The sequence below is a fragment of the Lupinus angustifolius genome, chromosome LG17, assembly GCF_001865875.1.
Source record: "Lupinus angustifolius cultivar Tanjil chromosome LG17, LupAngTanjil_v1.0, whole genome shotgun sequence".
Lineage (NCBI taxonomy): Eukaryota > Viridiplantae > Streptophyta > Magnoliopsida > Fabales > Fabaceae > Lupinus > Lupinus angustifolius.
Window position 1 is genome coordinate 2,151,293 of NC_032025.1, and position 72,089 is coordinate 2,223,381.

The window sequence follows — 72,089 nt, forward strand, 5'->3', positions numbered from 1 at the left end:
TAACAAAAAAAGCAATTACCAAATCTTAACCGTTGAATCCCCTTTGGTCATTATCGTCATCTCAACGATATTCATCGTCTCCGTACTACACGCGCCAACTCACACTCACACACTTACCTTTTCTCTTTCTCTCTCTCGCTTACAATAACAAAATCAATGAGAAGAAAAGGTGAAGAAAGGGAATCGCAGCAACACGTACTTGCAGAAATGGACATGGCTCAGGTTGGTGTTAAGACTAGAGCTCGAGCTTCATTAGCCATGGAAGAAGCTAATACTACAACTTCAACTGCACAGACATCGAAGAGAAGAAAAATCAACCACACTAGTGAAGAGAAGAAAAAATCCTCAACTAACGAGAGTCCAAGGAATGGCGTCACCGTCGTTTCGCCGGTACTAGTGACGGAAGAAGGTTTCTCTAGCCCTACCTCCGATAATGAATTTCCGGCGTCGTGTTGTTCGAGCAATGGATCCGTTGATGAGGAGAGGATGAAAGTGTTAGATCTGGAGGTAACAGAAACTGAAGAAGAGAGTTTGATCAGAAGTCGTTTCGTTTTTTGAACTCGAAACAATTAACGTTGTGCTAAATGCTAATAGATTTTTACTCTTATATTGAAGTTGCTTTTGTTTGTCTCCATTAATTAATAGCTTCTGAGCGTCTTTCATTCATTCAATCACTTTCGCTTTCTTCTTTCACTAAATTTAATGCAACGCATTCAATATTTGTTGCAGGTGGAGAGCGCGCAAGTTGAAACGTCCACGTGCAACTATGGTGAAGAAATTGAGAGGTTTTTGAATTCAACGGATTTCATTACTTATACATTTCATTTAAATTTTGAAATTGCTTCTCAATTCTACTTTTAAATTTTTAAAAAATTCTAGTAATTTCAGTTTTAAAAAACATGAAATAAATGATGCGTCACTGTGTCTCAACAGCCACAATTTCTTCCGTTCAAGATTTCAACACTATTCAGTATACAATTATTCGTTTACTTTACGGAACCATAACATAAAATTGTGTGGATTCTTTGTGCAGGAGAGAGATGAGCCTTGGAGAAAATTTTCAAGAGGTGGAAGCCAATTCTCGCCGTTCTGAATCAACGGCACAAAATATGCCAACACAATCGGAGCTTGACGAATTCTTCACTACCGCTGAGAAAGACATTCAGAAAACGTTTCAGAACAAGTAAGTTATTTTTTATATATCAACCTGAAATTCTTCTTCACTTGCTTATTTTAAACTGACATCTAAATTATTGTGATTAATAAATGATATATCTAAAAATATAAAATCATTGCAGATATAATTATGATATAGTGAAAGACGTGCCTTTGGAAGGACGCTACGAGTGGGTTCAGTTGAAGCCATAAAAGTATTCATTCCCTTTTGGCTTTTGTCCTCGCCAAGGAAGAAGAAGACACTGATGGATTCATAACATGCCACTTAGCTGTTTTTATTCTTACTTTTAGATTAGGTATCTTGTTTTCAATCTTATCTTATCTTTTTCGCCAGTCAGGACTCTTTTGTTTGGTTTACAGTTTTTTTTAAAAAAAAATCTGTGCTTAAATTAAGGTGAAGAAGAAGAAAATTCAGCTCCGTTTGTTCCTTCTAAAGCTAGCTTACGCTCAGTTATGTAATTAAATTCCCTTAGTCAAGAACAAACGGTTCAATAACATTAGCTCCCTTAAAAATCGTGTGCTTTTCTTTGTTTTAATTTTCTCGTTAGAGAGGTACAAGAAAATCAGTGATTGTATGGTTGTACCTTACTTTTCATTTTTTTATTTGGAATTTCACATGCATATTAACTGTCAAAGAAAACGGAAAGAGAAGCTTACAGCAACACAAAGAAGAAGATAAACTAGCATAAAGTAAAAATGGGAGAAATGAAGGTGGAGGAGCTACGTGTACGGTATCCGATTCTATGCTGTTGATCAAACCATGTAATTATGGAGAGGACGGAGGAGGGTGGTGGTTTTGTTTCATTGTTAGGCGTGGGAGGGGCTGGTACACGCACCATGCCGTGTAAATTTGGGGCACTTGTTTTCAGTGGGTGGAAAAGCTGATCATATTATCCCTCTCCCATGTGAGTAGAGTCTTCCAATCTTGGAACCAAATCAACTCTACTTTCACAAGTACAACAAAATTGGCACCGGAGTAAAAATTAGAGTAATGTTATGCTTATTCCCATAACTTACCTTAGCTAATAATTAATCCAAAATTAATACCATAAAGTACATGGCCTTTATTTTCAAATTTAAATATAGACACACATTAATGGGTAGAGAAGCTAGTACGTCGTTTTGTTTTTGAAATAAATTAAATTGTTTTGCTATGTACTAGCGTATGAGGGACGTGTTTGTCACGTACTATGGCTAGGAATATTAATAAGGCAGAAGAGGATAATTGCAGCACATGGTGTGAATATTGAGATTCCCTGCAACGTGTGGATTTGATTTGATGATGATTTGGTATGAAAGGGAGAGAGTGAAAGACGAGTCGATACTTCTACAACCAGAAATGTGCCTGAGATGCTGCTGTTACTGCTGCTTTTCTGTTATGCTATAATCATTGCATTGAGAATCAATGTATGATTTGGAGAGAGATTCTTATCAGCATGGAGGGTCCTCATTCTAAGAAACTTGTCAAGTTTTAGGACGTTTTCCTCCTTTTCTTTCACCCTATAACAAGATGTACACATGTACAATCCTCCCTTAAAAAAGAAAGGAAACATATACAATTTATCTTTTTATATTAGATGGCAATCTAATTAATAAACCAAGTTGGAAATGAGATATATAATACCAAATTGGATAGATCTCTATCACATGAGGAGGGATCTAATATTTTAAACATGTTATTTGTTTGAACATCATTTTACTATAATCTCACAATAATCGATTGAAGTTAGGTCCACTTAATATGTTGAACATGGTTTTACTATAACTTGACAATAATGGATTGAAGTTAGATCCACTTGATATGTGGCTTAGTGTATATATTGTTATACGTAGTTAGATTATAGGATTAAAATAATGGATTGTTGTTGGTTTGAGTCACTTCAAGTATAATGTCTCAAATTCAAATTGTGAATTAATATATATATATATATATACTATTGGGAATGGTCCATGCTTAGATTTGTACTTGTGATATTGTCTATCACCTATTGGTATGAGAGAGATATGAAAAACCAAAAATAAAACTTAAACTAAGGTATATTTTAGAAAAATAATATTCATAATTAAAAGCTTTCTTAATTGTATTAAAATTCTAATTTTTTTGAAAGAATGTGTGGCATTGAATGGGTTGAGATGATTAGAAACATAATTTAAACCCATCCCTAAAATTAGGGATGACAAATGGGCTTGGCCCGACAGGCCAGTCTGTTCGGATAGGGTTTAAGCCCAAAAGCCCGTATTCAACCCGATTTGGAAGCCCGTTTTTTAGACGGGTCAGGAGGGCCGGGCTGGGCTGGCCCGGTAGAACAATATTAAGATTAAAATTCATTTGTCTATTATGTTGCTCATTGCAATTAAGATTAAAGTTTTACAATTTTAACTTATGTTTGGATGCTTAAGCATATAATTCTTCTCTCTCTTTGTAAAATGAACATTTAATATCTCATTATGTAGTTATCTATTATCTTCACTCTTATCCAATTATTGTACTTGTTATCAGATAAAATTGGAGTTTTTGGAGTTTAACTGACAATTAGGGGTGTTTGAATCAAATTTAAACATTTAATTAATTGAAATGGAAAATTGGAAACTCAAACAGAACTACTGATTTTGATTCCTTTTGGAAAATTAATTGAATTCGACTGGGTTTCAATTTATATTTTTAATGTAGTCGAATTCAAATTAAATTGAGTGATATATATATACTTTATTGTGATTGATTTATAATATAATAGTTTTGATTCTCATACACTATTTAAAACTTAGGAGTTATAAACTCTATTGTAAATTAGGAGTCTAAAAGTTTAAGACTATAGTAGTTTATTGTTTAGAATTTACAAGTTTTGTATTAGTGCAATATGTTATTATGAGATTGTGTCTTTTGTTTGTGATTTTTTGTTTTAAAAGACATTTATGAATTGTTTGAATTATTTATTTTTGTCTAAAAGCTTTTATTTGTGTTTTGAAAAAAACAAAACGGGCCAGTTGCTGGCCTGTCAGCCCTACCAAATATGGGCCGGACTGACATTTTGAGCGCTTTTAACAATAAGGGTTGGGCCAACCCATATTCTGATGGGTCAAAGATAGGCCAAGCCGGGCTGGCCCATATTGCCACTCCTACCTAAAATACATAGTCACTTTTGTAAACTCAAATTTATTGGAACTACCTTAGGGCCGACAGTAAATAAACCAGATCTGTTCCTGTTTATTCTTTTTTTTTTTGGAAAAAGTATAATCTTTAATTAGAGAATGTATTTTTCATTTTAAAAATCCGTGGCCATTTTCATTTTTTAAAAATCTGTGTGGAATATAAAAAGCACTATCAATATTGTATTTTATCATTTTATTAGTTCATAACTCAAGTAGTTATGCAGCTCGTGCGGGAATTTTTTTTTTTTACCATTATATATATTTTTGAAGAAAAAAAAGCACTGTTACTGACTAGGAATAAGTAAGACAAGAAACCAAATCAAATTAATGCAAGATTGTTCTTTCTCCAAATTATCTAGGCCCCCTCCGAATATTCTTTTATATATAAATATGCACACACATCATGACAAATTGATGATGCAAAATATAATTCACCTATAAGAATATTATATTGCACATACACACAAGCTTAAAACCTGCTCTGTCCTTCATATCTAGTCCCTGTTAAGCAATAATTAACACCACAATTTGCAAACTTAGGTACAATGTACGAAAAACCAAGATTCACACCAAAATTTAGTATTTATTTTCTTTCTGAAGCCTTTCATTCACTAATTATTTTCTCTTGTCTTTGTGTCTTTATTATGGGCAGGAGTAGTATATGATATTAGGGTTCACTATGTCCCTTATTATTAGTTGTATAAAATTTAGTGCTAGTAATAGATGTGTGCACAACAAAGTGGTCATCACATATTAATATTATTAATGATTTCATAGGAGCCTATATAAAAAGACACTGCTTTATGGGTCAACATTATGTTAGAATTGAATCTAAACCCACCCTTTAATAAGAGATATATAGTTGGAAAGAATGGATAGTAGATGAAAGTACGGTCTAAATATGCAAAATGTGATTTAATATTACGTAATCGATGGCTAAAATGAACATTGAAGGGTACAAAAGCATGTGGAATCTTGAAATAGCCAACCCCATAAAAAAAGATGGGTCAGTGAAATTCATACACTGCTTGATATTAAATGAAAGATAGAGGAGTTAGGAATGGTGGGCTCTGACATTGAATTGTATGGTTAGTTGATTTGATATATCAACGGTTTGAGAGAACGAAATGTTTCCAAATTGTGCAATGCGTGTCAGTGAATAAGGTAAGGTAAGAAAATAGGATATGTATCTATTTTGGGCTTTGGACTGTTATAGACTTATGATGATGGAGAAAAAGAAGGGATGGAGGATTAAATATTTGTGTGGAATGTGATGCTTAATATAACTCTTAGCTAGGTTTATAATATATCATATAGTTTAAAGGGTTATAATTATGAGTTTAATATCTTTACATTTTGTATAATGTTTTATACATAATTATTATATATATTATGTATAAGTATTACTTATATTTAAAAGTTGATGATATTGTAGGAGGATATATCATTTTTATAATCAATATATGAATTGTAGATGATATATATTTTTCCGGCACAAACATCTATACAAGGTTTCACTTGGGCACGGCACCATTCTTGTTGGATCTTGTGCCCATTTCACTTTGTTTTATGCCACTTTAGGTCCCTCACTATCACGTGGAATATTGACTTCCCAGTCTTTCTCAAGAACTTTATTTCCTCTTCACTCTCTTAATTTTGACGTTGTTGATAGTCATAAAGATGAGGGGGTATTAGATGGGATTTAAAATTGTAAGGGCGAATAACGTTTCGTTAATGAATTGGTGTATGAATTTATTGGGTTGTATTTCTTTAGTGGGTTAGTTTTGTTTTTTTCTGATAATTGGTTGAGAAGTCCTAGTGACCTCTTCATATATTTTTCTTATCAAAATATGTATTATTCACTTTTTATGGCTTATCCTCGGTTCTTTATATTTGGATATTTCTTTTTTGAAATTCTTGAAGTTTTATAAATTTAAAATTTAAAAATTCCACCAAATTTTTTATATATAATTCACTTTTTAAGTTTTGGAGTTCTTAAAAGTTCAATTCTACGTTATGACTAGAGGAATGTTGTATTTTTTTTGTATAAAACAATTTTATTCCAAGAAGTACATGGGAACAATGTTATATCTTTAATAGATTCACTGTTTCCCTGACCTTGAATATTATAACCGAAAAAATCTTGGATTATTAAGAAACAAAATGTTCACAAAATATTTTCCAAATCAACATCATTGTCCTAGAAGAGAAATGTTTTTTATTTTGTATATGTAGAGCACAAGGGGATAATGTTGGGCTGTGTGTGTGAATAGATTTCAATTTATCACATGTTTTAATATAAATTACATATATAAAATAGATTATAATATCTATCAATGTAAAGATTTATATACAGTGTATAAAACTCTTACACTGTCAGTATATACATTTTTCTCCTGTAAAATAAGAGTGTAATATTTATGCATAGTCAATATGTCATTTACTATTCATTTATATTATTTTTATCTAAGAGTCAAATATAATTAAAAAGAAACGATTAATAATGTAGCGACAACTTAAAATCACTTACAACCATCGGTATATTTCAGATATTAGTTTTTCCTGAGAATGCGAGCTGTTAAAAGTATGCATGTCACACATATTCCCCACTTCATTAATTATAAAAATATATTGACGCTTATCAACCCAACTCAATACAATTGATAGATGATTGTATGCTTTAAGTACTTACTGTATTATGGGTTTGATTATTGTATGAAGAGAAGTGCTTCATTCATAGAGGTAAAAATCCATGAGTTGGTTGAGGTACACCCTTAATACCCTTGATATATATACTTATGTAAAGAGATAAACTGATCCATCAGAATAGTTGCCTAAATAATGACACACTTAAACAGCTCCTATCTATCTATTAACAATATAATAAAAAAAACTCCTTCATGCCACATGTCACATCCTCTTCACATGTTTTCCCTTCATGCCACATGTCATATTTTCCTCACCACATGTCACATTCTCATATAATCTTCATGCCACATGTCACATCCTCCTCACATGTTTTCCCTTCATGCCCCATGTCGCATTCTCCTCACCACATGTCACATTCTCCTCACATATTTTCCCTTCATGCCACTTGTCATATTCTCCTCACCACATGTCACATCCTCCTCACATGTTTTCCCTTCATGCCACATGTCACATTCTCCTCACATTTTCTTATCTTAAAATATGTCACATGTCACATTCTCCTCAAATTTTCCCATCTTAAAAATGTTCTAAGTTATTAAAAAATAAAAAAATAAACCCGTTCATGTCACATGTTATTACTATGTACCTTCCCACGCTATCCTTACTTTTTATATATTTTATATGTTAATAATTTAATACTAATTAGCGATTGGTCTATGTTGCTACCCCACCAAAATTGAGTGTTTACCGTACCTATGTTTTATTATGTTAAAATGTAATAGACATTGAGTATTAGATGAGACTGAAATTATTTTTCACATCCAAACTATTTCTTTACACTAATCTATGTATATTATTTAACGTTTACTATTAATCTAAGAATAATTGCATTGTTACACCTCATCTTAATTTATGTATATTATTGAATATGCAAATACACAGGTAAGACGTGTATTCTTAATAATGTGAATGTATAAGTAACATGTGTGTTTTAATTATGCGAATGCATAAGTAACATGTGTTTTCTTAGTATTGCGAATGTACAAGTAACATATGTGTTTTTAGTCATGCAAATGTACGGGTCACATGTGTGTTCTTAACAATACGAATGCACAAGTAACATATGTTTCTTAACCATATAAATGTACATATAATATGTGTTATTAATCTTGTAGCAAAGAAGTATTGCCCCGTGCATCGCTGATGCATGGATATCTTGCTAGTACTTTATAAAATAATAGTCCATGCAAGGAAAGTGTAAATATTTTTATAATATTAGCCCATCATCTATCATACATCTGTTAATTATTACTGTTTGAAAGAAAAGTATTACATAATAATATATTGACCATGTAAAATATTTATATTAATAGTGCATAAATACTAAACCTATTTTATGTCAAAGAAATTATCGTTGTAGCATATCTTATGCGAAGGGAACAAAATTTAGAATTTAACAATGATCTTCGTGTATATTGAGTTTCTTTTATGAAGCTAACAAAGTACGTTCACAATTAAATAGCAATAGAATTATGAGAAAATTATGCTTCGTCTCTTAAGTTTTAGCATAACTTTTGTTAATGGGGAGGAATCGGAGGATAGGTAACACATTTTGTTTTCCAAAACCCAAGTTAGGTTTGTTTGTGTTTACCTGTCCCTTGAAGAGTATTGTGTTTTCGTTTTCAACACAGCATGTGGGAACATGCATGATAATCGAGTGGGTGCAAGTAGTCTTTACCCGTGTCCATATCCACATAGGTATATACATAAGAATAAAGGTATCCATGAATATCTAATGAAATTTCAAAGTTTAATTATATTGTATACATTTTATAATATTTACTATATCAAAGTAATTACAATTAATAACATATGTATATTGTAAATTTCAATTGGTTCAATCAGTAAAATTGACTACTAAATGATAGTAAAATAGATTATATATAATTTCAAATAAAAATTATAATATATAAAGGTTTATTAAAAATATGCAAATACTCATCTTTATTATTGCATATACTCACGAATATGGAATGCAAAAAATTAAAGGACATCAAAGGCTGTCAATCATCTCTCATTCTAGAGGACAATCTCTCATAAGAGCATATAAGAATTTAATACTCTCCATAGTTGCTCTATTCGTAGCATTAAAAAGTTCACATATATAATTATATGGAGGCGAATTATTTTTTTACTCATTACATCAATAGTTTATAACCTCATTAGTTCTTAATACAATACAAATTTTATTTAGTTTAGAAGACGTGATAACAAAACATAACTTATATTTAGTTTAGAAGTCATTATAGGTTATCACGACTTCTGCACTCAAATAGTTATAGGTCATCATGACTTCTACACTAAAATCATCATATGTCATTCACGACTTATGCACTAAAGTCATTATATGACATTACGACTTCTACATTGAAGTTATGTTCAATTAAATCAAACTAACATTTATTAGAAGTTGTATTACACCTAGGTGTGAGCAGGACCCAGTCCCACTCACTCATCCGGTACGGACCGATCATGATCGGGTCTGAATAGGGTCTATGGCTAGGTTCGGGTTCAAAAAATAGACCTAGTCAATATTTAGGACCGGGGTAGGGACCAAGCATGACTCGACCCGTCCCGTCCCGTGGTCACTTGTTCATCATGCTCGTATGTGTTTCTACTCAAATGTGTATAGAGTAATAACATCTTTTTGGTCGAAAGTATAATTTATTCTTTAATACTTTCATAATATATACATGATTAATAATATATGTATATATATATATATATATATATATCAAACTACATATTCATAATAACAAATAATATTGATAAGTCTTTATCTAAAATGAATATACATTATATTTAATCGAGTCTTGGGTTGGATGAGTTTAAAGGCTGACCCAGTCGCTATTTAGGGTCGGGTTACCTTCGGGTTTAAGGCCGGGTCCAGATTCAAAAAAGTGAACTGCCCAATATTTAAGATCGGGTAAGGACAAGCCTTAACCCATCCCAACCTGGTCCATGTTCACCCCTAATTACACCAACTTCTGCATTGAAGTTGTATAATATTCCCACAACCTCTAAAACGTGTGCAAACAGTAACCGATAACCAAATTTTCTTTTCCAACAACTATAAAACAATTCAGTTCTAAGCGAACTAATATACACTTCACCTTTTAGCTTTGCCTAAATATATAACTTAATGGGATGGAGTTGCGAAAGAGATTTAATTTCTTAATTACCTCATCTAAAAATACAAATTACCCCAACACTCACTCACACGACTCAACAATATCTATACAAGTATCTCATTTGAAGTGTTTCAGAAAAAAATACCTAATTATTTCACAAGTGCAATAGAAGAAGAAAAATTATCATTTAGAAAATGACTGAGTGACCAAAAGTTCAAAAATCAATCTATAACGACTTAAATATGCTATTATTATTATTTTTAAAAGTCCCCAATACTGTTGGTAATTAAACTTCAAAACCGGTGAGAAAATGTATAGAGAAAACCGATCTTTCTCAAAATTTGATACTTTCGTTACAACAATGTTATATAATATTAAATGCCTTCGAGACACCATATACCAATATATAATTTGCACGGTCTCAATAGAAGGCACCACAATAAAACAAGGAAAAACTAAATAGGCTTTTGACCGATACAACATTCCAAATCATATGAGTGATACCAAACAGCTAGAATGCTAAATCAATCACCTAGACCAAAGTGCTGTAGATCACTTCTGAGCCTTCATCAGGAAGACCGACACAACAAGCTATATGGTACACATTTTGATGTAGCAAACAATTTACCTTACACTAAACCTTCCCTACCCAAATTGTTGAAACTAATAAAAAATATCTTATTTCTGGCACAACAGAAGTTAAATACTCAACCTTCCAGCATTTTCGAATCAAGCACATTGTTCTGCCTCATGACATTTTTGATGCACCACCCGTCGTCTGTTTAGCCACATAAATTTGTTTTACCTTTGATTTATCTGCACTAAGAGATTGATTTCTTCCATGGAACCCCATTTTATGATGGGGCCATTCACCCCTATATGCATTGTTTCTACGTGAAACATTACCTCTTCTCTGATTGATATATCCTGAGGAATGATCACATTGCTGAGCAGACATACTATTTTTCTGTGAGGGGTGATTCTTTAAAGCAGAATTTGTATTCAGATTATTACTATTGCCACCATTGTCATTCTGAACATGAGCATTGGCAGATTGAATCTTGTTGGCAACACTCTGTGTTGTTACCTTGCCAGTAGTGGAATATGAATGATCCACTAATCTGAGTTCATCAGGCAATTGGTTAATGGCTGGTCAACAGAAGGAACATGGCTATACTGAGAAGTATGTACTCCTTGCTGCAGCAATGGCACTGACTGGGGCAGAATGGAAGGAACTTGTGAATTAGGAATATGTGGCCATGGAGCTTGGATTGTCATCTCAGGAGACTGGCATGATCAATTTACATAATTGTTAAATAAGAAAAAAAATGAATATTCAAAACAGTTAAAATGAAGCACAACATAAATTAGTACTTTACTAGTTTTCATTATCTTTTTGCAAAAATTGAACTATAACTAATATTGATAATTCCTATAAAGAACTGAACTATACCCAGTGCTGTAATACAGAAAAATCATCGATGTTTTTGTATGCTCGCGGTTACCACTTCGAGACACATCAAAACTTTACCTGGAAAGGAGAAACATCAAACATGGTCCAAGGAGAATGCATTGGCAGAAGTGGACCAGGAGCAAGTAATGAATTGGAGAAGGCATGTTAGTGGGATTTCCTGGTGAAGTCACCATATTCACAATGCTATCGACATCACTCCCCATGGTGGAAGATGTTGGGTTGTGCTTCCAATCCGGTTGCTTACCTGATGGGATATAGGTGGTGCCCATGAAACTCAGGCCAACTTGTCCAAATTGTCCAACAGGTGCAAAATGGTTATAAAAAACCATGTGTGGCGGCCCCTGGACTCTTGGGATTCCTCCAGGAGGAGTGATAAAAGGCCCAGTAAATCCGGTCGGAGGACCATAAAAGGAATCCACACCAGAATGACACTGATGCCAGCTCCTACTTGGCCCTGACGCTGGTGTAATACTATTTTGAGGCTGAGATTGTGCTACAGCAGCAGACTCATCATGTGGTCCAAAAGCAAATACAGGACGACCACTCATCATATGATTCATTTCATATAAAGGAAATTGAGGAGGGCCAGCAGGAAAATGCGTGATCATCTAACTTGAAAGATGTTGAATCTCTAAGGGAGACCAGAAGGAAATTGGAGGAGTATCAAGAGATAGATCTTCAGGAAGGGATACACTGTGAGGCTCCCCAGATCTAGATTTGGTAATAGATTGTTGATCACTAGCTGCTCGTGCCATAGTAACTTGTACAAGTAAATATGTAGTTCATGAATCTTAATCGGTAAGTCATGTTAAGCATATTTACAGAAACGCAATAAAAACTTATTGGGTGGCCCGATGCACAAGATTTCAGCGTAGTGGGGCCTAAGAAGGGTAAATGAACACATCTTTACCCTTGCAAGTGAAAAGATTGTTTCCAGGATTTGAAGTCATGACCTCAAGGTCACAAGGCAAGTAACCTCAGTAAGTCAGCATATTTAAATAAAAACATATTAATGAGGCAAAACTCGCCTGCAATATTTGTAGCCAGAAAACATCTAGCATCAGAAACAGAGGAAGAACAAGTACTCAATCTATTTCCAACAGTCTCATCATTACTAATTGCAGCGACAACAACAGTTGAAGCAGCTACTTCAGCTTCACAATCTTCTAACTGGCCATGAGATTTATTGTTGTGTTTCTCTTTATCAAAGAACAGATTGGAATCATTTTCAGATCCATCTAGGTTATGGGAAAATTGCAGGTCTGATCCAAATGAACTTTGGGGGCCAAAGCCACCACGAGAAACAGAAAGCCTGCTGGAAGTTAGAACAGTTGGGGATGTCACTGCCCCTAAATACAAAAGGAAATGACCTCCATTAGTAAGACAACCATAAATCCAGAAATATTACTAAAAACTGCAACAACATTTCATTTTTCTATAATCAAATGATTGGAAAAAATCAATTTCATTAAAACATGTATGCTAACCAAATTGAATTTTCTCTCAAGCAAGCAAGGAATTAATTGGGCTGGAAGAAAAAGCCTTTTCCTTCGTCAAAATGGATGATGTAGGCAAGCTGGAATCGTTAACATAACTTTTCAGATCCCCAAGAGAAGCCCGTGAATGAAACTGTTGTGGCTTCATAGCCTCATCAAGTTGTGTCTGTGTAAGAGTCATGACCTGAAATAGAATTGAGCTTTAGATTCTAAACAAACCCATTGGACAGTTTAATATTTATGCCACTCTAATCACCCAACCAGACGAATAAAAAGAATAAAAGGTATGAAATAGGAACCCAATCCTTGAAGGAAAGGATTAGGCCATCTAAAAACCATTAAACAAGGATGATAATAAAATAGATAAATGCTCTATACAACAAAAATATAGTATGGCAAAATGTATAGCCAAAATTCCACTAATATCACTAAACCAATGCCACAAAGGGAGAAATGACCACCAAATTAGAAAACAATGCTTCTAATAATGTTAAATCTCAAAAAGGAATTAGTAAATATAAACCATAATATGCAGAAGAAAATCAGAACATTAGGAACTTTTTGCAAAGGTCATTTATTAAAAAGTTTTTTGAGAGCAAGGGTTCAGACCGGTTGACTATGACTTATTTGCACATTGCCCCAAGAGCCCAAAGATGTCTGAGCATCAACACCAGGGCCAGATCCCATTCCACCACCTAATACCACTAGGAGACTCGTTTTTTTGTAGCCTGTAGAAGGATAGATAATATTGAAGTTCTCTATACAACAATGAGAACAGGAATTCTTTGCAAGAAAACAAGTACCTGCTTGTCTGTGATCTTAAGTCAGAATGAGCACCAATTTTCAAAGAAGGTGTGCCTATAGGAGCTAGTGGTTGAGATGATAAGCTTGAATCAAATCCAGATGAGGCATCAATCTTTGCCATTTTGTGCCCCTCTTCAGCAACCAAATGAGCACGAACCCCGTTTGCCATTTCTCTAGTTGATATGGATCATCTACTATAATTGGCTAAGGCTGCAGCATTTTGTGAAGTAGAACGAGACTTTCGTGGCATCTAGTATTAAAAAATGTTATCAACAGAGATGCTATAAAAAATAAGGTAACATGAAAAGATAGAAACTATAGATATTTAAACCTTTGCACTATGAGACTTGGCCTTGTTTTCTCTCTCCCTTTGTTCACGTCGATCATTTAGCATTTGCCTCTTTGATCTGAATTCTATGAAGTCATCTTCATCACTAGAAGCTTCAATTCCAGGTTGCTCAAATACACGTATAATTCCACTTTGTAATGGAGCATCAACATCTTCCTCAGAACACAAAGTCCTTTTGAGATTACTGTGTCCAAAATGTGAGGTACTTTGGGTCTTTGCTAATTCCTTTCCATCAACCTTGTCAGCTCTACTTTCGGAGTCTATATGCTGGGAATTTTCGGTTAAAGACCTTACAGTTTGTTTTCTCAAATTTTTAGTTGATGTCTTTCTAGGTCCAGTCCTTCCAGATATGCTTGTATCCCTTCCATTGATATTTGAATTATTATCTGATCCATACTGATCACACAAAACCAAACTAGAAGATTGTCTCTTAGTAGTTTCCCGAACACGAAACTCAGTATGTTGAATATTCCTATGAGGCCTCCGAAGAAATCCCGTTGAATCTGAGCGGTTGATTACAGCAAGACCTGATGACCTTGAACCTGAAGTTTTTACTGAAAATGCATGTCTCTTTCCTCTACCACCAGATAGTGGATGGTGTGCCTTTGAGTACATAAACTCATTCTCTTCAAGAACTAATTGAATTGATGCATCTCTGGCAAGCGGCTGGCATTAGCAGCGCATGAAGAGTTCCCAACTGAATTTTGGCTCCTTTGTTTGTCCACTCGGAAACCTGTAGCAGTCCTAGTACTATTAGTACTCTGCTTAAGTCCATCAATATTTTCAGCATTCTCACATGGCATTGAACCTTGGGCTAAATGCCTTGAAATACCTGGTTGGTTATCCAAAGAAGAAGAACTTGTCTCATTTTTAACAACGCGATCAGAAGTATCTGGACCATCGTGAAATGACATTTGACTTCCATGATTATGACTATAAGATAATTCAGATGGAATATTTGGCTGAACAAACGACATTACTTGAGGACCCAGAGGCATTATCCCCTGTGATATGGGAAATGCATACCTTAACTGACCAAATTGGAACAAAGGAGACTGTGATGGGTGCATGTGAGAGTAGGGTGCACCAACCGGTGGATGCAGAGGAAGTGGCATCTGTATAGATCCAATTTGTATCGATGGAACTGGAGATAGTATCAAAGATGGGCCTGAAAAAAGACCAAATTGAAGCTTAATGGGCAGCTCAGCTTGACTTGGAGCAGCTACATTAGATATAACATTTGGACTGCCAGATGAATGAGGGGCAATAGTCCCCGAAGTTGATATAGTTGGACCCACATTGCCTGCACTCCCGGATTCTAAGCAGGGATGAACCTTAGTTGGCTTCTCTGAATCCTCAAACACACTAGAAGTGGTATTAAGATTCACCAGAGATGAATCATAAACAAGTTGAGGGGCTTCACCATCATTGCATGCTTTGTCAAAAGATACATGTTCATCAAGAGTGTTCATAGAGTCTTGTGGTGCTATAAATGTAGTTTCTTCATCCTTCGATGTTCTTTCAAGCTCTACACCCTCATTAAATCCTAATACTAGGTTATCCATCATGTGGGGTGATTGTTTCTCCTCTAAATACATATCTTCAAACTCTTGGTTGAGGGCAATATTATCATGCACTTCATCTTCTTCTTGATAATCTTCATCTTCATCATATTCTTCATGTTCCTGGAACTACTCATTATTCTCAGTAGTCCATTCTTCATCATCAATGGGAGAGACAGCAGATGAGGAAACAACTGCATCCACATTTTGAGCTCTGACACTTATCACAATGGACTCATTCTCCAGAGCTGAGAGGGCATCATTTTTACTTTCCTCTACAAATTATAATTATATGTTTTTTTGTAAAAATTAAATAATGTTAATGACAAAACAGAAAATGAAAATTACATCATGGTTGATTATTAGAGGAAAATAATATAAATAAATGTTAGGAATAATGTATAAATTTTTAGGCTGGTATATTATATATTGCATTCTTGTTTTAATTTGTACTTTTCAATTAAGATCATTTTAAATAGAAAATGTGAGGTTGTGTTAAACTCATTTAGAACACATTTTATTTATGGAGGACGATCAATACAAATCAAATTAAATTAAGGTGCAAATACTAAATCAATTTGAATTCAATTTTTTTAATATCACCAGATATTATTTAAAATTCATGGGAAACAATAAATTTAAATGTAATAAATGAAAATATAAATCAATCAATTTGAATCACATCACCTAGGGATGGCAAAATGGGCTTGGCCTGACGGGCCAGCCCGTTCGGATAGGTGTTTTTAGCGGGCCGGGCTGAGGGTTTTAGCCCAAAAGCCCATATTCAACCCGTTTTGGACACCCGTTTTTTAGACGGGCCATGGAGGGCTGGGCCGGCGGGCCAACATTAGGATTAAAGTTCATTTGTATATCATGTTGCTCATTGCAATTAAGATTAAACTTTTACAATTTTAATTTATATTTTTAATGTAGTCGGATTCAAATTAAATTGAGTAATATATATATTGTATTGTGATTGATTTATAATACAATAGTTCTGATTCTTATACACTTTTTAAAATTTAAGATTTATAAACTCTATTGTGAACTGAGAGTCTAAAAGTTTAAGACTATGATAGTTTATTGTTTAGAATTTACAACTTTTGTACTAATGCAATATGTTATTATGAAATTGTGTTTTGTGTTTATGATTTTTTGTTTTAAAAGACATTTATAAATTGTTAGAATTATTTATTTTTGTCTAAAAGTTTTAATGTGTGTTTAAAAAAACAAAACGGGCCAGCCCGCCGGCCTGTCAGCCTACCAAATATGGGGCAGACTGACATTTTGAGCCTTTTTAACAATAAGGGCCGGGCCGGGCCAGCCCATATCTGACGGGCCAAAGGCGGGCCAGGCCGGGCTGGCCCATATTGCCACCCGTAACATCACCACATGAATCTATAGTAAGGAAACATTTTAGTTCCTTAAAAAATTTCTTCAAACCAAATTATTTTTGAAAAAAATACAAAACTCAATGATTTACAAATATATTAAATGCGAGTGGAATTAGCTATTTTTGATTTTCTATGATTAATCTTATGGACATTGCAGTCATACTTGTAATTATTTTTGATACATTATTAATTCGTGTTCTTCGAGTGCTAAATTGTTATTTTATCTTTTAAGGATCAATTTGGCATATATAATATTTAATGAATATGAACCAAAACAATTTAAAATAACTTAGTTCTTTTTATTTATTTCTAAAACTAAAATTAATAACCAACGCCTAATAGTGTAAGACCATACTAAATCAAAGTTGAAAATTCAATTCCTATGAATAACACTAATTAAAAGAGACACTCAAAAAATATAAAAGATACATTGATAATACAAAAAACTCAAATTCATAAATATAGCATAAAGGCACATGATAAAGGATTATTTTTCTTGTTTTGGCGCTAAAAGTCAAATACTTCAAATGCAGGAAGCAATGCATTTATACATAAAACATAGAAATGCTAATTCCTAGATGATTAGCAGAAATCAGAATAGAAGAGAAAAGAAGAATCTAAATCTAGAATCTAAATCTAAATTACAAACAAAATCCTTATACATACCACCCCAATGAAAACTAAAACAAAATGGCTTTTTTTCTTACCTTGTCACCAAGGTACGAAATCCAAAATGGGAAAAATGTTGAATTCCTCTACAAATTTAACACTTACTTCACCCACAACTCTATAACCCAATTTCCATATCTCCGCAACTTGACCCTCCTTCATTCAACATCTTCTGTATTATACCATAAAATCAAAGATCAAACAATCAGATTAACACTTTAGTAATAATCTGAATAAGGAAAAGCCAAATTATAGTTCAAATTTATCATAAGAAATAAAATATATTATTAATAATAAACTAATCTCTTTTAATATATGTGATTATCATTTTCAACAAATATCGCTATCAGAAATCAAAACACATTTAACCTACTACATAATTGAGTTATAATGTAACCTTACACCACTAAGCAATGCATCCTTAGAAATGAGAAAACAATATCAATTTATTAAAAACAAAAATAAATGTTTTTGTTGATTTGTCTAAAACAAATCAAACAACAATTTAAAAAACAAGAGTAATAAATGATAACTTTCCGAAATAAATCCCAATTTTTAGATAATAATTAAGATCATATTAATTACTTGGTATTAATTAAAAAATAAAATGAGGGAAATTCTATTTTGAAATTAAAGACCATTAACTCCTAATACTAACTCATAATTATCTGAGGAATTTTTTTTCCAATGGATATTTCTTTTGCTAACCAGCAACCACACTTACAATAAAAGTTAATAACTACTTATTTTTTTAAGTGTCGTAACCGATTATTTTACACAAATTAAAATAAATTATTAGATTCTTTGATTTTAGCAAAACAATTTTGTTATTCTCAACCGTTGTATGAGTTTAATAAATAAATAAAAATGTTATTTTCAGTATTATGTTTAGTGCAACTATTTATTCGTTCTTTAATTATAAAGGAGATACATATAATTAATAAATAATTGAGAAAACTAAAACATAAGTTATATCCCCTATTATTAAAATTATAATATATATCCTCTTTTTGTAAATATAAGAAAGTAATTAACTAGAATACATATCATAATTTAATCTTATAAGATGACTTATGTAGTGAATAGATAATTTATTCTCTAAATAATAAATAATGAGAATTAAATAAGAATGGTAACATGAGAGGAAGTGAGAGTAAATAAAAAACTAAAAAAAAAACTATGATCTGTGACCTGAGAAAGTGTAGATCCATCATTGACCAATGGAGACCTTCTTGGTTCAACTCCACTGTCAGAAGAACCTTCACTCCTGTTACCCTTATTCTTTGACCCTATGTGACTTTTTCTCAAACCAAGAAACCCTTTCCACCTATTTGAGGAAGACCCTTTTTGTGGCTTTAGCGAAAATCTCTGAGACCCATCATCATCCACAAGAAGCTCTTCTCTGAGTGTGGTTGTAGCCCTATGCATGTGGTTGTTGTTATCCTTGTAAGGCAATAACCTTCCCTTGAATAAAAGCTCATCAGCACTACTCATCATGGAATAGTTTCTCACTGATGAAAACTCAAAGTCAGAAGACACTTGTGGTGGTGTTTCTGAGCTGCTAGAACTTCGTTCTTGCCTCATGGCTTGTTTGGATTCCACAAAATCATTTGAGAAAGAGATTCTAGGGTTCATTGTGATTATGATGATATTGATGTTGATGACCCTTCTTCTGCTACTAGTTGTACATGTCTAAGTATGCCACGACAATTCAGAAAACAACAACATATAAATTTAATTGAAAACAAACAAAATGGATGCGAGAAGTACAAACAAGAAGGAGCTTATTACAACTTGGGGACCCCCTCTCCTTCTCACTGTTACAACAATATATTCAGAATAGATGTTTGTATTTATATATAGTAAAATGTTTTTTGTGCAGCAAAATGTGGGATACTGTGTGGAGTGTTTTCTAGTGAAATATTACATTAGATTATTGTTAAAGATGAGATTTTTATTGAACATTATGTAATTAACATATTAGCATTTTTTGGTCCAATGAGAATCCGTACAAGATCTTACATGGGAGGAGAGAGAGGATGAGAAAGATTCCGAAATACTTTTTAGGGTTTAAACCCTGACTAAATATTCAAGATATGTACTGTCTCCAGTTACACTAGTCTCTTTGGACGTTGTGAACTCAATGAAACTGCTAAGAAATTGTGTATTTCTTTTTCATGCATTTGACCCATTGGGCAGAGCTATTACTGATTTAAAAAGCTCGTCTTTTTATGCCAAATCCTAGTGCCAATAAAGTGTTGGGAAGATTCGAAGAACTTGCACTTATAACTATGTCATATCAACATCCAATACTTACCAAGAAAACATGCATTATCCATGTATGTTTGTTTTGTTATTTTTTAAACAAAATTGTTTATTGACTAGCTAGTTGGAAATGGTCAAAGCATAAATATATAGTTTAACATCATTTTGGTCTCTTCAGTCATCCCATGAGATCAGTTTTATGACAGAGAAATGGAAAATTTAAAATTCTGTCTGCAAAAATATAAAACAAATGAGTAAAGTGTACCCTTCAGATCACATGCGTGAAGGGTAAAACACATAGTAGAGAAAGCAACAATATAATATAATTGGAATTAAAGAGATTAAGAATGATAAACAATATTACTCTTCTGTGAAGTAACTAATGCATCCTTCCAATTGTATAATCGGTTGTTAATGTCGTAGGAGTACCACCTATTCTTCTAGTTTATTTTTATTTTTATTAATGAATTTTATTGCGGACAAAAGAAAAAATAAGATAAATTTTTGAAGGTAAGTTGTTGTTAAGGGTCCAACTACCACAGTGACAGAGATACAGGTTACAGAGAGGACGGGCATGCATGCATGCACAGCACAGCACAGCACACAGCTCTGTTAATTGACTAAGCTAAAGTGAATGAGCTGGCGATACTGACCGATCAAACTCACCACGTGATCTTTATTATCTTTCAGGCTTCCATTAGATTATGTAATTCAATTACTGATTTTTTATCCAAAATGGGGTGCTTGCATTAACTAAGAATGATGACTTATTTTGGTGTTAGTGTAATTATAGTTATTCATCACTACAGTGCATGGTAGATTGAAATTAAATGTTTTATCTGTATTTCTTCATTAGTTTGCTCTCCGAGCCTTCTATTGGTAGAGTGAAAATGGAAGTGAAAGATAATGAGAGAAGAGAAATTAACTAAAAATAATATTTTCGTTGATTTGAGACATGGTTTGAAACACAATTTAAAATAATAAAACTTTATCCCAAGAGGAATAGGTCTTCTTTTTTTTACATAACTAAACAACACAAATATTCACTATATTTCCCATATATTTTTCTCTTTTCACTCTCTCACGTATATTTATCTTTTCTTACATTCTTCTATTTAATAAAAGGAAGTTATTGATCTATTTAGTCTTTTTATAAGACTAAACTAGTTGATGAGATTTATTTCCAATGATTAAGTGTGTATTTTCCATGTCTCAATAAAGGATGTAGTGGGTAGAGAGAATCCAAAATGAACATTTAATCATTTGAATGGCCTTCCTTGTTTAAAGTCACGTGGCATGGTCCCTTTACTTCATGAGATAGACATCACTCGCTTTCACCATAGAATTGTTTGAATCTTCTATGCAAATAAGTATATATCCCGGTGTAGAGAATCACATGAAAGAAAACATAATTTGTTCCATCAAAAGTGTCCTTCAATTCATAATTTGTTTCTACACACATAACAAAGCCCAAACCAAATGGAATATATAAAACTTTTCACTCTTAAATATATAACTTCCCAAATGAAATTTATCTTTTTTCTGTCCTTAACCTCAACTCTGACAACAGATTAAAACCATAATCTCAATTTAAGAACAAATTAGAAAAAAGTATAATACTAGATACTCCTTTCTCCAGGACCAGTAAAGGCTGGTATTGGTAACATGCATGCAGGAAAGGACGAGGAGGGTACTAAAATATTAAAGTTGAGGGACATAGTTGTCAATCACGTGGTTCAACCCATTTCAAGTAGTTAGCCTAATGGGGTTATGACGCGTGGTTGGTTTCCCATAAAGGATAGGGATAAAGATAGATGTCCCAAACTGTGTATCGAACAATATTTTGGACTAATAATATTAAAACAAAAATATAAAATATAATGAATATTTAGATTTGTTAATTCATATGACAATGTTTTGTTGGTACTAAACATAATTTGGAATGGAATTTAATATAGCATATCCTTATTCTATATATTGAACATGGACCAGTCAAACATGTTTTGCAAATTCATTCTTGGCCTGACATAGCTGCATCTCGGTCTCGGTCTCCCATATTGTTAGCAACTACTTTCATCTTATTGGCTGTGATATGATATTATCTCGCCACAGTAAATGGTGGATACCCAAATGCTAAAAGTATATAAGTATAACCTAAAGTTTATTTTTTTCATATGAACTCTTGTATTTATCGTGTATTTCATTTTACAATGTCAAACAAACACAACAATGAGGAGAAACAAGGACAACAGTGGGGTGAGAGTGGTGTCAATGTCATAGAATTCGATATGTTTTTCTAAAAAATATGTTACTTCATACACTACTTATTATAATTGGTAAAAAAATATATTTAAGTTAAAATTTAATAATTTATTATTTTCTGATTAATCATAGTAAATGATATATTAAACGGTCCAATTATACAACTTCAATACCTTATGGCTTTCTCTTTTTGAAAAAAGATAATAGAGCTCCATCAGCACTCCATTCTATAATGTTAATAGAAGTTTATAAAAATTATTGTCCCAACTAAAGTTATAATAATAAATAAGACTTAAAAAATACTTACTATAAGAAATTAAGAATGAAAGTACGTTATTACATCAAATGTTGTATATATTTAATACAAATTTGAACTCATATTTAGCTTGTAATGCACTGTTTCACTATCAGCATCATTGAAATTCGTTACTAGTGTGTAGGATTGGGGTAAATATAAAACAAATGTGTGATGATTGAGCATCTTTCTATGCAGTTTTATTATGTAAAATGTTTGGAGATAGACTAGGACCTATAATTTAAATAACACATTGCAAAAGTCCTCAAGCTGCGAAGACCCTTTCTTTTAGCCAGTACTCCCACTGTGATATCAGATTAAAATAGGACTAGCCACACTTGCTGAATTTATTTATTAATAATCATAACTTTTTATTACGCTTGCACCAACTGTTGCATGTCACACATGAAAACTTCACACGTTCCTTTTCTCATACCTTATAGGAACATATATCATCTTTGATACTCCAAAAGTGCAAATACTTAACGTGGTACAAATAATTTTTTAACGATTCAGATTTTTTTTAATAAAATAATATTATAAAATTGTCAAACTTCATTTCACCTCATATTCATGTTCCAGTACTCGATGGTGCGGTGAGTATCCCAACCCACAAAATAGGCATATTGTAAGTTTCTTACAAATACTTTGTGAGGATATTTTTTCCCACACAAGTTTTAGAGTAAAGCAATCAACAATTGAAAGATATCATCTTTTTATGCCACAAAATTATTTCATATTAAAAATGATAATATGATAATTATTAATTGAACTACCTTATCTAAAATCATTTTTTTCTTTCTATCTTTCTTCCCCCACTAATCCTGTGGCTCCGGTCAAAGCCTGCAATTCTGCATGACAGCAATGTACAGGCATAACCAGAAAGTAGCTAGCAGTTAAAACAAGGACCGGGACCCCAAAGCAGATAAAATCACTACAATGTAATCAGTCCCTAATGTTAATATTATTTTATTAAATATGTTAATCTTATTTTTAAATTGATAAAAAATATCAGTACAATGTAACAGTCCACGTACCAAACACTAGGCAGGAGTATTGTCAATGATATATATGACACATACTTTTAACTTCCAATCTAATAATTGTGGATCATGTAATAAAATGATTAAACATCATATGCATTCTGAGATTGGGAAGGGAAGAAGAATTTTGAAGAAAGAGAAAAATGGCAAGGAAGAGAAGCAATATGTAAAGTTAATTCATTAAGGAAGTGAATTAAAAATATCAAACCATGTGTACCAAAATAATACTTAGTAACTCAGTCCAAGAAACTCTGGAATACATCAGAGTTTAGAATAGTTAAGCTTTTGAGAAATTTCTCAGTAGCATCAAGAGTGACAACATACGCAACACCAACTATATTATTATTTAAACCAAACTCAATACCTGATAATGATCAAATCAAGAAGATTCATGGGATTATAGGGCTGATTATATATTAAAAATAATGTTATTTCTAAGCAACAACAACGACCATACCACAATAATGTTCCTATTCTTTTCTGATTTTTATCCTTAAACCAAATTCTAAAGGACAGAATAAGAGTTACCAATCATTCATGCAGCACCAAAGAGATATACCAGTTAAATAGCTTATGTCAAACCGTTGAAGAAAATGGAATTGAAACTTGAAAGGAATGTGTCAAATAAAATATTCCATAAAAACTACCATTTTTGAAGTTTTAAGGTTCTACGGCAATATATAACTTAATCGGATGAAGTTGCCTGAGAGAATCTAAATTCTTAACTATCCCATCTAAAAATACAAAACTACTCCAACACTCACTGTCACAGCGACACGATTTAAGGATATGTATAAGGGTATCATTTCAAGTGTTAAAATATTCCCTAATTTATTACAATTACAGTAAAACAAGAAAAAAATCCCATTAAAAAAATGATCAGTGACGAACAGTTCAAACTTCAAACTACTATTCATAAAACCAAGTAGGCTACTACTATTATTTTTAAAACTTGTCCAATAGTGTTGGTAATGGAATTTAAAAAAGGAAGAGAAAAATAACTATAGAAAAGTAGCTTTCTTTATGTTGTGATAGTGCTAAGTTTTTTACATTGTCAACCTAAGATCTATCATTCATGTAATAATTATCATTCACTTTTAAATAAATGTAATATATATGAATAGTGAGTAATTTACGGGCATAAATTTTATACTCTTCTCAAAATTGATACTTCCTTTACAACAATGTAATAGAATATACGATAAATAATCTGCCCAGTCTCAGACTCTCAAGTCAAACCATCACAATAAAACAGGAAAGATGAAATAGGCTAAGACCGATAAAACATTCCAAATCATATGGCTGATACCAAACTGCTAGTATGCTAAATCAATCACCTGGACCAAAGTGCTGTAAATCTCTTCTCAGCTTTCGTCACGGCGCATCAAGCTATATGGTACACAATTTGATGTAGCAAACAATAATTTACCTTACACTAAACCTGCCCTACCCAAAATGTTGAAACCAATCAAAACTCTCATTTCTGCCACAACAAAAATTAAATACTTAGCCTTCCAACCTTTTCAAATCAAGCACATGGTTTTGCCTCATGACACTTTTGATGCACCACCAATCGTCTGTTTAGCCACATAAATTTGTTTTACCTTTGATTTATCTGCACCAAGAGATTGATTTCTTCCATGGAACCCCATTCTACACTGGGACCAATCACCCCCAGATGCATTGTGTTTACGCGAAACATTATCTCTTCTCTGATTGATATATCCTGAGGAATGGTCACATTGCTGAGTGGACATACTATTTTTCTATGAGGGCTGATTCTTTACAGCAGAATTTGCATTCTGATTATTACTATTGCCACCATTGTCATTATGAACATGAGCATGAGCATTGGCAGATTGATTCTTGTTGACAACACTCGGTGCTGTTACCTTACAGGCAGTGGAGTATGAATGATCCACTAATCCAAGTTCATTAGGCAATTGGTTAACATTTGCATCAGATGCTGTGGGGTAATTTATACCAACATCAGATGTAGAAGTTTGAGAACTGGAAAACCTATTAGAATTTAGTGGCTGGTCAAGAGAAGGAACATGGCTATAATGAGAAGCGTTTACTCTTTCCTGCAGCGAAGGTACTGACTGGGGCGGAATGGATGGAACATTTGAATTAGGAACATGCGGCCATCGAACTTGTACTGTCATATCAGGAGACTGGCACAGCAAATTTACATAATTGTTAAATAAGAAAATTTGACTATTTAAAACAGTTAAAATGAAGCACAACATGAATTAGTACTTTACTAGTTTTCATTATCATCATGTAAAAATTGAACTTATAACTAATACTGATAATTCTGAAGGAGAACTACACTAAACCCTAGCTGCAATATGGCAAAACACATGTTTTTGTACGTTCACGGTTAGCACTTGCAACCCTGAGACATATATCAAAAAAATTACCTGGAAAGGAGGAACATCAAACAGGGTCTGAGGAGAATACGTTGGTAGAAGTGGTGAACCAGGAGCAAGATGATGAATTGGAGAAGGCATATTATATGGATTTCCTTGTGAAGTCACCATATTCACATTGTTATCCCCTTCACTCTCTATGGCAGAAGATGTTGGGGTGTGCTTCCAATCCGGCTGCTTACCTGTTGGGATATAGGTGGTGCCCAAGAAACTCAAGCCAACTTGTCCAAATTGTCCAACAGGTGCAAAATGGTTATAAACAATCATGTGTGGAGGCCCTTGGACTCCTGGGATTCCTCCAGGAGGAGTGATAAAAGGCCCAGTAAATCTTGTCGGAGGACCATAAAAGGAATCCACACTGGAAAGGCACTGATGCCAGCTGCCAGTTGGCCCTGACACCGATGTATTACTATTTTGAGGCTGAGATTGTGCTGCAGCAGCAAACTCGTCATTTGGTCCAAAAGCAAAGACAGGACGACCACTCATCATATGATTCCTTTCATAGAAAGGAAAATGAGGAGGACCAACAGGAACATGTGAGATCATGTGACTTGAAAGATTTTGTTGATTTTGTAAGGGTGACCAGAAGGAAATTGTAGGAGTATCAACAGATAGATCTGCAGGAAGAGATACACTGAGAGGCTCCCCGGATTTGGATCCGGTAATTGATTGCTGCTCACTAGCTGCTCCTATCATAGTAACTTGTACAAGTAACTATGTAGTTCATGAATCCTAATTAGTATGTCATACTAGCATATTTACATAAAAGTAAATAAAAACTTATTAGGGTGGGCCCACCTAGTAGTATATGGGAATGGCAAATATACACAGCCTTACCATTGCAAGCAAGGAGGATATTTTCAGGATTTGAACCTATAACCTCTAGCTCATAAGGCAAGCAACCTTAGCATATTTAAATAAAAACTTAATAATGAGGAAAAGTTCAGCTGCAATATTTGTAGCTACGAAACATTTAGCATCTGACTCTAAGAAGAAAAGGTACCTAATCCATTTCCAACAATCTCATCATTACTAATGGCAGCAACAGCAACAGCTGAAGCAGCTGCTTCAGCTTCACAACCTTCTAACTGGCCATGGGATTCATTCTTGTATTTCTCTTTATCAAAGAAAAGACAGGAATCATTTTCAGATCCATCTAGGTTGTGGGAAACTTGAAAGTCTGATCTAGATGAATGTCGGAGGCCAATGCCACGAGACACAAAACGCCTGCTGGAAGTTAGAACAGTTGGGGATGTAAATACAAGAGGAAATATCCTCCATTAGTAAGACAACAGAAAATCCAGAAAAATTAATTCAAATTGCAACAAAATTTCCTCTATTTATAATTAAATGACTGGCAGAAACCCATTTCATAAAAAACTTATTTGCTAACCAAATTCAATTTTCTCTCCAACAAGCAAGGAATTAATTGGGCTGGAAGCAGAAGGGGAAGCTTTTTCCTTGCTCAAAATGGATGATGTAGGCAAGCAGGAATTGCTAACAGCACTTTTCAATTCTCCAACAGAAGCATGTGAATCAAACTGCTGTGCCTTCATAGCCTCGTCAAGTTGTGTCTGCGTAAGAGCCATGACCTGCCATAGAATTTAGCATTAGAGTTTAGATTCTAAACAAAACCATTAGACAGTAAAATATTAATGTCACCCTAATCACCAAACCATAAGAACAAAAAGAATCAAAAGTATACAGTAGGGACTCGATCCTCAAATGAAAGGATTAGGCCATCTAAAAAATAAAGAATGATAAGAAAATGGAAAAATGCTCTATACAACAAAAATATACAATAGGAAAATGTGTATCCAAAATTCCACAAATATCACCAAACCAATGCCACAAAGGGAGAACAGACCGCCACATTAGAAAACCAATGTTTCTATTTGTGTAAAATCCCAAAAATAAATTATTAAATAAAAAAATAACAAGCAGAAAAAATCAAAACATTCAGAACTTTTTGCGCAGACCATTGTAGTCTTGAAAAGATTTTTGAGAGCAAGGATTTCCGGCCTGTTGATCATGACTGATTTGCACGTTACCCCGAGAGCCCAAAGATGCCTGACCATCATCAACAACAGGCCCAGATCCCTTTCCACCACCTAATACCACTAGGAGACTCGTTTTGAGTGGCCTGTTCAAGGAAAGACAATATTGATATTTTCTATACAGCAGTGACAACATGAATTCTTACAAGAAAATAAGTACCTGCTTGTCTGTGATCTTAAGTCAGAATGAGCACCAATTCTCAAAGGAGGCGTGCCTATAGGAGCTAAGGGTTGAGACGATAAGCTTGAATCAAATACAGATGAGACATTAATCTTTGCCATTTTGCGCCCTTCTTCAGCAACCAAATGAGCATGAACCCCGTTGGCCATTTCTCCAGTTGATATGGATCCTCTGCTATAATTGGCTAAGGCCGCAGCATTTTGTGCAGTAGAACGAGACCTTTGTGGCATCTAGTATTAAAAAATGTTCTTAGAGTGATGGTATAAGAAATAAGGGCACATGAAAAGATAGAAACAGTAGACATTTAAACCTTTGCACTTTGAGACTTGGCCTTCATTTCTCTCTCCATTTGTTCTCGCCGATCATTTAGCATTTGCCTCTTTGACCTGACTTCTATGAAGTCATCTTCATCACTAGGAGCTTCAATTCCAGGTTGCTCAAATACACGTATAACTCCACTCTGTAACGGAGCAACATCTTCCTCAGAACACATGGTCCTTTTGAGATTACTGTGTCCAAAATGTGAGGTACTTTGGGTCTTTGTTGATTCATTTCCATCAACCTTCACCGCTCTGCATCCCGAATCTATTTGATGGGAATTTTCTGCAGCAGACTTTACAATTTGTTTTCCTAAGGTTTTAGCTTATGTCTTTCTCGGTACAGTCCTTCCAGATATGCATGTACTCCTTCCATTGATATTTGAGTTATTATCTGAACCAAATTGATCAGACAAAACCAAACTAGAAGATTGACTCTTCTTAGCAGTTTCCCGAACTCGAAACTCAGTATGTTGAACATTCATACGAGGCCTCCGAAGAAATCCCCTTGAATCTGAGCGGTTGATTACAGCAAGACCTGATGACCTTGAACCTGGAGTTTTTACTGAAAAGGCATGTCTCTTTCCTCTACCACCAGATACTGGATGATGCGCCTTTGAGTACATAAATTCCTTCTCTTTGGGAATTGAATGAATTGATGCATCTCTGGCAAGTTGCTGACCATTTGATTCATAAGCAGTGGATGAAGTGTTCCCGGCTGAATTTTGGCTCCTCTGTTTGTCCACTCGGAAACCTGTAGCAATCCTAGTACTATTAGTACCCTGCTTAGGTCCATCAATATTTTCAGCATTTTCACTTGGCCATGAAGCTTGTGATAAATGCCTTGAAGTACCTGGTTGGCTATCCAAAGAATAAGGCCTGGTCTCATTTTTAACAAAGCGATCATCAGGACCATCATGAACTGACATTTGACCTCCATGACTATGATTAAAAGATAATTCAGATGCAATATTTGGCTGAGCAAACGACATTGCTTGAGGACCCAGAGGCATTATCCCCAGTGATGGGTGCATATGAGAGAAGGGTGCACCAACCAGTGGATGCAAAGGAAGTGGCATCTGTATAGATCCAATCTGTATAGATGGAACTGGAGATGGTATTAAAGATGGACCCGCAAAAAGACCAAATTGAAGCTTAATGGGTAGCTCTGCTTGACTTGGAGCAACTACATTAGGCACAACATTTGGGCCAACAGATGAGTGAGGGGCAATAGCTCCCGAAGTTGATACAGTTGGACACACATTGCCTGCACTCGCAGATGCTATGGATGGATGAGAATTAATGGGCTGAATTACCGAATCTTGAGTTGGCTTCTCAGAATCCTCAAACACCCTACAAGAGCTATTAAGATTCAGTTGGGATGAATAAAAAACAGCTCGAGGGGCTTTGCCATCATTACATGCATTGTCAAAGGATACATGAACGTCAAGACTGTTGATAGAGTCTTGCGGTGCCATAAATGTAGTTTTTCCATCCTTCGATGTTCTTTCAAACTCCACATTGGGCATCCCAACCTGCACACCCTCATCAAATCCTAATACCAGGTTTTCCATCATGTGGGGTGATCCTTTCTCCTCTAATTGCATATCTTCAAACTTGGTTGAGGTCAATATTATCATGCACTTCATCTTCCTGATAATCTTCATCCTCATCATATTCTTCCTGTTCTGGAACTGCTCATTATTCTCATTAGTCCATTCTTCATCATCAGCAGTTGAGACAGCAGATGAGGAAACAACCGCATTCACATTCTGAGCTCTGACATTTATCACAATGGACTCATTGTCCAGAGCTGAGAGGGCGTCATTTATACTTTCTTCGGAAATTAATTTCACAGGAGAATCTCCAGATCCATCTAAATCATCATGAGAGAGATGTGTTCGAGAACTAGGGGGCTTGAAACAAAGAGTGAAGATTGAGAATCACACATATGTGCTGCCTTCACTTCATGATCCTTGTTTTCAGTAGTCTCATGCATGGCATCGACGACTTCAGTAGGGATGGTAGATACACCACTTCCAGCCTGATCATAGCTTATCTCATTGCCTAAGAAGGAAGAAGGACCTGGGTATTCATTTATACTCCTGCGTGTTCTGGGTACAGAAGCTAGTGTTGGAGGGGGAAGAACACAAGGCTGCCTTACCGAATAAGGTGACCTCCCCAGATAGGTGTAAGGGCCATCTGACTCAATATTGGGATCAGAGCACTCAGGGTATGGAGAAAATGGATTGTCATGGGAACGGCTTTGTGACCAACCATCACCAAATCTGTCTACAAAATTTTCATGAAAATCAGAATCAATCTCTGTATTTCTGCCAAAGCGATCTCCATCTCCAGATTTATTGCACCTCTGACCATGTAAGTGAGCATATTCATCTAAACGAGAATCTGAAAGCCCTCCCTTATTATGGTTCCTTGAAGACATGAATCCGGCACCACCATAGTAACCCTTCCTCGTAGATGGCTTTCCAACAAGCGATGAATCTCTATGAGGACCATAACTATTGTTGACATTATCATGTTCCTGCATATAGGGCGCATGACTGCTCCCATTGTCATAAGCATTTCTCCATAAATTAACTGTTTTCCCTCTATCAACAAAGTTAGAAGAAGTATCCCTGGAAAAGTGAAGCCTAGAGCCTGTATCCAGCAGCCTGTTAACACTTGATGAATCGGAAGAGACAGAGGTTATTATTCTTTCAACAATTCTTTCACTTTCATCCCAATCACTTATATCTGTAGCCCAGGATGAGTCTTTTTCCTTCACAAACCCACGAATCCTCTCATCCACGGGAACTGGAGAATGAGTATCGCCTTTGACTGCTTCAGTCTGCCTCCTAGCAATCCTTTGCTCCAATTCTAAATTTTTTTGTTTTGTAGCTTGTTTCCGCCTCTCTTCTTCTAGGTTGGTCCTTCGTTTCTCTTCTTCCTTTGATAACCTCAGCTCTTCAGCCTTCCGCAAAGATCCAATCCGCTCTTGTTCTGCTTGACATGCTGCCTCTCTTGCCTCTTCTTCCAACCTCCTCTTCCTCTCTTGTTCTCTAGCTTGCTTTAGTCTCTCCTCTTCTTCTCTACGAGCAAACTCCAATGGCCTTTCCTGTTCTTCAATGATCTTCTGCCGTTCCTGCTCTTGAATCCTCTGCACTCTTTCAAGCTCAGCCTCAAATGACTCTCTAACACGATCATGAAAATCAATTTGCTTTAGTGCATCCTTCTTCTTCTTAACCACTCCAACAATACCGGCTGAAAGTATATCCCCTCCATCAAAACCAGAAGCTCCAAAATCATTAGTAAATGGATCCACCAAGAAAGACTTTTCATTCTTTGGGAAAGGACGTTTTTCTCTGCCAAAACTAAGTAGAGGATCATTCACAGGAAGCCCTTTACCACCCAATGAAAAAGAGGAACTTAACATTGAAATCTGGAAAGAATCAACTCTATTTCTGCTTTGTTGTTCATTACCAGCAGCACGATCCCAAGCATTCCGTTCAGACCGCCGACCACTATATAATTCTGTTGAGTTATTCCAAGGATGTTTCCCTCCCTGGCCATACCCCATAACCATTTTTCCAGGATAATCATGAGCAGCATTATCTCGGAAATGTGATGGAACATATTTGTCATCATGCCCTACTTCTATATTCATGGTAGAATGTTGTGTACCAGTATCATTTCTGACATTTGCTGCATCTTGAACAACAAACCCATCCTTTTGAAAAGATGAATTTCTCCAAAAACTTCCTTTCCGCCCCTCTCTACTGGCTGTTCTGACATAAGGGTCCAGTTTAGAGACTTCACTAGAGGAAACTTTTCCGGTTTCATTGTCCCACTGTCACCGCTTGTCAAAGTTTTGAGTAGGCTTCTGTGGCAAAATACTAGACCTGGGAAAATCAAAATCTCTTTCCCCATAAGCATCATTCCTCGAAAATCCATGATCTCTGCTTCGGTCAGTAAAACCATGACTTGAATCACGTTCATCATCAGCCCAATCTGATCTTGGTTTCAACTGAACTAGGGGTAGAGGAGCAGGGAAATACTCCTCCTGCTTCCTACCTTGCTGAGATGCCCGAGAACCACCTAAACTACTAGGCCTTTGATACCCATTCACACTCAAACTATTGCCAACATCAACAAGTGAGCTTGATCCAGAAACTTCCTTCTGCTCAGTGGATAAACTATCACTGCCAAACTGTTTATGCTTGTTATTAAAAGCTTCCTTAGGCTTGTGAGGTGTCAGAGACGATGAAGACAATGTGGCGGCCTTCAATGAAGGAAAGTCCTCTCCTCTTAACACAATTGCCTTCTCAACAATAGGCTGAGGTGGAGCTGAAGGTGGGATATAAACACTGCTCCCTCTGCTAAACCCATCCACTGCTGGCAGGTCAGCAACCAAGTGTTGTTTTTCTTGCAATGCAATTGTGGCGGGCTTGGTCCACCCCATACTAGAAGAAGGTGGTCTGAGACCGCTTCCAGAGCCCGCTGCGCCAGCAGTACCAGCAGCAGATCCTAAAGAATCAAAGCGTTCATGCTCTTTGCGGAGGGATGGGAGATTCAAGGGGGTGGAACAGAAAGCTTCGTCCCAGCAGGCTTGTGTGAACTCCGAGGCCTCGACAGAACCACCATGCCTCCACCACCACCACCACCTCCTCCTCCTCCATTGACATTGGCACGGTTACGATTGGATCCATAAGAGCTAGAATGTTGGCCGTATGATTTGTTGAGATTCACGGATGCGAATTTGGTCGCTGCGGTGGGATTGGCCATCAGAGTCGGAGACCAAGTGCGATTATTTTGGCGGATGTTGATTCCCGCCAAAGCATCAAAACCCAACACTGCGATTCAGAAACTGATCCTGGTCCAATTGGCGGATCTTGATGCTGAAAAGAAGTAACAAAAACATTAATATTATACTCACCAATTCTGAGAAATAAAGGCAGCGCGAAATGGAGATTGAAGAAGAAGCGTACCTGTTCTGTTACGTTGTTGAGTTGATGATTGGATTAGGGTTTGTCACAGTTGAATGGGATGAAATGAAATAGTATTAGAGAAGATAGAAACTTTATATCTCATAATCTAATTATATCTAATAAAATATTTATAATATTATTAGTAACAGTAATAATCCAGTGTAATATCATTGTTACAAGGAAATATGAGTGTTATGTAAAGTTTAAACAACATTTTATTTGAATTATTGATATACTTTATAAGAAATGTTTGTAAGTTAATCATTAAGAAATGATGTATTATCTTATGAATAGTTCAATTTCTTATGAGTATAATAGGAGTTTTTCATTTCGTAATTAACCAAAAATAATAATAAAACACTAACTCTTATATTATTATTATTTAGACTTATATATACAATACATCATTATTTGTATAATTTAATTATATTTTTTACCCATTTTTTTTGTATATACACTTACATACAAAAATAATGAGTATAATATCTATTCTATATTCTATACTTTCTATACTATATATAAAGTCAAAACATGGTGTAACCACCACCATGGCATAATTTATATATTCCTATTTTGCCTTTCACATTATTTAATTTTTACAAAAAAATCATATAATTATAATTAATCATCACTAACATATTAATTAACCACATCCCTCACCTTAAACTATACATTATCATAAACACAAAAACATTATAATATAAAATACACTGAACAAATATATTTTAATTATAAAAAATGAAATATATAATATCACGCAATATTGTTCGACCTCAACACTATTAAGTATAAAATTAAAAATGGTTTAGGTAAGAATAAAAAAAGTGATTTATATAATTTTAGCGAAACTATTTCGTGACTCTTTTCTTCTATATATGAAAACCAACCCAATTTATAAATAAAACTTACGATTGGTAAAAAAAAGTAATATATTAAAAATGGATGGATTTATTTTCAATTTAAAACATCAGATATTACCATTAAAAGGTTTGCTGTGTCCCACTCGTGTAGTGGTAACACTGAACGCGAACCAGAATCTTCACCGATAAAGCTTCACAAAACGCCGCTATTTTGTTGTTGTAAGTTTTCTTCATTCATATTTCGAATCTTGCTTTCACACTACGTTATTGAAGGACCGTTTTCCCCTTCTTTTTGCTTTTATCGAAGGATTCTGATGACTGTTTAGGACTGTGGCGAGAATTTCAACAGCGGCAACAATTTTTGTGTTATTCATCTCAAGGTAAATAAACTTATATGTGTTACTCTTGTGTTATTGTTCACGATTTACCCTTAGATAGGAAAATTATTAGATATTTCTGTGTTGTGAACTGTTAAGCTGTTTTTGTGTTGATTTCTTCTCATGAATCTGATGAGCTTGTTCAGATTGTAAAATCTGGAGAAAATGGGTCCCAGGTGGATTCTAATTATAGCAATGATATAAACCTAATGATCAATCTCTCATTTATGCAGTTATTATTAGGTCTAGAAAGGTAATCCGATACACGAGTCTCATACTTAGTGGGGTATGAGGAATATGAAGATTGGTAATATGTCCCACTTATTAATAGGTCTAGTGTTCTAAAAATTGGGAATATGTCCTGTACTTTCAAAGGACCCCCATGTGATAGGTATTCATGGTGAGAGTGATAGGAGGGTGGAGTACATGAATATTTGACTTAGATCTAATTTATTCTACTACGTATTTATATGATTGTGTCTTTTAGAATGGTTAAATGAGTGTTAACTTCATACTTATATAATTGTTGTTGGACAAATAGACTCGCAAAGTAGATTCTACACAAATCGTCACTGCCTATTTTCCATTGAATGATTAAAGTAGTCTCAGGACATTCATGTAGAGTCTTAAAATCAAATTCTCTATAAGATAGCTATTTTTCAAAATCTGGTGGAGTGTCTTAACCTAAGTCTCTTAATCACTCAGGGGTATGATTTTGTTAGACTGAGTTTTATAATGTAAAAAAGTAAAAGAAAATAAAGTATTAAAAATGTATGATATATTCTATAACTTGGATTTAGACTCCATCTAATCTAAACCCCTCTTGGCCCAGGTGTCGAGAGTTTGCTAAGAGAGGTGAAGCTGAAGGATCATGGCGATTGATACCGTCGAAGCTTCCTCTCCACCGTTTCACACTGGACAATCCGGGTACTGTTCATCATTTTCATTCATATGGTGAACTTATAATAATTCTAATAAGTAATAAGTAACCTTTCTTCTTCTTGTTTTATTTCCAGTCAGTCACGCCACTTCTATCTAGCAGTTGACAGGCTTCAATTCAAAATGGTATTATTATTTTCATTCATTTCTGAAATTGTACAGAGATTGTGAAACCTTTGTTCCGTTCATTAGATAATAGACAGGCTTCAATTCAAAGGGGTATTATTATTTTCATTCATTTCTGAAATTGTACAGAGATTGTGAAACCTTTGTTCCGTTCATTAGATAATAGACAGGCTTCAATTCAAAGGGGTATTATTATTTTCATTCATTTCTGAAATTGTACAGAGATTGTGAAACCTTTGTTCCGTTCATTAGATAATAGACAGGCTTCAATTCAAAGGGGTATTATTATTTTCATTCATTTCTGAAATTGTACAGAGATTGTGAAACCTTTGTTCCGTTCATTAGATAATAGACAGGCTTCAATTCAAAGGGGTATTATTATTTTCATTCATTTCTGAAATTGTACAGAGATTGTGAAACCTTTGTTCCGTTCATTAGATAATAGACAGGCTTCAATTCAAAGGGGTATTATTATTTTCATTCATTTCTGAAATTGTACAGAGATTGTGAAACCTTTGTTCCGTTCATTAGATAATAGACAGGCTTCAATTCAAAGGGGTATTATTATTTTCATTCATTTCTGAAATTGTACAGAGATTGTGAAACCTTTGTTCCGTTCATTAGATAATAGACAGGCTTCAATTCAAAGGGGTATTATTATTTTCATTCATTTCTGAAATTGTACAGAGATTGTGAAACCTTTGTTCCGTTCATTAGATAATAGACAGGCTTCAATTCAAAGGGGTATTATTATTTTCATTCATTTCTGAAATTGTACAGAGATTGTGAAACCTTTGTTCCGTTCATTAGATAATAGACAGGCTTCAATTCAAAGGGGTATTATTATTTTCATTCATTTCTGAAATTGTACAGAGATTGTGAAACCTTTGTTCCGTTCATTAGATAATAGACAGGCTTCAATTCAAAGGGGTATTATTATTTTCATTCATTTCTGAAATTGTACAGAGATTGTGAAACCTTTGTTCCGTTCATTAGATAATAGACAGGCTTCAATTCAAAGGGGTATTATTATTTTCATTCATTTCTGAAATTGTACAGAGATTGTGAAACCTTTGTTCCGTTCATTAGATAATAGACAGGCTTCAATTCAAAGGGGTATTATTATTTTCATTCATTTCTGAAATTGTACAGAGATTGTGAAACCTTTGTTCCGTTCATTAGATAATAGACAGGCTTCAATTCAAAGGGGTATTATTATTTTCATTCATTTCTGAAATTGTACAGAGATTGTGAAACCTTTGTTCCGTTCATTAGATAATAGACAGGCTTCAATTCAAAGGGGTATTATTATTTTCATTCATTTCTGAAATTGTACAGAGATTGTGAAACCTTTGTTCCGTTCATTAGATAATAGACAGGCTTCAATTCAAAGGGGTATTATTATTTTCATTCATTTCTGAAATTGTACAGAGATTGTGAAACCTTTGTTCCGTTCATTAGATAATAGACAGGCTTCAATTCAAAGGGGTATTATTATTTTCATTCATTTCTGAAATTGTACAGAGATTGTGAAACCTTTGTTCCGTTCATTAGATAATAGACAGGCTTCAATTCAAAGGGGTATTATTATTTTCATTCATTTCTGAAATTGTACAGAGATTGTGAAACCTTTGTTCCGTTCATTAGATAATAGACAGGCTTCAATTCAAAGGGGTATTATTATTTTCATTCATTTCTGAAATTGTACAGAGATTGTGAAACCTTTGTTCCGTTCATTAGATAATAGACAGGCTTCAATTCAAAGGGGTATTATTATTTTCATTCATTTCTGAAATTGTACAGAGATTGTGAAACCTTTGTTCCGTTCATTAGATAATAGACAGGCTTCAATTCAAAGGGGTATTATTATTTTCATTCATTTCTGAAATTGTACAGAGATTGTGAAACCTTTGTTCCGTTCATTAGATAATAGACAGGCTTCAATTCAAAGGGGTATTATTATTTTCATTCATTTCTGAAATTGTACAGAGATTGTGAAACCTTTGTTCCGTTCATTAGATAATAGACAGGCTTCAATTCAAAGGGGTATTATTATTTTCATTCATTTCTGAAATTGTACAGAGATTGTGAAACCTTTGTTCCGTTCATTAGATAATAGACAGGCTTCAATTCAAAGGGGTATTATTATTTTCATTCATTTCTGAAATTGTACAGAGATTGTGAAACCTTTGTTCCGTTCATTAGATAATAGACAGGCTTCAATTCAAAGGGGTATTATTATTTTCATTCATTTCTGAAATTGTACAGAGATTGTGAAACCTTTGTTCCGTTCATTAGATAATAGACAGGCTTCAATTCAAAGGGGTATTATTATTTTCATTCATTTCTGAAATTGTACAGAGATTGTGAAACCTTTGTTCCGTTCATTAGATAATAGACAGGCTTCAATTCAAAGGGGTATTATTATTTTCATTCATTTCTGAAATTGTACAGAGATTGTGAAACCTTTGTTCCGTTCATTAGATAATAGACAGGCTTCAATTCAAAGGGGTATTATTATTTTCATTCATTTCTGAAATTGTACAGAGATTGTGAAACCTTTGTTCCGTTCATTAGATAATAGACAGGCTTCAATTCAAAGGGGTATTATTATTTTCATTCATTTCTGAAATTGTACAGAGATTGTGAAACCTTTGTTCCGTTCATTAGATAATAGACAGGCTTCAATTCAAAGGGGTATTATTATTTTCATTCATTTCTGAAATTGTACAGAGATTGTGAAACCTTTGTTCCGTTCATTAGATAATAGACAGGCTTCAATTCAAAGGGGTATTATTATTTTCATTCATTTCTGAAATTGTACAGAGATTGTGAAACCTTTGTTCCGTTCATTAGATAATAGACAGGCTTCAATTCAAAGGGGTATTATTATTTTCATTCATTTCTGAAATTGTACAGAGATTGTGAAACCTTTGTTCCGTTCATTAGATAATAGACAGGCTTCAATTCAAAGGGGTATTATTATTTTCATTCATTTCTGAAATTGTACAGAGATTGTGAAACCTTTGTTCCGTTCATTAGATAATAGACAGGCTTCAATTCAAAGGGGTATTATTATTTTCATTCATTTCTGAAATTGTACAGAGATTGTGAAACCTTTGTTCCGTTCATTAGATAATAGACAGGCTTCAATTCAAAGGGGTATTATTATTTTCATTCATTTCTGAAATTGTACAGAGATTGTGAAACCTTTGTTCCGTTCATTAGATAATAGACAGGCTTCAATTCAAAGGGGTATTATTATTTTCATTCATTTCTGAAATTGTACATAGATTGTGAAACCTTTGTTCCGTTCATTAGATAATACTCGGATATTGTGACTGTGTAGCAAACCATGGTTGATCTTCTTGACTTGGTGGGTCGTCGTCAATACTTCCCCATTGTTGTTTGTTGTAGCACCCGCGATGACCTCGACTCTCTCTGCTCTTCTCTTTCCCCTCTCCCGTTCGTTTCGTATTCAGCTTTGGTATTTTTCCTTCCCTCTTTTGGTGGAACTGTCCCTTGTGATCTGCCACCAGTTGTGTATTTTATACTTTAAGTTTAAGTATGCCTCTCACCGTTGTTTCTATTTCTTTCTCGTTGTTCTTGGTAATGTTTCTATGTCCTATCTGTTTATCTTGAGACATGTTCATAAATTTTGATAAAACCTCAGTGGATTAGAGATGCAATATTCATGTTTTGTTTTCTGGGATTTGTGTTTTTAAACACCTTCTGCTATACATATATATATATATATATATATATATTGGTTAGTTTGTTTGGTAAGGATAATATTTAGAATTGTTTCAGGAATTTTGGGTCTCTATAGTTTCATGCACTATAGTTTTTTGCTAATTTGTTGTTCTCTACTCATTCGTGTGTACCGTATTCAGTACAGTGACCTTGCTGAAGATGAGCGTGCTTTTATTTTAGACAAATTTCGCCAAGTGACAACAAGGTGGAACCAGACTAATCATACTGGAGCGGGAAATGAGGATGAGGTGGGGAAGGATGATGATAGATCTCATGTGATCATTGTAACAGACACTTGCCTTCCTCTCCTTGCTTCTGGGGAGCCTCCCATGAATGGTCATCTTCTGATTAACTACGACTTACCAGCAAAGAAGGTTCTTTCCCCTATACTTGCTATTTGCCATGTCTGCTTGCGTTCATGTGTGCCATGCCCATACCTACTACCTTGGTTGTCCTTTGTATCATGTAGTGTTTTTTTGAACTTATTTTTCCTTCTAGTGAAGTTGGTGTCATCAAATTATTTCTCAGTTGTGATTTGTGGTGTCAGCTTCACTTTCCTGACATGTTATTGCTTAAGTGGAAGGTCATGTGGTAATTAGCCATTTCAGTTTTCAAATGACTGACCACCTATACCAAGCAGCAAATAGTGATTGCCAACTAATATGTTGTTTCTTTTGCTCTTGAGATTGTAAAAACTGTGCCCTTTCACTTTATATTTTTGGAATTTGGTTCTCAAGTTATACTTTTGTTTCACAAGAGTCGTTCATCTGTACACCTAGCTACATTTTACCTTCACTTGTTCAGCATTGATGAAGAATGATGGTTGGTTGTTTATGTGCTGTGAAAGTCGGGCATGTGCACCTATTACCGTTACCAGTCACCTAATGTAGTCTTTCTATGTTGCTCATCAATTTTTATGTTTACTGCAGGAAACATATGGGAGGCGTATGGCAACTTGTTTAACAGCTGGTCCTGCCTTTGATACATAGTCCTATGATTTTTTTTAAGATTTAGTTTGGGATTTCCCATTGTTGCTAAGATTCCTCACTGTTGTGCAGATGGAATTGTCATCAATATGGTTGTTGGTGGGGAAGTGGTTACTTTAAAGAGTATTGAAGAAAGCAGTGGTTTTATCATGCAAGAGATGCCAATGCGAGTAAGTTGCTAATTTTCCATATCAGGATCATATTGCATTTGTCACGTTTGAATTTGTTGAGGTCTATTCATATACATGTACATATTCTTTTCAGTTTTGTATTATTAGCTGAAACACTCTTGTTTATTTCCTTTTAATCCCATGTTGGTTAAATTTACTGTATTAAAAACCATGATGTTTTATGGTACTGAAAGTTGAGCAGTAAAAAGAGAATAAGATCACATTCTTAGTGTTGCAAAGACTAAGGTGTTGTGTTGGATTACTGAACATACAAGACATAACATTATAAATGAATGCATTAGCGAGGATACACAAGTAACACCTATTGGGGAAAAGATTGTAGAATGTAATTTTGGGTGGTTTGGTCATATGAGAAAGCTACCAAAAGTCTTAGTAAGAAGAGTAAACCATGTCGAGAGTAACCATGTAATTGGAAGTAAATGAAGACCAATAAAAACTAGAAGTGAAGCGACTTAGATTTAAATAAGTTTCTGAAGGCATCCATGTAATTAATCTACCTAATTGGAAAAAAGACTTTTTCTGTTATTGTTTTATTGAACCATGTTTTCAGTTATTATAAGCATTTCTTTTTGTTTTTAATCGATCTTATGGATAGATGTGTTGAACATATTGCAGATTCTTGACATTTTATGAAGAGTTTAATCTTTGCTCTCGGCCAAAGAAAATAGAATTTGAGTGTTCGCTGTCCTTATGAATGTTTGAAGACTTGAAGCTCCCATTGCCTTGAATTTTCAGCTACTAGTTGCTACTACACAGAACATATATACTGGCCGATTTTTTTATAACGATTTTTCATATGTAGACTTTTATAATGACAGATAGAAGATGAAGGTTGTGCCAACATTTATAACCATCCAAATCAAATATTTATGCAGTCTCTATCTCAGTTTCTTTCACCCGAACCCTCTCTATCGTCTTTGTTGAACATTTTCATAAACTCTTGAAGTTAGTGAACCCATATCGACTATAAAAGCCGAAGTACAAAGCCCTTGTACTTGCCTTGTACTCTTGAAGGGAACTGTTGCCATGTTTGTTGGTATCAAATTTCTCATACACATGTCATTTCTCCTGGTTTTGGTTGGCAACTTGATCCTGCATCTGCATTCGATATCTGTCTTAACTTGAAGACAGGTTTTTTGCATTGAGAGGAGGGCTTCAATGAGAAGCTATACTTAAACTTCAGGAAACTAAATTTAGACATACTATAAATTTTGGTAGAGCTAGTTTAGTTCAATATGTGATTTTTGTTGGCAACATCAGATTATATATTGTACAGCTTGTTATCCTTGTCTTCTGTGCTAATTTGGTAACAGGGGAATTGATTTAGCATGCAAAAATGTGGTATCTATCAAGCCTAGATCAATTTTCATTATTTTCTTATGATGGTTTTAATGTATCGAGATCATTAATTGTCCAACTATATTCTTTCCATTATTGTAAAGGAAAGTATCAGTTTTGAGAAATGGCATTTTATTTATGTTTTACTCTGCAAGAAAATTATCCTACACTTAGTAACACTACTAGTACTAGTGACGGTGTTAAATACCTATTTTTGAACAAAGTAAATAAACTATTTAGTGTGATGGATATATATACGTATTTGCCCAACTGTTCCCAGTCTATTGGGAAATAAGATATGTGCAATAAAAAGTCAGAACATTTGACAGACATATATTATGAACGGACAATACATAACCCATAGCATTAAGTTTAGTACAATTTCCACAAATTCCAGTCATATAGCTTCAGTTGATATTTTTCTATACTAAATATTCCAGCTAAACAAAGACACAACTACCACACATAGACATGATTAATGACGATAGTTGGTTCTTTTCATCATCTTTATGAAGTCATCTGCATTAACCTCTCCATCATCTGCACATTTTGAATCCAAAAAACATATGTAACATTTCACAATCATGGGAACAAATTTGAAAAATCCATGGACATGTAAAGTAAATGCAGAGAAGAAAATGGAATTTACTAGCATCAGCATAAGATGAACTATTGAGATGTCCAAATATTATGTTGATTAGTAGCCTTTTATAAACAATCTCCCATCCTACTTGTTTATAATGATTAAATAGAGCAACTTCTACCAAATAAACAGGTCACAGTGGCTCCTTATCACTAGAAACTAAATACTTAAACCCCTATAGTCAGAAACTCACAAACTTCAGGATTGAATGACATGGATAAATTTACCAATTTCTTGAATCACCAGTAATGATTTTAAGTTCCTCCCTCCCCCTTCTTAACAAGTTACTCCATAGTTCCCTTTTGTTGCACCAGCATCTTGGAATCCAATTTTTTCAAAATATTCTAGACTATTTACCTCTTTACCCTATTTTTTGTTGCTTAACAACTTCACATATCTCTAACTTCATCCGGAGGGGATGTACAAACACTCACATTCTTCTTTGTTCCAACTAGGGGTGATGTTGCATCCTTGCAAGACCACCCCCACATGTGAAGAAGGCTTGCATTTAACTAGAAGCCCATATGGTGGAACTTCTTCACAATGGTTCAGTGTGACATCAACTTTTTTCTTTCTTTCTTTGAGCCATTGTATCCCACATACCCACTAAAAAAACAGCAGAACACCATAACCACATCACAGAGGAGAAACTTACTGAACAATTACCATAGGGGCATGGGAGACCAACAATTGTAAGTTAGCCTTTGGGAAGGGAACACAAGGCACAAAATAGCACATTGGGTAGTATACGTGCAAGGTGTGAAGAGGATTTAAATAAAAAACACCCAGAAACAATACCCTAAATTTGTTTTCCAGGACTGGGTTTGTGCACAACCCAACTCTTGCGCGAGGGACAGCATAGAATCACAAATCTTGTGATTTGACACATAATACTCATGATTCAGTAATGGTCCTGCTGTGATTTGGATTCAACTATCATAAATCACAATAGTCCAGGAAATGAATCATGTGACTCGTGCTATTCTAACTACACTGGATGATAAAGGAACTTCAAACATTAGTGTAGGATACTAAAAGTGGAGCAGTAGTCCATCTACTTTTGATGCAGAAAACCAATAAATAGAGGTTCAAAGTATTGGTAATACTTGTCATATACACATAGCAGTATGTCAGCATAATATAAAGCATAGACATCAGGATATGATTGGGATAACTTACTATGTCGGTCTGCTTCATCAACCATCTCCTGAATCTCTCTGTCAGTGAAATTTTCGCCTAGCTCTTTTGCAATGTGCTTGATGTCTGAGACAGATATCTTTCCCTGCATTGGGCATAAATAATGAGAATCAAAGAGTACAAATTATGCATACTAGTACAAACTCACATTTTTATCTTGATCAATAATATGAAAGGCTTTCATGAGCTCCTCTTTAGTGTCCCTTTCTCCTATTTTAGCAGTCAGCATGTGCTCAAATTCCTCATAATCAATTGATCCACTGCCATCCTTGTCCACATCTGCTATCATTTGAGTAATTTGCTGCAATGACACAGTCAATTATCTATTAGAGATGTAAACTGGACATTACAACAAAACTGGCATCAGAAAATCCTAAATGACGCTTCACACAAATCATTCCTATATTAAACTTGGATTTCTATCATAGAACTAAAGTGACAACAGAAAATATTTCCCTTGGCAATAAACACATGGAAGAAATCATTGTAGCCTGAAAAACTACATTGAATCATATGAAAGGAACAACCAGAGCTAAATGAATATAATGGAATATAGATAATACCTCTTCTGTCATCTCAAATCCAAGGGCCCTGTTAAGAAAATGCATCTTTTTTATGAAAACTACACAGGAAATTAATACATGACAACATTTCTAAGCTTATGAATAACAACCATACCTCATGGCAACATTCAGCTCCTTGGCATCAATAGTACCTAAAAATCATGAAAGTAATAACATTTAAATAACAATAATATCAATGAAATTGTTACTTTGATGCTAAAAGTATATATATTACAAAACCTGAGCCATCAGTGTCAAATAATTCAAATGCTTCCTTGATCTCCTGCTTCTTCTGATGAGTCAAATTATGGCGCCCTTTTGGTTTAGTGAACCTCTTCGATTCCCCTCTGTATAGAGATGACTGAAAATGAAATTGCATACACACACAAAAAGAGTTAAACGATAATTTCACAATAACTCTTTTTTTTTTATGTAAATCCTATATTTGATACATAAAATGATTCATTTCATTCATAATTCGTTAAAGAACCCGTGCAATTTTTCTTTCTCCCTCCAATCAACAAGAGAATAGTTTAGATTACGAATTTCATAGTGATGAGTAAATAAATAGTAGTTATCAAATGAGAAAATGGAAAATAAATTGAAGTATTGAGGCATAGAATATAGAAATTGATTCAGAGGAATCTGAATGAAGAAAAGAGAGAACGTACCATGTTGTTGTTCAAAATCACGAGACGATCCCGATCAGAAAAATCTTACTTTTCCTCAAAATCAATATCTTAGTTTGTTCAAATTTCGATTCATTTTTCATCATCGTCGGCCCAATTGTTTTTGTAAACAACGGCCCAGTTAGTGGATTGAAACGAATTTTAAGTGAAATAATAATACATTTTACTTTTCAAAGAAATAAATAATACATTTTAGGTCTAGTGAGAGCAGCATATTTGCTTGTTTACTTTATGGAAAATCCCGTTATTAAAGATTTTCTGTCAACGTTTTCATATAGTGTAAAATTCTTACACTAGTGTATGCATTTTTTGTTTGCATGAGGTACTCCAACACGTTAATTAATGCATTAATCAATTAAAAATGAGATGGTGGTCTTAACTTGCTCAGCAGCTATTGTTTAAAAAGCAACCTAGATAACATGTATTAAGAGTGTCACATCCTTTATCTTGTATCAATTATATATTGCCACATAAATAAATAAAAAGATTTATTTTAAAATGTAATGTTTTTATATTACTTACTAAAAATTGATTGGTTTATAATAAAGAATCTGAACGGATAGACATCACATGTAGTGTTATAAAACTCGACTCCAACCCGTCACACCGGTTCAATCGTGAATCAGACATCTAAGTAGTTTGAGTCTCTCATCTTATCAATTTTGCATCAACTTGGGTTAACTCGGTCAGTTTAAGCCTAAAACTAGTGATTCGGTTAGTCGAACCGGCCAAGTCAATCAAAAAAATATTTTTTTTAAAAAACAACCAAATGGATATCGTTTTTCAGTGGAAAACAAGTACTTTTAACTTTATTTGTAGTCATATGTCCACATCTGCTATCATTTGAGTAATTTGCTGCAATGACACAGTCAATTATCTATTAGAGATGTAAACTGGACATTACAACAAAACTGGCATCAGAAAATCCTAAATGACGCTTCACACAAATCATTCCTATATTAAACTTGGATTTCTATCATAGAACTAAAGTGACAACAGAAAATATTTCCCTTGGCAATAAACACATGGAAGAAATCATTGTAGCCTGAAAAACTACATTGAATCATATGAAAGGAACAACCAGAGCTAAATGAATATAATGGAATATAGATAATACCTCTTCTGTCATCTCAAATCCAAGGGCCCTGTTAAGAAAATGCATCTTTTTTATGAAAACTACACAGGAAATTAATACATGACAACATTTCTAAGCTTATGAATAACAACCATACCTCATGGCAACATTCAGCTCCTTGGCATCAATAGTACCTAAAAATCATGAAAGTAATAACATTTAAATAACAATAATATCAATGAAATTGTTACTTTGATGCTAAAAGTATATATATTACAAAACCTGAGCCATCAGTGTCAAATAATTCAAATGCTTCCTTGATCTCCTGCTTCTTCTGATGAGTCAAATTATGGCGCCCTTTTGGTTTAGTGAACCTCTTCGATTCCCCTCTGTATAGAGATGACTGAAAATGAAATTGCATACACACACAAAAAGAGTTAAACGATAATTTCACAATAACTCTTTTTTTTTTATGTAAATCCTATATTTGATACATAAAATGATTCATTTCATTCATAATTCGTTAAAGAACCCGTGCAATTTTTCTTTCTCCCTCCAATCAACAAGAGAATAGTTTAGATTACGAATTTCATAGTGATGAGTAAATAAATAGTAGTTATCAAATGAGAAAATGGAAAATAAATTGAAGTATTGAGGCATAGAATATAGAAATTGATTCAGAGGAATCTGAATGAAGAAAAGAGAGAACGTACCATGTTGTTGTTCAAAATCACGAGACGATCCCGATCAGAAAAATCTTACTTTTCCTCAAAATCAATATCTTAGTTTGTTCAAATTTCGATTCATTTTTCATCATCGTCGGCCCAATTGTTTTTGTAAACAACGGCCCAGTTAGTGGATTGAAACGAATTTTAAGTGAAATAATAATACATTTTACTTTTCAAAGAAATAAATAATACATTTTAGGTCTAGTGAGAGCAGCATATTTGCTTGTTTACTTTATGGAAAATCCCGTTATTAAAGATTTTCTGTCAACGTTTTCATATAGTGTAAAATTCTTACACTAGTGTATGCATTTTTTGTTTGCATGAGGTACTCCAACACGTTAATTAATGCATTAATCAATTAAAAATGAGATGGTGGTCTTAACTTGCTCAGCAGCTATTGTTTAAAAAGCAACCTAGATAACATGTATTAAGAGTGTCACATCCTTTATCTTGTATCAATTATATATTGCCACATAAATAAATAAAAAGATTTATTTTAAAATGTAATGTTTTTATATTACTTACTAAAAATTGATTGGTTTATAATAAAGAATCTGAACGGATAGACATCACATGTAGTGTTATAAAACTCGACTCCAACCCGTCACACCGGTTCAATCGTGAATCAGACATCTAAGTAGTTTGAGTCTCTCATCTTATCAATTTTGCATCAACTTGGGTTAACTCGGTCAGTTTAAGCCTAAAACTAGTGATTCGGTTAGTCGAACCGGCCAAGTCAATCAAAAAAATATTTTTTTTAAAAAACAACCAAATGGATATCGTTTTTCAGTGGAAAACAAGTACTTTTAACTTTATTTGTAGTCATATTTATCATTTGTTAGTTTACATTATAACAAAATCTTCGTTGTTTAATTAAATTTTAAACTTATTGTATGATTTTGTTGTAGTTGAAGCATAGTTCATATATTATTTGATGATATTATTAACTTACTTGTCATTTTATAGTAATCAAATGTTCTTTTTGTTGTTTAATTAGGCATGATAATGTTCTTAAATTTTGAGTATACGATTATTAAATATTGTTACATAATTATGAATTTTTTAGAATTTTTAACACAAACCGAGTTAACTGGTCCAACCATTGACCCACTAATTGAAGCATTGATTCAATAGTTCGACCGAGTCATTGATTCAATACCCTGACCGAGTCATTGATCAATTTGAGTTTAATAATATTATTACATGTTCCTAATGATATCTCATTCTATGTGTTGAGTCAATTTCCATTTAAGAAAGTATAATGTGAAAGGAAGGAAAATTGTGACACGTGTTAGGAGATGATGTGACATAACTTTTTTTTTATATATAGAAAAAATAGAATTAAAGCACATGAGTGCTAACCCATAGGTACAACTGGGAACCAAACAAAGGCAGCCCAACTAAGAACCCAAAAATACAGGAATACAAGTTGCCCACTATACAATTTCAGGGTCAACACACCCGTTAGCAAGTTAGAATAAATTACAATCCAAATTGGATGAAAATCATAATCAATACCTCACATTAATAGAGCTCAAAATATTAAAAACAATAAACTCCTTATCCCAAAAATTACATCATTTCTCATATCATAAGGACCAAACCAGAGACACTGGCCTCTATTCTAAACCATAAGGGGATATGCCATGCCTATTTTGCAGAAGTCGAAGTACATTGAAGAAATATTTTGTAAATGTGTGTACGTATAAATTCTTGACAACTCTAACGTTAATTTTACTGCTGCCTTAAAAATAATATGAAAATATTACACTTTTCGTTTTTTCTTTACAATTTGGTCTTCTAAAATAGAAGAGTAAATGTGTGAATGAGTTCTTACCTTTTAGATCAATTAACTCACAACAAATAATGTTTTTTACTTATATTTCATTATGTATACGCACATTTAAATAAATCACCCCAAAATACAAAGAGATAACATAATTTGGCCACTATTTATTATATAGAGGAACATTCTTGGCGTGACTTACAAAGAAAAACTATTGGCGTGTTAATTTGCATTTGCTATTTCATTATGTTTTCTCTATTTGAGTATCTTCATCTAATGTCATGGTGCATATTCACTAGTCACTATACCCGCCTAAGTAATAATCAAGGATTTGAAATCCGTGTGGTTCATCTTTTCATTGCAATATTTCCTTGACGAATTACTCTTCAACACTACAATTTCTTCCATCATTTGGCATGACAATAGCTTCCGTGTGAAAACTGAAAATTTTCTTATATAAAAGTCCACATGTTCAATTCCCGCTAAGCCTCTTGTCGCTGAAAAATCGGTGGAACATGAGTCATGACAGGTTAGAAAGTAGAAACAGCTAGAGACACAAAGTTGCCAGCACCACAATATTCCAAATCGATTATCCCTTCAAAGTAGAAAATATTAATTCCAATCTTCACTGTCTTGTGCCTCTCACAAAATAAATTAGCCACATTACAACCCAGCCCATGTTAGAGTGCAAGCTGTATTCCTCCAGAAAGTCAATGCTTGTCAGAGTTACGAGAATGTTAAATATCTTATTCTTCTTCTTTTGTGCCTAGCTTGCATTGAAAAAAGTAGCAAGCCCAAAAAGGAAGAAAAAGTTCTACTATTGAATAGTAACAAAAGGACACAGCACTAGATTCAAATGCAGTAACAACACAAATTTTCACACTGTCACAAAACAAAACTAGTAATATACTGGCATATTTTTATTATTATACGATGATAGATCTACCTTAGTTAAATAATGGACAAGAACAAAAAACAAACAAGAGCTGCCGACAGCTCTATATTTACTAATACTACCAAATTGTACCAACCAACTAGTTTGGTTCCGAGAGACATTAGAGTGGTTAACTAAGGTTCACGGTCGGTTCGGTGAGGAATCGTTGTCGTTTATATCACAGAGATAGAAACTACGAGATTGTTTGGTTCACTTTGGTAACTCTGGTTTGGTTCACAGGTTAATCCCAAATTAACAATAATAATCACACTGCACCCACCACAATAATCATCATAATCACTCATTCATATCACAACATAATCATTCACGTTTGGGACTTTGACGCACTGAACAAGCAACAACCTGAGCCCACTGCCTCAGCCTTGTCTTCACCGTCTGGGGATTATCACCTTCATAACATAACATAACAACTATGTTAGCATAACTTTAATAAAACATAGATCTAAAAAATACTAATCCTAATTAATCACTAATCGTTAGATTTAATTTTGAAATTAAGTCTTCATTCATCAACCTAATTTGAAGGCGTAGAAAAACTCTCGTAGTGTTTGGTTCAAAAACCTAAAATGTAAATGCAGTAAATACTAATCTATATTCGTTTCGAATAGGATTACATAATCTGAGATTAAAATATATATTAAGAATATGAACTTACTGCTACTGATCATGGCGGAGAGAGGACTGCCATGTGGAGAAGCAGTGCTATCGCAATCAGAAACAGCGGGCGAAAACGACGCCGTTGCAGAAGCATTCTTAGGAGCGAGAGATTCGTTGTAACTCTTATTAACAGCATAGTAAAGACCAAGAGCAGGTAAAGTATCAGAAAGACGCTGATCCAATTCCACCTCAGGCGAAGATTCGAATCCGAAACCTAATTCAATGCAAGCCTTAAGTTCATCTACATCCTCATCCGTCACGCTCTTGCTGCGACGGTTCTTCCAGTTCCCCTTGCGACGGAGCCACGCTTCGTCGCGATTAGCATCCGGCGACCAGGATCGCTGCTTGTAAAGTGAATTTGAAGGTAGTAACAGCGGTGAACGGTGGAAAAGGAACGCCGGTGGCGGCGCGTGAGAATCGGTATCGGAGTCAGTCATGAGTGTGGAGCACAACCCCTTGGAGTTGGGATAGTGCGGAGGTCGAGGGACCTCAGAAGAAGGGTTAGGGAACGCAATAGTTAGGTTTTGTTTTTTCAGATTCTGCAGTTTTTGAATGAGAGAAGAAGAGAGTGAATTTAAGGGTGTGGTGTGGTGGAAGCTATAACCTTTCATTCATTGGTCCACGTCATCATTACCTGTTTTTTCCTTATCTTTTTATTCCCGTTGCGCTTTATTTGTGGCTCATTTATAGGAACGAAACAAAACTTTATCAATGTAAAATAAAAATTTATACACATGTATACTATTATCATCTTTCATTTCGATTATTTTATTTATTTTAAAAAAGTCAATAATAATTAAACATTAATGGTAGATGATATAATGACAGTTTATAAATTTTGTATAATGTCAGTACATACATATTTTTTTTAAACTTTATTATTCATTTTAAATAAACTTATTTTATTTAAATTATTAGTATAAGGGTTTTAATGATTTCTTCTGATTTTTTCCCAAAATAACGGAACAAATCGTGTTTCTATATTATAGTTTTGTGTAGAAATATTTTACATATTTATATTTTATTTAACCTTTTGTTATTAATTAATTAGTGTCTACTTAGATGGGGCCTTAATGATGTATCCATATTTGCATTTTCTGTAACTTGCCCACAAAGAATGCTTAAAGATTAATATAATTTAGCTTATTGCCTAAGCAATTAATGTATATGATCGAGGTATCCGGTTTATTTCATTGATATGTAATCAAGTATATACGGGCAGTTAATCAAAGCAACTTGTGATTATTCAATTTTAAATTTCCAACTTATTTTTGTGACAATATTTTTGTTTACATATCTTTTATAATTTTAAAATTCGTTGGTAATTCTACATGAATGAATGCCAATATATAGAGGGGAAATTTCTAGGCATTCACCTGAACATATTTATTATTTTTTTGTCATTGATTTTATCTTCTATCTAGCTGTGATAACAAAATTTAAAATGATCATTATTAGCACTTACTAATCATTTATATTTCTAAACTTATATTCTATTATTTCTCTAAATTTTGATCTATTGTTATCTCTCAACATAAATTTATGTTATTAGTATTCTAAAATTAAATATAATATAACCCCTCATGGTAAACTATAAAGGTAATAAAATTATCACAATCCATCAAAATTCATCCAAATTAAATTTTTGAATTCATCTGTCATAAGTAATAGATTTAAATAGATATATTCAATGAATAATGTTGATTACCAACGTTCGTTAGTTCAAGTGGTACATGTTTGATTCCCTATAAGCAAGAATCCGGGTTCGAGTCTTGTGGATGGAAAAAATGTTTGTTGGGAGAGTTAGCCCCATATACCTGTAGATGTTCCCGACTCGGACAAAATTGCCTCCAATACGAGGATACTTGTGGGAAATAAAAAATGAATAATGTTGATTGTGGATGGAATCAAATCCATCCATTATATCTAATGTATATTAAGGGTATAACTATTTGGATGGGAAACACAAATATATTTTTCCTAAAAAAATAATATGTATACTGAAAAAACTTTTGTTGTTTCGATCTTAGTTTGAATCTATCTTTCATTATTTCTTGTCATTCTTTTACGTATCCATTTATGAAATTTATTTTTTACACCTTCTGTGTTGAATTATATTGTGATGTTGCTTGCTTATTTAAAATTTTCTAAATTTTTTATAGAAATTTTTTATTCAATTTGAATTTTCTGAATAATGCCTGCATTTTACAATTGAAACAGGAAAGAATAAGAAGATAAACATTAGACAATCTAATGGCTTAAACCCCACCCTTTTATAATGGGGTACATTACCCTTAACTTTTTAAACCACCTCTTTGAAAGTGTTTTAAGTAAACATTTTTCAAAAAATCTATTTAAATTGATTTTTAAAAATACTTTATTAAATATTATATTTTTAAATGATTTTTCCTTCAAATAATGTTTTTAATTCAAATTAAAAATAAATAAATAAATTGAATATTCAATCCATTAAAATGAATGCATTGATGAAATAAATAGATTGTAATCTATTGGATATAAATGGATTGAATAGTATATGAATTGATGGATGATATTTGATCTATCTATTAAATCTAAATTCATCCAATTGTCAACCTTAGTAAATTATGTAAATATTTTTTAAGTAGATGCAACTTTTATTTTTGTGATTATTTACTATTGAATTTATAAGAAAAATGTATGCACTCAGTTTATGAGTTTTCTACACTATAACTTCACTTTTTATCATTTATATTTAATTATCATTAAATTTTAGAAAAAAAATAAAAATAAAATATTGAAATATATTAAATGTACCTTTAAATTGGCAATATATAGAGATTACTAATTTTAATATCTATATATAGAGATTACTAACTAAAATTTATTGAATAAAAGATCTGGGTTGATAGAGACCGTGGATAGTAGATGCAAATAACATACAAGTAATAACAATGCCTAATTATGTGCCCAAAAAAATAACAATGCCTAGTTTAATTTTAATATCTATACATTGTAAATATTTATAAATAGTCAACATATTATTCATCATTTATTTAAATTAATTTTTTGAAAAGTCAATATTGTCACATTTTTCTCCCCTGTGATATATAAAACTCATATAAAGTGTATATTTTTTTTTTCTGCTCCTTAATTTGTTCTCACAATTTTTCATTTAACATGTTAATGCAAATAATTCCAAAAAATGTGTTATTAATGTGCGTTGGCAATTGATGTGTTCCATTTTTGCTAATAAATATTATATAATTCCCCCCAAGCTATAAATCAATCATCCTTGGAAGAAAGTCTAATAACTTCACTCTCAATTAACATCTCCAAAATCTGCTAAAGGAAAACCCCCAGTTATCTATCGAACAAAAAAGAAAAGACTTTAATTTTATGACTTATAGGTTAAGAGACACATCACAAAATCATGAACCCACTTGAAATAATCTAATTCGGACCTAAATACACACCAACCATACTTTTCTTTTTGTAATCATTAAATTGAATTGAATTCGTGTCATGGATTCTTTAGTATTGGAATGTGAATGGAAGATAATATTTTAAAGTTTTTGTATTTTTCTAACTATAAAAAAAAAAAAATTTGATCTCTTCAAAATATTTTGACCCCATATGTTAATATTGTTATTGGATCCTCCAATATTATAGAGGGTGTGAACTCAATTAAATTAAGCATATAGGTACGGATATGCCGCATGGATGCCACGTCAAAAATGAGAGCTTATGTGAGTTTCAAATTAACAAAGTCATTTTTTGGTGGAGCATTCATGTGAATACATTAAATGTAAAAGCTTGTCAAGTAGCTAGAAAAATTAATAAATGGTTAATGGGATTACTCGTAAGCAAAGTTTATATTTTTCTAGCTATAAAAATAAGCGGTGATGGATTTTCGATAATAATTAAAGAATCATGTTAAGGGCGCGCGTTATAAAAATATTATTAAGAAATATAATAGAAAGAATTAAAAACGTTCCCATAATTAATATACTGGTATAAGACTTAGGTTGGTGGTTGCTCTCAATTATTTAGTACCATAAAAGTAATAATGGAACTTGTCAAGGCAATTATATATATTTGCTTATGTAGGCAAAGCAACCCAGGTGGCAGAATTATTGTAGAGGACCACTTAGCGTATGGTTTTGTTGACAATATAGGAGAATATATGTATTAGCATTATGAGTATAATATATGTATTGTTAGTATAAAGATTTATATATAGACAATATATCATTCATTATTAATTTATATTAATTTTTAAAGAATTAATAATAATTAAATATAAATAATATATTGATAATGTATAAAGTTTTTATATCGTCATTCACATATATTTTCCTCATATATTATATACCTATATGTTCAGGATTACTTCTGGTGGAACTTTGGAAGGTTTCAAATGAATGTGTCAAGTGTCAACTATGAATAGTCAACCAATTCAATTTTCAAATTAAAAAAATGTTTAAACTCTCTAACACCATAGCCTTTTCGATTAAGGAACAGGATGCACTGGGTGGCGTTCTCTTCACAACATTTTTCTTCCACTAATATCGTGAACCAATTATTGTAATCGTATTCATTATCAATTATAATACATATATCTTTAAATAAAAATCCTTAGTAAATTTTAATGGTAAGTTAATAATATGGAAGGAATTTTGTTTTAAGCTTTCATAGTGATATTGACATGTCAATAAAAGACTTATAATAATAATCACGCCAATAATAAATAAATAAGTGGATTCTGATATATAATATACCTATAACTGGATTATGAGAAGTCGTCTTTGACGATGGACATATGAAATTAGTCAATGTGAAAAGTTCATGTGTTTTATAATGTGTATTGATTTTGAACATTGTAAACATTACATTGTTTATATATTTATTGACAGATGGATGAATATCGTGCTTTTGTTCTCAACACGTATAGTTGGAAAGTCTTTAGTCGGCATGGTTACATATGAAATTAAAGTTTGAGATTGGCACAGGGGCACTTGCAGAAAGAGTTGAAGAGGGATAGTTTATGCTTATAGGGGGTGCAAATTTGTTATTCTAGTGACGTATTGTGTTAGCACGAGCACATTTACAAAGTATAAAGTAGAATCAATGATATGGACCGTATATGTTCTGTGATTTCATGTTTTTGGTATCCTTGGTAAAGTTACCTGTAAGCACATATGTTATTCTAAAAGGGTGTGAAACACAATATATTACTAATTATCATTGATTGGAAAAATGTATTAATTTAATAATTAAATATATTTAACTAACCACTATAATTGATATTGAGAATGATACACATTACACTTTTTCGGATAAAATATATAGTCTAAATGAGCTAGGTGTACTCATATGCATTTGTGATATTTTTGCATTTGAAACATAATTAAAGTTTGTATATAAAATTTTAATTACCAATTTATATAATAATATATCTAACTTAAATTATTGATGTTTCACTTTACCAATAAGAGCATCACAATTGTGCAACACCTTTTTCGTTCTTAAATAGGTCTCATTGATTATTTTATATTTATTTACACCTTTCAACAACTTAAGTAACTCAAGGTCAAAATCACTTCTGATATTGCAACTCTATTTCTGTTCTTAAATGGACTCCACAAACCTACTCCACATTTATATTTATTTCTTGTAACATTTTTTTTCTTCCATTTTTTAATGTTAGACTCACAACTTTAAGAACAATTCTTATTTAGTTTACCATTGCGAAATAAGAACAAGAATGACTTCTCTCTAGTGGTGAACTTAGATGAAGAACATGTTTATTTCATTAAGAACAATTTTTTGTTACCATCGTGAGTGCTCTAAGGTGTTGGTCTAATGGTATAAGGTCCCCTAGATCTAAGAATGATCACAATATCAATGATTTGATTTATGGTAGTGACATTTATTGGAAGGAACAATCATAAACCAAAAAAAATTAATTTCTTATCCTTCTTACTACTAAAAATGTAATTATGTAACTAGAAATATACTCAACACAATTTTTGTCACGTTGAGATTGTCTTAAAAAAGAGAAGTCAAAATTTAGTTTTTATTTTTATCGAGGCATTATATATGTTTGTTTCTAAAAGAAGCTCATTAAAAAAGGAAGAGAAAACGTAAAGAAATTTTTATTATTAGGAATGGGCATAAAAGAACTTCTAATTTATATAAATTTTAATTAAAATTACTCATTGGTCCCTTTAGTTAATCGTTTCTCTCTTTTTATCCCTTACTCTTTGTCTCAATTCATTTTATATTTATGTCGTTATTTATTATTAATGTGAGTATAAGTTGAGTTAAGATCACGTAAGACTATCTATTATCCTATTTATTTTTTTTAACCCCAAGATTTATTGTTTATTTAGTTTTGCAATGTACCGATTACCGAAGAAACAAATGAGGCATGAGGAAAGGTTTTATTATGGCCCAAATCCTTATTGACTAGTTACATCCAAAATGTCTTGCAAGTTGCAAGCAGTGGAAGAAGCATTTGGGCCCAAGAGAAGTGAGAAATTTCACAGAAGGATAGAAGAGAACTAGAGAAGAGAAATATTGAGGAATTCAGCGTTGAACATCACTGCGTTGCGTTACTGGCTGAGCAAATCTGTTGAAAGAAAGAAAGAAAAGAGAAGAAAATCGGAGGAGAAGGTGCATGGCAAAGAGGCGCGTGATCCTAAACAATGAATCCACTTTGTTGGATTGCGTTGCCGAACCTATACTTATTTCTATGCTCTGTTTTATAGATATACCATATAAAAAATGTTTGTACTTTGTATAGATCATGGTTACAACAGCTCTCACATTACTAAAACTCCCATTAACATGTCTATGTTCGATAGCGATATGGTTTTCAATGTTTCAGCTTCTAATTTTATCATGGAAAGTCGCAGAACCTTTGCCAAAGGAAGAAAGTCAAGTATGTCTTTACACGTATGTAGTTCAACACGGGCACGTCGAAAAATCATTTCTTCGTCATTGCTCGATTATGTTGATTTAAGGAGAGGAATTGAATATTCTCATTCCTCTATGTTTTTTGTTTTCTTATGAGTAAGTTTAAGTAATATGGTAATAAATCATATTTAGTCAAAATGGGTATTGGATGCTATAATTTCAGCTATAGGACTAGTTTGATTTGCTGCTGTCATAAGATTTTGGTTGTATTACTATTTGTGTATTGGTAGGCTTTTGACCAAAGCCTCAAGCTCCGAACACAAATTTCGGATGCAACCATTTAAGATTTTTTTTACTACTGAAAAAATTATGAAAGATAAAATAAAATTGGAAAAGATTCATGAAATTTTCAGAAGATTTTCTGAACTGGACTCATCTCTGTTTTTCTTTGCTGGACTTTTCTGTGTTTTTCTATGCTGGTTATACTGAATGAGCTTATTGACCTGTGTGAGTTTTCACCATGTGGAAAATGAAAATGTTAGCTCAGAACCAAAATTTTGGGTACATTCAGTGAAGAAAATTTGATTGAAAACTCCAAAGAAATCTGAAAAGTAAAAAAAATATTAAACGGTTTCTTAAATTTTTCCACAAGATTTTCTGCTTTGGACCATCTCTGTTTTTCTATGCTGGTTGGTATACGGATGAGCTTTATTGGTTTGTGAGTTTACAACATGTGAAAATGAACATAAGCAACAAAGGTACATAGATCTTGGATGAATGTAAGTGAGTAGGGATGGCAAAATCCTTTTCCCGATTGAAATCAGCCAACTCCTTGCTGTTACTTTTTAAACTGATGAGAATGTTTTGATTATAAATTGTTGATAGACTGTTTTAATACTCTTTATATACATTCTTATTTAATGGTCATTGGTTCGTATATTTCAGAGGATGAAGCGGGTTTTAGCATGATTGAAATTGCACCAGACGTTGTGCCTAATATTAAGGCAAATGCTGTCTCACTGATGGAGGCAGCAATAGGTGCGTTGTCAGCAGAACTAAGCAAGCTACAAACTGGAAGGGCTTCTCAAGGTATATTACTGGGTGTCATAATTTTTTTCAATGTTTTCTGTGCCGGACTGCCGGTGATAGTTATTCCTCTATAGATTAATAATAATGGATATATCTCTACAGGACTGCTTGATCATATTACTGTAGAAATTAGCGGTATGAAGATGCCTTTGAATCGAGTTGCAGTTGTTTCCGTCATAGATCTGAAAACCTTATCTGTTAATCCTTATGATCCACAGGTTGTTTATCCTGGGAGATGTTATTTTTTATTGTTGGGTGCTATGCTAAGTACTAAACTACTACTACTTTTGCGTATTAATAATTTCTATAGACACTTAAACAAATAGACAATGCCAATTTTCATCTCCGTTGGGGTTAAATCCTAAAGCAGATGGTGATAGATTGATTGCTGTTATTCCACCATAAGTATTTACTCAATTCTCATTACTCATGAGTGAAGTTTGTTTGGATATAGTGGCTATTAAAGAACTTGACTTTTACGCTCATAGTCTATTGACTAATTTACTTCTCCACCATGAAATGAACAGATTGACCAACGAGCATATGCAGGTAAGTTCGTTACACTTATTCCAGTTAATTATGGTCTACACTTAAAGCTCCTCATCACATAACATATTGCTGATATTTCTGATTGTTTGGTAATTTATTTCAGGCCATGACTAAGGTGGTTACTAAATCTTGTGAAGATTCTCGGTAGAGTATTAAGAAGAGCTAGGCAAAAGGTGTGTTTTATTATGGAAAGCTTTGCTATCTTGGCTTTTTTTTGTGTGGGTAGATTTGCCTTATGATAAATTAAGTTAGGATAGAGACTTCTCCCTTGAGGTGAATCTTTTCAGCAATTTTAAACCTGAATTTATTTTTAGTTAGCAATTGACTTGCACCATTTTTTTTATTACTTGAAAATTTCATTTGCAACATTCTGGTGAGTATTCTAAAGGGTTGTACCTGGACCTAAGTTTTGGGTTATCTATGTATCTTCAAGCTAGAAGAGTGGACTTGTCAATTTTACAGGCAATGGGCACAATTAAGAAATTGTACTCAAATCTTCCCAAGGATGACACAAAAAGATTTGAAAAAGAAGTGAGTTATATATGCTTATTGCAGCTGAGATGATAACCAGATTCCACAGCTTCTGAAGTTTGGTTTTATGATATTTCCTGCCAACAGGTTGATGATCTGACCAAAAAATTCATCAAGAATGCAGAAGTATGCAAGGCAAAGCAGAAGGAAATTAATCAAGGTTGAGATATCCAATGTCATTCCTATATTTTCCAGATCATTCACTGCTTCATTTCTCCTAATATTTTGCTGAGCCATGAAATTTGTCTGGTCTAGCTGAGTGTTATTTATTAAGTCATCATATGTAGAGGACTAATGAGTTACTCTGACAATTTTGATTGCATAAGAAGATGAGTCTCTTAGCTTCAACATGTTAGTGTGGAGCACAACATCTTGTGTTTATGGTAAACTCCCCTTGTTTGTTCACATTGTTAAATTTTCTGTTTGTCTCTAATCATGGAGGGTGTGTTGAGATTTAACTTGAGGATATAAGCTTATTCACGCAGACAATCAATCAAGATATTTAAGTTTAACGATAACCATATATAAATATAGTAATGATTGAAATTTACATTAATATTTTAAGACTACAATAAGTAATAAATATATAAATCTGAGTAAAGAGTCTTTCATCTGATTGTGTTGATGTCTCTTCTAAAGAGTCTTTGATCATAAACTTAAATCTTCATAATCATCATTGTATTTAAAGAAAAAATTACTTGTGTATAATGGATGCAAGAATTATTTTATACTCTTAATTACTTAATTATATTTTATTGATCAATAATTAATTAATAAAAATTGTAAATATGAGTCTTGTTATAGCATGTGAAATAAAAAAGGAGAACAATGAAAAAGTAAGCTAATGAGGGTAACTGATGTATAATTAAATAGTAGAAAAAAAAAAATAATATGTGAAGTAAGGAAAGCAAATATTTTACTCTCCAGAGGCCTCTATTTGAAGCTATCAAATTTTAGCATAAAATAGACACAAGTGAACATGATTGAGTAAACAGATTCCATTCTACCTCGACCGTGAATAATTGTTAGCAAGAAAAAAAGAACTCCAATTCTCCAAAGATATTTGTATATGGCATTACCAACGATCAATTCATCAGGAATTACCGAAAGCTACCTATGATGTGTATAATTCTCTTGCAAATTGCTATGTCTATATGCTTCTTTTCGTGACCTTCCCTACTTTTTCTTTGTCTTTTGCATCTTTTTGAACATTTCTTGAGCCACACGGGATTCTTCTAGTATGTGATCTTATTAAAAGCCTAGGCTATCTAACTTCAAACTCACCTATAAAAACTTCACTTTATTCCATCCTTTCCATATCCCACGCGTCTTCCATAGTGAAAATGATTGGTACTCATACTCATTGATATCCCCATATTATATATCTATATATAGCCTTTAACCTTCTATTCTCACCTTTACTTGATACCTTACCCATTTTATTGTGAAAGATAACGCTCTTGGAATATATAACTATATGTTTACGCTCACACGAGGGGTCACTTATCTTGTTTAAAACTATAATCTAATCTAGCTATCCTCCTATGACAACATCTAATTCCCTATCTCAAACCGGCTAATATTTCTATTGAACTAGGAGAAAGTTTTTAATTAAAAAAACCCACCAGTGGATTGTATCTTTAGACCCTTATTAGTTTTCTTTTCCCCCTCTCCCCACTAGAAATCATTAAGCCTTTTTGAGTTGTATGTAATGTAATATATTATATATACACCATGCAACTGACCATATCACAATTTAATAATTCAATACCATGGTGACATTGGTCTAATAGTCAAAACTTATTAAATTCTAATATGACCAAAAAATTAATAGCTCGATTCCTGTGAGTGATTGTTGAAAGGAATAAGGATACACTTCAAAAGAAATTAATTCTTTATCTATAGGATAATGAATACTCTTGGTAATACAAATTTTTTTAAATAATTTCTCTTAACTTATTTTCTCCTTGAAGACCCTTAACTAGCATGACCCCCACTTATTTAAAATAATATAGGATCAAAGTTATCTACGCACATGGCCTGACGTATCTTTTCTTCGACACAGCTTAATTAATGTGTTCCCTTTGTCACAAAATAATACAAAAATTGTAGGAAAAGGCCTTTACCAAACATATTTTTTTCTTCTTGAAGACATGCACTCACATATGATATATCACATATTATCACATGCTTAACTAACAAATATATAAGTATATTACCAAAAATTTCTATGGATTATTTCTTTTGAGAGAGAGGGTACTTATGTTAGAGAGGTACCTCAATTATTTGTTTTAGCATGAGTATAATCTGAGAGGAGAGAAGTCGGTGATGAGTGAGACCCTGCTTTACTATTTTGATTAAATAATTATCAAATGCAAATCCCAGATTCATCTTCTTCAATTCCAATTAATCTATTGGTTTGAAACTAGTTATTTCACTTACAAAAAGTTATTTTTTTGAACCAATGCCTTTTCTTTTTAACTTGATTTAAAAAATGTTACCGTCTTGTTTCTAACATCAGGTAGAAAAGAATCTATGTTGAATTATGATGTTCAATGTATATTTTGCACTAGTGTTAGAGACCCTAATTCACACCATATACACGCATCATAGTCCGATTTTATTGTCTCCACATGGCTGCTTTGCCAATGTTATGTAATCAAAAGCACACGCCAAGAAAAACTAGTAGTACCAAATTTTAACTGTTTTATTAGTTAATGGTCCCAAATTCTTCCCACGTGGCCATAAGGAATTTGGTTACATGTCACGGTTGTGTTCAGTATGTAACCAAATATGTAGTGAACTCAAGAACCCAGTCGGAACATTTACATTATAGATGTACCTTGACTGGAAAATTATAGTTTTGGCGCACAAACTCTATATTACACAAAAGGAAAATGAGTGTTGCATATACATTTTGGAATGTTATTAAGGAATGATTTGTAGGATTCTTGTGTTGACAAATTAGTAATTAAGAATCAAATGGGTGTTATAAGTTAATTTAATTTGAAAGACAAACAAACAATATAGCCCATAAACCTTATCTCCATTTTGCACATGATCAATTTAATTGATTCTCATGTTCCACATGGACCCCCACAATACCTAATGAATCCATATACAAGGAGATTTCATCTTTCACACGACAAGTATGGAGAATCCTCAAATGGTTCCTCATTAACACAACCATAAAATTATTGACACTTCCCTATAAATTTCTTCTTTTGTAGCTTATGATAAGGTCAGTGATTATGCTACCTGGTCCATGCCTTCCTCAAAACCCCTTCAAATCCAAATCTCAATGCATAGCTTTGTAGCTACGGTACTATATTGTGTTAAAAAAAAAAGAAGACCATGCAGACTTGTTGGTCGTGAAAGACTAGCTCACTTCCAAGAAAGCCTAATCCGTCAAACTTCTCTAATACAAATACTGCAACTTAGGGCACGAGGTTCAAAGATATTAAGCCACTACTGTGAACAATATCACATATATTTAAGGATATCTCATTCTCTGTCTTGGACAAATCATATATTGTCACATACATAAAAAGAATTTTTTTTAAAACAAAAAATAACATTTTTATATTACTTGTTAAATTTGATTGTTTTGGAACATAAAACATGATATTCTTAGAAACATGTGATCTCTATCCCATTATGGTAAGCATAAGCTATTTCCACCATTATTTAGTTGAAATGTGTCGTAATTTTATAGAGAAATGTAGAAGCGTGTGAAACATAACATGGATCATGGATGTAATTAGTTAGTGTTAATATTAATTATAACACAGCCGTTGACCCACTTCCATCTTTATCAACCAAATGATCATTTTCAAAATTCAAACCTATTTAGTTTCTTTCATGATAATGGTCCAAGTATTTTTGGCCGACTTAACATGATAATTGTTTTTTCTCTCTTTTTAATTCCCCCTTTTTGCGCCAATGTCTATGATGGTTTATAGCTTTAGCAATAGGGTATTGCAGTCTGAGAGAATTTTAGTGTCATGGTCACATGCTGGGGTCAGAAAGTGACCATTAATATGCAATTTGACATCTTATTTAAATCTAAGTAAGTACATCCATAATTCTTTGCAACTAAATTAGTAAAATAATGATTTTATTACCAGGTCTGATAAATATTGAATATATTGTATTCAAATGAGTTTAGGTGTATTAATTGTATTCTCTAAACGAGAGCTGGATATTAATCTCTTTCCACACGTAAAAAAAACATTTGTATATCAATTTTCTAGGGTTGGTATGATAAAACCTTAAATCATTTAATCAATTCCAGGCACGTTACTTTGTCGGAATTATTTATATTCACTTATCAGGGGCATATGTAATTGAGGTTTGAGGCCAAGAAAACATGAATTTTAACGAGAGGTAGCATGTGCTAAGCTTTATTATTAAACTAAAGTTCCGTTTACTCTTTTTCATATTTTGTGCAATGAATAATATTTTCTTACTTTATGATAACTATTAATCTCTTCTAGGGTGTATATTTCTATTTACAACAAATATTATTCACATAAGTCAATATTTTTGTCTTTGGTATTGTGTATTTATACTATTAGGTCAACTTCAAATGTATTCATTGAAAGTACATAAATTTTATAGACTGTTATTATATTATTTATAATCTATATGCAATAATATTATTGACTTTTCAAAAAATAACTCAAATAAATAATAAATAACACTATATATAAATCTTTAAATTAACCGTTAATAAATATTATATTAATAATAATAATAATACCCTTTCCTCATTTCTAAACACCTTTTCACGTTTGACTAGTGGAGCTCTTCCTTGATTATCTCTTAAATGTCATATCAACGGTTGATGTTGCTCCCTTAAATGGAACAATTAACTACAAGCATTGGGAGTGGAGTATCTCCTCCTGCCAGCCAATGAAATCATGACATGTGTCATGTTTCATCATTTTCTATAAAAATATTTTTAAAAATAAACAAAATAATACACATGTTAAATTTTTATTGGCTAGAGGAGATAAGTTATCTCCTTATATAAGGAGATACATTATTCTATTGTTTTATTTAGAGTATTTCTAGATCCTTCTTACAATTCCTTTTATTAATCAACCATCTTAATACTTAGTCAAATATTGCTATATTTTAAATGAAAAAACTAAATATTCCACTATCTTGAGAATATAAAAAGTTAACTTTTATCAGTTGGTAATATTTTTGAAGGATATAGATTTATCCTTTTATCTATTTCATATAAATTCAACAACAGTGTCATGGGCATAAAACTTGAGCGAATTCAAAAGCACTTGTAGGATGCCACCATGTGCATGCATGATGCATCCAATTCTCAAAGACGTTCAGAAGTATAATATAAAGAAAATATCAAGTGTATGTGACCGTTGTAAAATAATCCTCTTACTATTTTGAAAGGAATTTTCCAATTTATAAGACCCCCTAACTTTTTCTGTAACAAACCTACCGGTTACTGTCAATTGTTTGAAAGTTTTACATTGCAGCACGAAAGTTTATTGTGATTGTTATTCATTCATATCTCCAAAAATCATTTTAATAACTCTCTCAATAATAAATCCATTATATTGATGATATAAAAACGTATATCTTTTATTCAATGATTTGAATGGTTTACAGATGCTGTACTAAGCAATTTTCATACTTTGAGATAGAATAATTATAACATCTCCACTTCATCTTCTTATTGTCTTTTATTTTGGGTGTACATCTATTATTATAATCAACTCTTAAAAAATATTTAATTATTAAAATTTTAATTTAAATATATTTTTTCAATCAATCATAATTAATGTCTCATGTAGTGATACAGTTTGTACACAATGAATATGTTCAGTCTTATTTTCTCCTTTATCACCTCACCAAAACCTTTTCATACTTTCAAATTAGACGTGGTTGATCAAACAAGTATTATAGAAAACATGAAGACATCGACATGTAAGAAAATTTTGATGTGTGATGTGCAGTATAGTAGTCATATTTTGGCCATTTTGGGTTGGAAATAAATTCTAACATCCATTTATTATTTGTGGAAAGTTTGTATATTATAAAAAATAGGTCCACGTGACTGCACCAATTCCGTCCTCTAGAGTGTATTACTATGTGATAGTAATGGTTGAGGGGTTAGTCCTCACACTTCCAAATCCAAATGCAATGTTACTTGTTAGGGCGAACCATCACATTAATAAGAGGGTACGTGATGGTAACTACTCACCGATTCTTATAAATAAGGTGGTGCTTTGGGAAACCATAGTGGAGGTATTGGAGCAGCTTACTCGTGAAGGTACTAACATTATTTGTTTTTTATCATATTTTTTTTTGGTCCTACGAAATGTATTCTTTCACTTTATGGGTAAAGAACTAATATTTTTTGGGATATGTATCTGTCTCTTCTTATAAGTGTCGCTTCAAGAATCGAAGCATTGACCTTTTGGTTATCCTGGAGATTTAGTAAGATCTTATACGACTAGACCAACGTCTACCAATAAGGTATTGGTCTAGTGGTGTAAGGTCTCATTGAATCCCTAAGGTCGAAGGTTCAACTCCTATGAGCGACACTTTTTGAGAGGGGTATAAACGAACCCCGATTAATTTTTTATCCAAAAATGTGAGAAACTATTCTTAGTAATACTAAAGAAAAAACTAGACCAACGTCTTATTCGTTGTTTATTATGAGATTGAATCCATACAACTACATACAAGGGCTCTTGGTGTTTAATTAATGAGGAATGTTAACTATCTATTACCTTAAGAGTATTGGTTAAATATATAAAAAAGGAAATTTGCTTTGAAATATAGTAAATTTAATATTCCAAGAAATAATGGACTTAATTTTTCAATCTGAATTTTCTATTATCGTTATCCTTAACAAGTGTTTGTTTGCAAGACCCTTAGTTGATATAATATCCTTCAAAATATTAGGCACAAGCAAGCAATAATTATTAATAGTACCATGAGATGATGAGAGTTACTGATGCCAAACTTGCTAGTAAGCTCATCATATGTAAATATTGGTACTTGGGATGGGAAATTAATTGCAAATTTAACCATGTCCTCTATTTGAGAGACACGCCTTCTTCTTAATTAAGCTGATTAATGATTAGTTGAATATATAGCTTTTGGTCATGTTTTTTCGATGATGGCGAAAAGAAAGAAAGATTGCAAGAGATAAATGAGGGGAAACAAATAAAAGTAGGGAAATTAACGTTAAGAGTACAACAACAGTGTGCTATTATGATTGTTTGCTTAGCTTTTACATACCCGCTAAACAAATGCATGATTGCTCGCGGGCCACATATTGATCATGCATACTAATAATCTCAAAGAAAATGCTTATTATCTTAAATGATATCCCAAATCATATATTAAACTAATAATATTGAATTAAAAATATAAAAAAATATTTAATTTTTTTAACTGACATATAATGTTTTTACTAATCCGGAAAATGTTTTGGGACGATAGATCTATGTCCACTCTGAAGGCACAAGTTAACTTAGCTATAAAAAAAGGGTAAAATCATAATACTATCTACTCTCTGTGTGGTCAATGAATAACAAGCAAGGCTATAACCTAGTCTTCCACCAGATACAAGAAACGGGATAAGATTAGGGAAGTACCAGAAAAAAATGTTATCTAATTTATAAGGAGGTGATTCTTAATTTATAAGGTCCGGTTTAAGTTTCATTGTATAGGTGAAGATTGAAGATTTTGTTGATGAATAATTTATATGTATCTCTATAAGTGTTTATAGAGTTGTGAGGCATGTCCTGATTATATCTTCTTGATAAGCACTTAGGATCCAATTTATTTAAACTTTTGTTCGTAAAATAAATCACGTTTTACTAAAATAAATTAATTTTGATATTATGGATCATTCAATGTCGTACACCTTTTTTATCTTATACAGTTATTGTACATCTAATTCTTCTACAGGATCTTTTATTATCATATTATATCATACTCGAAAAAAATGGTTGAGTCATTTATATTACTTAATGAAGCCCAAAATATGGTATAATCATTAATAGTTTCCTATTTTATTTTTATTATTGTTTATTTTCTAAAACTACAATTTAATATCCTTACCGCCCATTTTATACATATAATTACATGAACATGACATATAATTGTGACAAATTTTCAATGTTACCAAAAAAACATATAACACTCACAACTTTTCCTCTTCAACAAAACATAGTAAATTAATTATCTTTTGTTAGTTTTGGTGTAATTGTGGAACCTATAAAATTATAAAGTGATGCACAATCAGTTTTATCTTCACAATGGTGTGAGTTTATGTTTCATGTTCTTCATTCATTCGTTTTCTATTAATTATTCTTTTTATTGCATTATTCATGGAGTTTGGAGATTTTTTTATTAACCCTTTATTTTCCTTGTTTACCTTTATTTTTAATTTCTAAATACATGAACAAAAAATGTTAGATGATGTAATTTATGTGCTAAACATGTTTAACGAAATGTTTCATGACTATCTTAATTGTGAGTGATTAATTGGGGATTAATTCTATCCTTAATCTTAGAAATAATTATTAAAATAAATAATTGCAAGTGACTCAATTATTCGAATGCATACTTTTTAAAATAAGATTGATCAATTATTCCAATCAAATATATTCAACTACAAATTATTATATTTAACATAAATTATTATATTTAACATTTAAATATATAAACTAGATCTTGCAAATAATAGGAAGTGGATTAATAGACACACTCTCATAAATACCATCAAATATATCTAGAGAATTAGAGAGAGAATGATTTTCTATCTATATTTAGGATTAAATAAAATCAACATATGATAGAGAAATAAAACATCAAATTCCAAAATATTAAATGCATAATTTTTCACTTTAACATATTTTTTCAACTTTCACTATAAACTACCAGAAACTCCTGTTAACTCTTGTTTCTGTAACGATTTTTATGATTAATTTTCTAAAAAAAATTAGTCTAGACTCTAGAGACTATTTTAATTCACATGATGATATTTGACTACCATTTTCAATTTCTATCACATACTGAAATTTATATGAACAGGCTTAATAAAATAACATACTGTGCAAAAAAAGAAGTGGGTTCCACTTCATCGGTGTATAAATATGGCAGGTTTCCTCTAAATGCCAAAGTCCTCTTCCCACTTCTCTTTGAAAACGAAAGAAGCTCACAACCTCCTCCTTCAACGCTTTTCCACCTTCACATCACATGTTTCATGAAATAGTCAAAACAGTAACTTACGGCACTGAATGTGTTAGAAACTGAAACAAACACACACAAACCCCACCCACATAACATAATAACACATCACCGCTTCTTCACTTAAACCACAATGGTCGATGTGGACCGAAGAATGACCGGTCTGAACCCGGCTCACGCAGCTGGTCTACGTCGCTTATCGGCTCGAGCAGCTTCTGTTTCCTCATCATCACTCCCACCTCGTAACGGCGTCGTTTCGTTCTCTTCTCTAGTAGATAAAGTAATAACTCATCTTCGCAATAAAGGTATTCAGGTTCAACAAGGTCTCACCGATGCTGAGTTTGCACGCGCCGAAGCTGAGTTCGCTTTCGTATTTCCACCGGACCTCCGTGCCGTTCTTGCCGCCGGTTTACCCGTCGGACCTGGATTCCCTGACTGGCGCGCCGCCGCTGCGAGGTTACAGCTCCGATCCTCGTTGGACTTTCCGATCGCTGCGATTTCGTTCCAGATCGCGAGAAATGCTTTCTGGTCTAAGTCGTGGGGACTGCGACCAATAGAACCGGAAAAAGCACTTCGCGTGGCGAGGAACGCGCTGAAGAGAGCTCCGCTACTTATACCTATCTTCAACCATTGCTACATTCCTTGCAATCCTTCACTCGCAGGAAATCCTGTTTTCTACGTCGATGAGAATCGAATCTTCTGCTGCGGTTTCGATCTCTCCGATTACTTCGAGCGCGAGTCTCTGTTTCGGAGCTCCGGACCCGACCCGAAGATGATGAAGCAGAGATCAGTCAGCGAGAAATCCGCAGGTTCTTCAGCGGTTTTCACACGGAGGAGTCTGGACGCCGGTGGAAGGACACCACGGTGGGTGGAGTTTTGGACTGACGCCGCCACAGACCGAAGGAAGAGGAATTCAATATCTTCTTCACCGGAGAGATTCTTCGACATGCCGCGACCGGATACACCGGGTTGGGTGGAGGAGTACATAGGGAAAATCGGTTCGGTTTTGAAAGCAGGTGGGTGGAGCGAACCGGATGTAACAGAAATAGTTTCGGTTTCAGCGTCGGGTTTTTTCGAAGGTGAAATGATGGTTTTGGATAATCAAGCTTTGTTAGATGCTTTGCTTTTGAAAACGGATCGGTATTCGGATTCGCTCCGAAAAGCTGGGTGGAGCTCCGAAGAGGTATCAGAAGCATTAGGATTCGATTTTCGACCGGAGAAGGAACGGAAACTGCCTAAGAAGTTATCACCTGAACTGGTGGACAAAATTGAAAAACTGGCTCAGTCAGTTTCCCGGTGATAATCATGCTTAGAATTGGATACGATTAACATTTTATTTTCTTTCTTTTTATGTGTTCAGTTAAACAAATTTAACTTTTCTTTTTTACTATGTTCAAGGCATTTGGGTTCGCATTTCCCTGTTTTTGATAAATTGGTGAAGAATTGGGGAAAAGCCTTGTTGTACCATGAAACAAAATGCACAAAATAGGTTCAAAATTAATATATGTTTTATTATGATCACCCTATCCTGTATATAAATGATAAATCAACGGTTATGTACTGTTCTGTAAAGTATAATGAATCTCCTGAAGAAATCCTTTATAGTTATTTTACTGCTTTCTTTACATTCTTTACTTGCTTGATTGTGTTGTCTATATTTGAATGAAACGATGAAAATGTTTAGGAGGCTCTTATTTCTAAATGGTAATGGTAACAGTGCACGTGTGTTGTGTTTATCTGCACAATCATATTGTATTGTATAGTTTTAATAGAATGGTGCGCAATAGAATGGAGGGCATAGTCCTACTCTTCTCCAATCAATAGAGACATAAATACTTCTAAAACTAAAACTAAAGAAAAAATAACTTACATTCAAATTTATATTTTTTTATTTAAAATAATATTAAACTTTTTCTGATTGTTTGAGAGTAGTATCACTCGGTGCGCTGCAGCATTATTTAGCAAATGTAGGTGTCGTCTTTTGCTTGCAAAGACACTGCCCAAGTCATTTGATATGGTGTCGTTAAACAATTGAAAACAGGGGAAGTTACTAAGTTTACATAATTTCTAAATTGGTACGTGAATGAATGATGTCATATTGTCTCTTCCATAAACTTGAAAGTTGAAACAAATATACATTCAAATTATTTAAAACATTAAGTACCTTTATCTTCATTCTCTATTATTTCAATTAAATTCAATTAATATACATATTAAATTATATTCATATTACTAAATTAAAATAAAGATAAATTAATTATGTCAAACAAAGTTTCCTCATATTAAAATTATTTCATAATTTTTCTGAGAAGTAGACTATATCGAAATTATAGTACCAAAAAATCATCTCATAATTATGAAAGTTTTAAAACAGATATAAAGAATAAAGCATTATACTGATTCTTTAATAATCAAAATATTATACTGATTTTGTTTTTTAATAAAGTTCACTTTCCTTGGAATTTGGGAAAGGGTATGAAGATGAACCATATCTAGTTTCAGGCAGAGATAACTGACACGCACAACTTCACACGTCGTAGTTTTTACAACTTCTGGGAGATTGATTTTTTTGATTTCCCACGTGTATTCTTGCACGGAAGATTATCGTGTCTGAGCCAGGATATCTACAGGTACATGAAACTAACTTTTTCAGTGGACATTTTTCATCCACAAAACTCGAATTCGAGACCTTACTTAATATACTTAAGAGAAATCAAGTATGTACCACTTGAACCAACATTCGTTGTTTAAGAGAGATTGATTTGTTAAAAAATCAAAGGGAATAATATAAATATATTTGGTTTGAATTTAAAATTAGTCTAAATAGCAAGTAAAAATTGATTAAAAGAACCAAAGTTATTAATTTTTATCACCCATGTGAGTTATAAAATTTGGCATAGCCATGATGAGGAACAAATATAATGTCCGTAATCTATGTTATTTCATATATTATGAGCTATAATTAATCTAAAAAATACTTAATAATTAAATTTTAATATATATTTTTAATTAATTATAGCCCATAACACAAGGCATTTAGTAACAAACAACTATTGTTATTTAGGATTATAGGATGAGAAGTTAATTAGTGAGTATTGAAAAGGGGTTAAAAGATTCTGTACGATCAGAGGAGAGGAATCAATGTGCATGAAAGAACAGG

At 33.1% G+C, this 72,089-nt stretch overlaps 7 protein-coding genes and 2 pseudogenes across 14 annotated transcripts in view; 4 read left to right on the forward strand and 5 right to left on the reverse strand.

Moving 5' to 3' along the window:
* The window catches only part of LOC109331220 (cyclin-dependent kinase inhibitor 7-like), a 1,977-nt gene extending 309 nt beyond the window's left edge, over positions 1 to 1,668 (forward strand). Inside the window, exons 1-4 of the mRNA XM_019565593.1 lie at positions 1 to 507; positions 730 to 785; positions 1,034 to 1,183; positions 1,299 to 1,668. The exon at positions 1 to 507 is cut by the window's left edge and continues 309 nt beyond it. Coding sequence (XP_019421138.1) covers positions 157 to 507; positions 730 to 785; positions 1,034 to 1,183; positions 1,299 to 1,368 — 627 coding nt within the window. The 5' untranslated portion in view covers positions 1 to 156 and the 3' untranslated portion in view covers positions 1,369 to 1,668. The remainder of the gene's footprint in view (positions 508 to 729; positions 786 to 1,033; positions 1,184 to 1,298) is intronic.
* LOC109330783 lies at positions 10,485 to 33,853 on the reverse strand. The gene is given in 13 exon segments (XM_019565062.1): positions 10,485 to 11,253; positions 25,672 to 25,953; positions 26,203 to 26,900; positions 27,215 to 27,493; positions 27,605 to 27,803; positions 28,234 to 28,354; positions 28,429 to 28,679; positions 28,760 to 30,383; positions 30,385 to 30,457; positions 30,460 to 30,684; positions 30,687 to 33,341; positions 33,344 to 33,664; positions 33,755 to 33,853. Coding segments are annotated over 12 exon segments (6,954 nt in total). The 5' UTR covers positions 33,552 to 33,664; positions 33,755 to 33,853; the 3' UTR covers positions 10,485 to 10,914.
* Positions 11,260 to 14,957, reverse strand: LOC109331219 (annotated as a pseudogene).
* Positions 17,882 to 19,839, reverse strand: LOC109331221. Its single transcript, XM_019565595.1, has 2 exons — positions 19,106 to 19,839; positions 17,882 to 18,086 (listed from the first exon to the last, which is right to left on the reverse strand). The coding sequence occupies exons 1-2, from the start codon at positions 19,547 to 19,549 to the stop codon at positions 18,033 to 18,035; spliced, it is 498 nt and encodes a 165-aa protein (XP_019421140.1). The 5' UTR covers positions 19,550 to 19,839; the 3' UTR covers positions 17,882 to 18,032.
* On the forward strand, positions 34,747 to 41,872 carry LOC109330504 (ATP-dependent RNA helicase eIF4A). 6 transcript variants are annotated; one of them, XM_019564705.1, is made up of 9 exons: positions 34,747 to 34,833; positions 34,922 to 34,994; positions 35,792 to 35,918; positions 36,008 to 36,056; positions 39,406 to 39,543; positions 39,950 to 40,183; positions 40,739 to 40,778; positions 40,868 to 40,965; positions 41,602 to 41,872. In XM_019564705.1, the coding sequence occupies exons 3-9, from the start codon at positions 35,863 to 35,865 to the stop codon at positions 41,617 to 41,619; spliced, it is 633 nt and encodes a 210-aa protein (XP_019420250.1). In that variant the 5' UTR covers positions 34,747 to 34,833; positions 34,922 to 34,994; positions 35,792 to 35,862; the 3' UTR covers positions 41,620 to 41,872. The 6 variants fall into 6 exon arrangements, with proteins under 6 accessions (XP_019420250.1, XP_019420253.1, XP_019420249.1 ...); XM_019564708.1 differs by having other exon boundaries at positions 35,824 to 35,918; XM_019564704.1 differs by lacking the exon at positions 34,747 to 34,833 and having other exon boundaries at positions 34,855 to 34,994.
* LOC109330458 (probable calcium-binding protein CML20) lies at positions 42,631 to 47,329 on the reverse strand. 2 transcript variants are annotated; one of them, XM_019564632.1, is made up of 7 exons: positions 47,205 to 47,329; positions 46,774 to 46,894; positions 46,649 to 46,685; positions 46,534 to 46,561; positions 44,313 to 44,465; positions 44,147 to 44,249; positions 42,631 to 42,864 (listed from the first exon to the last, which is right to left on the reverse strand). In XM_019564632.1, the coding sequence occupies exons 1-7, from the start codon at positions 47,205 to 47,207 to the stop codon at positions 42,800 to 42,802; spliced, it is 510 nt and encodes a 169-aa protein (XP_019420177.1). In that variant the 5' UTR covers positions 47,208 to 47,329; the 3' UTR covers positions 42,631 to 42,799. The 2 variants fall into 2 exon arrangements, with proteins under 2 accessions (XP_019420177.1, XP_019420175.1); XM_019564630.1 differs by lacking the exons at positions 46,534 to 46,561; positions 46,649 to 46,685; positions 46,774 to 46,894; positions 47,205 to 47,329 and adding exons at positions 44,728 to 44,755; positions 44,843 to 44,879; positions 44,968 to 45,088; positions 45,399 to 45,523.
* On the reverse strand, positions 49,798 to 51,256 carry LOC109331550. 2 transcript variants are annotated; one of them, XM_019566119.1, is made up of 2 exons: positions 50,622 to 51,256; positions 49,798 to 50,349 (listed from the first exon to the last, which is right to left on the reverse strand). In XM_019566119.1, the coding sequence occupies exons 1-2, from the start codon at positions 51,226 to 51,228 to the stop codon at positions 50,261 to 50,263; spliced, it is 696 nt and encodes a 231-aa protein (XP_019421664.1). In that variant the 5' UTR covers positions 51,229 to 51,256; the 3' UTR covers positions 49,798 to 50,260. The 2 variants fall into 2 exon arrangements, with proteins under 2 accessions (XP_019421664.1, XP_019421662.1); XM_019566117.1 differs by having other exon boundaries at positions 50,616 to 51,251.
* LOC109331549 lies at positions 57,330 to 60,204 on the forward strand (annotated as a pseudogene).
* Positions 68,844 to 70,521, forward strand: LOC109331548. The gene is made up of 2 exons (XM_019566116.1): positions 68,844 to 70,283; positions 70,371 to 70,521. The coding sequence occupies exon 1, from the start codon at positions 69,063 to 69,065 to the stop codon at positions 70,227 to 70,229; it is 1,167 nt and encodes a 388-aa protein (XP_019421661.1). The 5' UTR covers positions 68,844 to 69,062; the 3' UTR covers positions 70,230 to 70,283; positions 70,371 to 70,521.

What these genes read in the sequence shown, in the direction of transcription:
- LOC109331221 (XM_019565595.1), bottom strand. Translation starts at nt 19,549, where the DNA reads ATGAACCCTAGAATCTCTTTCTCAAATGATTTTGTGGAATCCAAACAA. An exon ending in ATGGATCTACACTTTCTCAG is followed by an intron (nt 18,087 to 19,105) that starts GTCACAGATCAT and finishes GGTATAATACAG; the next exon opens with AAGATGTTGAATGAAGGAGG.
- LOC109330504 (XM_019564705.1), top strand. Translation starts at nt 35,863, where the DNA reads ATGGCGATTGATACCGTCGAAGCTTCCTCTCCACCGTTTCACACTGGA. An exon ending in ACGACTTACCAGCAAAGAAG is followed by an intron (nt 40,184 to 40,738) that starts GTTCTTTCCCCT and finishes TGTTTACTGCAG; the next exon opens with GAAACATATGGGAGGCGTAT. An exon ending in GGCAACTTGTTTAACAGCTG is followed by an intron (nt 40,779 to 40,867) that starts GTCCTGCCTTTG and finishes ACTGTTGTGCAG; the next exon opens with ATGGAATTGTCATCAATATG.
- LOC109330458 (XM_019564632.1), bottom strand. An exon ending in ATTTGACACTGATGGCTCAG is followed by an intron (nt 46,686 to 46,773) that starts GTTTTGTAATAT and finishes CATGATTTTTAG; the next exon opens with GTACTATTGATGCCAAGGAG. An exon ending in TGATGAAGCAGACCGACATA is followed by an intron (nt 42,865 to 44,146) that starts GTAAGTTATCCC and finishes CAAAATGTGCAG; the next exon opens with ATGATGGAGAGGTTAATGCA.
- LOC109331550 (XM_019566117.1), bottom strand. Translation starts at nt 51,228, where the DNA reads ATGAAAGGTTATAGCTTCCACCACACCACACCCTTAAATTCACTCTCT. An exon ending in CTCCGCCATGATCAGTAGCA is followed by an intron (nt 50,350 to 50,615) that starts GTAAGTTCATAT and finishes TATGTTATGAAG; the next exon opens with GTGATAATCCCCAGACGGTG.
- LOC109331548 (XM_019566116.1), top strand. Translation starts at nt 69,063, where the DNA reads ATGGTCGATGTGGACCGAAGAATGACCGGTCTGAACCCGGCTCACGCA.